At 44.7% G+C, this 72,089-nt stretch overlaps 1 protein-coding gene and 10 non-coding genes across 11 annotated transcripts in view; 1 reads left to right on the top strand and 10 right to left on the bottom strand.

Moving 5' to 3' along the window:
• Positions 1–15,648: 15,648 nt before the first annotated feature.
• Positions 15,649–15,720, bottom strand: TRNAC-GCA (transfer RNA cysteine (anticodon GCA)). The gene has a single exon. It is a non-coding gene; the product is annotated as a tRNA-Cys (tRNA).
• Positions 15,721–18,152: 2,432 nt separating this feature from the next.
• TRNAC-GCA (transfer RNA cysteine (anticodon GCA)) lies at positions 18,153–18,224 on the bottom strand. The gene has a single exon. It is a non-coding gene; the product is annotated as a tRNA-Cys (tRNA).
• A 1,933-nt stretch (positions 18,225–20,157) lies between these two features.
• TRNAC-GCA (transfer RNA cysteine (anticodon GCA)) lies at positions 20,158–20,229 on the top strand. The gene has a single exon. It is a non-coding gene; the product is annotated as a tRNA-Cys (tRNA).
• A 6,168-nt stretch (positions 20,230–26,397) lies between these two features.
• On the bottom strand, positions 26,398–26,469 carry TRNAC-GCA (transfer RNA cysteine (anticodon GCA)). Its single transcript has one exon. It is a non-coding gene; the product is annotated as a tRNA-Cys (tRNA).
• A 2,881-nt stretch (positions 26,470–29,350) lies between these two features.
• TRNAC-GCA (transfer RNA cysteine (anticodon GCA)) lies at positions 29,351–29,422 on the bottom strand. Its single transcript has one exon. It is a non-coding gene; the product is annotated as a tRNA-Cys (tRNA).
• Positions 29,423–43,046: 13,624 nt separating this feature from the next.
• TRNAC-GCA (transfer RNA cysteine (anticodon GCA)) lies at positions 43,047–43,118 on the bottom strand. Its single transcript has one exon. It is a non-coding gene; the product is annotated as a tRNA-Cys (tRNA).
• A 1,918-nt stretch (positions 43,119–45,036) lies between these two features.
• TRNAC-GCA (transfer RNA cysteine (anticodon GCA)) lies at positions 45,037–45,108 on the bottom strand. Its single transcript has one exon. It is a non-coding gene; the product is annotated as a tRNA-Cys (tRNA).
• An 802-nt stretch (positions 45,109–45,910) lies between these two features.
• TRNAC-GCA (transfer RNA cysteine (anticodon GCA)) lies at positions 45,911–45,982 on the bottom strand. Its single transcript has one exon. It is a non-coding gene; the product is annotated as a tRNA-Cys (tRNA).
• A 6,944-nt stretch (positions 45,983–52,926) lies between these two features.
• On the bottom strand, positions 52,927–52,998 carry TRNAC-GCA (transfer RNA cysteine (anticodon GCA)). The gene has a single exon. It is a non-coding gene; the product is annotated as a tRNA-Cys (tRNA).
• Positions 52,999–58,468: 5,470 nt separating this feature from the next.
• TRNAC-GCA (transfer RNA cysteine (anticodon GCA)) lies at positions 58,469–58,540 on the bottom strand. The gene has a single exon. It is a non-coding gene; the product is annotated as a tRNA-Cys (tRNA).
• Positions 58,541–71,444: 12,904 nt separating this feature from the next.
• LOC136874032 (high-affinity zinc uptake system protein ZnuA) overlaps positions 71,445–72,089 on the bottom strand; it is a 2,443-nt gene continuing 1,798 nt past the window's right edge. Inside the window, exon 2 of the mRNA XM_067147527.2 lies at positions 71,445–72,089. This exon is cut by the window's right edge and continues 22 nt beyond it. Coding sequence (XP_067003628.2) covers positions 71,663–72,089 — 427 coding nt within the window. The 3' untranslated portion in view covers positions 71,445–71,662.

Genomic DNA, 72,089 nt, shown 5'->3' with positions numbered 1-72,089 from the left:
AGTTGTCTCATTTGCGATCACTCCCGTTGCACTAGAAAACAAGAATGTGAAGAGAAAGACCAGTTCGTGTCCCATTTGCGATCACTGTAGCAGCGTAGCAGGGTTTTCCAACGTCCATGCAAGTAGGTATAATGGGGGGTTCTGCGGCCTCCACCTCCGCCGGCTCCCAGGGGCCCGCTCCTCCGCCGCCACCCGAGGAGCCTTCCCAGGGGCCCGCTCCTCCGCCGCCACCCGAGGAGCCTTCCCAGGGGCCCGCTCCTCCGCCGCCACCAGGGAGGCCTTCCCAGGGGCCAGCTCCTCCACCCGCGGGAAATTTGAATTGGTAAACAAAGCCACGTACTTTTTGACAGCTGTCATCGACAACAACGCATCGCTAACCTCACTGCTGCCATCCTGACGGGCCTAAACCTCAGTGGTGCCAACTAAACCTTACTAGCGCGAGATTTGAATAGGTAAACAAAGCCACGTGCTTTCCTGACAGCCACGTGCTTTTTGACAGCTGTCATAGAAAACAACGCATCGCTAACCTTAGTGCTGCCATCTTGACGGGCCTAAACCTTAGTGATGCCAACTTAACCTCACCAGCGCGAGATTAGAATCAGTAAACAAAGCCACGTGCTTTTTTGACAGCTGTTATCCGCCATCTCTAACCAACAGAGCACCGTGCTGCACTCTTTACGGCACTGCTGGTAATTCCGTCAGCTGTCATCCACCATCTTGCATCGCAAACCTCAGTGCTGCACTCTTTAGCTACTCACCTTTGTGGAGGGCAATTTGAAAAATGCATTTTGACAGCAGCCATCTTTAATCAGCAGAGCACCGTGCTGCCCTCTTTAGGTGCGTACCTTTGAAATGAGGTGGAGGATAATTTGAAAAATTCTTTTTGAGAAGCTTCCATCTTTAATCTGCAGAGCATCGTGCTACCCTCTTTAGCTACTTACCTTTGAAATGCGCTGGCGGAAAATTCCACGTGCTCTTGTTTGGAAACAAATCCACGTGCTTTTTTGACAGCTGTCATCCGACATCTTTAATCTACAGAGCATCGTGCCGCCCTCTTTAGCTACTTACCTTTGAGGTGGTAATTTAAAAAAATTATATTTGATTAGCTGCCATCTTTAATCAACCGAGCACCGTGCTGCTATCTTTATCGTAGTAGTGCGTAGTTTCTATGTAACAGCTATCATCCGCCATCTTGCATCGCTAACCTTAGTGCTGCCCTCTTTAGCTACTTACCTTTAAGGCGGGCAGTTTGAAACATTCTATTTGACAGCAGCCATCCTTAATCAAGAGAGCACCGTGCTGCCCTCTTTAGTTGAAATGTGGTGGCAGCAATTTGAAACATTCTATTTGACAGCAGCCATCTTTAATCAAGAGAGCACCGTGCTACCCTCTTTAGTTACATACCTTTGAAATGTGGTGGCGGCAATTTAAAAAAAAATTCTATTTGACAAGCTGCCATCTTTAATCAACAAAGCATCGTGCTGCACTCTTTAGATACATACATTTAACATGTGGTGGCGGATAATTTGAAAAATTCCTTCAGCTGTTATTTGCCATCTTGCATCGCTTACCTCAGTGCTGCTATCTTTACGGTACTAAACCTTATCGTCGTGGTGGTGAGAAATTTAAAATCTACATGAATTTTTAACAGCAGTCATCTTTAATCATGAGAGCACCGTGCTGCTATCTTACGGGTAATTCCGTCCGCCGTCATCCGCCATCTTTAATCAACAAAGCACCGTGCTGCACTCTTTAGATACATACATTTAACATGTGGTGGTGGTAATTTGAAATTCTATCTAGATGCCATCTTTAATCTACTGAGCACCGTGATGCCCTCTTTAGGTGCATACCTTTGAAATGAGTTGAAGGATAATTTAAAAAAAAGAATTCCGTTAGCTATCATCATTAAACATTAGTGCATTCATGAGCCTAACCTCTCATCTACTATCTTTAAGGAGACTATACGGCACCTCCTCCACCTCCTCCTCCTCCGCCTCCTCCTCGTCTGTCAAGGCATAGCTTTATCGAACATACATCGCGAAGGCAAGAATGTGCAGCGATAACATTATTGTGCCTGTTCAGACTTGTGAAACATAACAAGACTAAAATCGATGTTGTTATCTTCAACGTGTGATTAGAACATTGATGTGTTCAGATCACTAAATAAGTGATCAAGACTAGATTCGAACACTGTACTCGATACAACATGTATTTAGAACATGTTAGGGGACACCTTTGTTCTAAGAAAATCAGATTAAAACACAACAAGACTAGAATCGATGCCGTTAACTTCAACATGTGATTAGAACATTGAGTGGTGTGTTCAGAGTGATTAAGACTAGAATCGAACACTGTACAACATGTCAGGGGATACCTTTGTTCTAAGAAAAATCAGATTGAAACATAACAAGACTAGAGTCGATGTTGTTAACTTTAATATGTGATCAGAACATTGATTGATGTGTTCAGATCACTAAATAAGTGATCAAGACTAGAATCGAACGCTGTACAACTTGTTAGGGGATACCTTTATTCTAAGAAAAATCAGATTGAAACATAACAAGACTAGAATCGATGCCGTTAACCTCAATATGTGATCAGAACATTAATTAATGTGTTCAAAACACTAAATAAGTGATCAAGACTAGAATCGAATACTGTACAACATGTTAGGGATACTTTTATTCTAAGAAAATCAGATTGAAACATAACAAGACTAGAATCGAACACTGCACTCGATGTTGTTATCCTCAACATGTGATCAGAACATTAATTGATGTGTTTAAAACACTAAATAAGTGATCAAGACTAGAATCGAACACTGTACTCGATACAACAAATGATCAGAACATCGATTGATGTGTTTGCAACATGTCTGGGGTATACCTTTGTTCTAAGAGAAAAAATTAATAAGGCTAGAGTTCTGAACCGTTTGCGTAAGATAGCGATTGTTATAACCTCCTTTTCCTGCTCTGTCAAGGCATAGCTTTATCGAACATACAACGTGATCTTATACATATCACGTAGCTAACTCGCTCAGTAAACGATATAACTTCAATGAGTGCGAAAATAAATAAAAAACACACTGTACACATACTGCATAGCTAACTCGCTCAGTAAACGATATAACTTCAATGAGTATTAAATCAAAAACACACTATGCACATACCGCGTAGCTAACTCACTTAGTAAACGATATAACTTTAATGGGTGCGAAATTAAAAAACACACTGTGCACATATCGCGTAGCTAACTCGCTCAATAAACGATATAGCAACACTTCAAAATGATTTGCCTAGTACGAAAATAAAAAACCGTACTGTGTAGCTAACTCTCTCAGTAAACGAGATAGCAACACTTCAAATGATTTGCCTAGTGCGAAAATAAAAAACATATCGCGTAGCTAAATCGCTCAGTAAACGATATAGCAACACTTCAAATGATTTGCCTAGTATAAAAATCTAAAACTATACTGCGTAGCTAACTCGCTCAGTAAACAATATAACTTTAATGAGTACGAAAATAAAAAACACTGTGCACATATCGCGTAGCTAACTCGCTCAGTAAACGATATACAAATCATAAACCATACTGCGTAGCAAACTCGCTCAGTAAACAATATAGCAACACTTCAAATGATTTACCTAGTACGAGAATAAAAAACCATATCGCGTAGCTAACTCGCTCAGTAAACGATATAGCAACACTTCAATAATTTGCCTAGTGCGAAAATCAAAAAACTATACTATGTAGGTAAATCGCTCAGTAAACGATATAGCAACACTTCAAATGATTTACCTAGTACGAAAATTAAAAAAACATATCGCGTAGCTAACTCGCTCAGTAAACGATATAGCAACACTTCAAATGATTTACCTAGTATGAAAATCATAAAACCATACTGCGTAGCTAACTCGCTCAGTAAACGATATAGCAACACTTCAAATGATTTACCTAGCACGAAAATAAAAAAACTATATCGCGTAGCTAACTCGCTCTGTAAACGATATAGCAACACTTCAATGATTTGTGTAGTGCGAAAATAAAAAACACGTACTGTGTAGCTAACTCGCTCAGTAAACGATATAGCAACACTTCAAATGATTTGCCTAGTGCGAAAATAAAAAACCATATCGCGTAGCTAACTCGCTCAGTAAACGATATACAAATAAAAAGCTATACTGCGTAGCTAACTCGCTCATCGTACTGCTAAGACGCTCAGTAATTGCTAATACACTAATATATGTCATGCGAAAATCAAGAAAGCACACTGCGTAGCCAACTCGCACCGTCACTCGCTTAGTAATTTCAACACGGATAGAACACTGATACACATTACTCTAAACACACACACACACGGACAAGAATGTTGCAAGATACTACATACATGCTTACATGTTTTTAAAAAATAGGGGGGATGAAAAATAAATTATGTCTTCCTGTACCAGACCTTCAGTAGGGAATTCCCTCACAGCCAAATTTTATGATTCTATCTGTAATATGCGAAAACTGTACAAAATTTCACACCCAATGATTCTAACTCATCTAAACCATAAATATAGGAGATACGAGAAGATGTCATGGGACCAACCATGTAGAACACTGAAAGAGGCGTCTGATGGTGAGGTCCGTTTGCAGATATGTCGCAGAGTTTCAAAGCAGTAACTCTCGAAATAAAGGTCTGCACTTCTAGAGTGTGTCTGAACATTAACTATTTTGGCGACATTTCTGTACAGTTATCCGTTTCAGGTGTATTAATGACCATCTGCATATTTTTAGCTTTGGTGTCTGTTTTTCTGTTTGTCTGTTTGTCTGTTTGTCCATAACTTGGAAACTACTGGATATATTTCTACCAAAATTCATATTTAGAATCCACCTGTCCTTGGGTAGGTTTCAGGCCAAATATTGTTTCTAAATCCATAAAATGACTGGGGGGTTTATACGAAACCGTAACCGTGATTTTGCACTCCCACAAAATATACACAACCAAACTTAATAGAAATCTACCTGCATTAATGGAAATTAATTTTTAAACCTTTTTTCTCATATGCATCATTTCGGTAAGAGGATTTATAAGGGAGATATCATTAACCGGACTAACTTAAGAACGGGCGCGTGTTGAGCGTATTTCTTACAACTTGAAAACTATTGAAGATATTTGAGCCAAACTTTATATTTAGCATCCACCTTTCCAAAGGTAGATTTTAAGGGTCAATAACATTTCCTGTTCCTGAAATGGACTGGCTGTTTATAGGGAACCGAAATGGTGAATTTACTCTTCCACAATATATACAGTACATGACCAACCTGACTGGAAATCAACCAAATTTGTTGGAAATCCATTTCTAAAATTTTTTTCATGTGTATTTTTTCGACAGAAAGATTAATAAGGGAGATATCATGAATGGTCGGTTTTGCAGGGTAAGTCCAGCAGACATAGACCAAAAGGTGCTGTACGTGGAGTAGATTCCTTATCTATCTCTATAAGTAAAATCCTAACGACTGTGTGCCTGAACATTGACTATTTTGGCGAAATGTTCGCACAGCTACGCGTTTAAGGGGTAATAATAACAACCATCTACATAATTTTTTGGTTTAGTTTCCCGAAGGTCCTAATTTTAACCCTCCTCGTCCAAAATCCACATTGCGGCATAATCTGCCAGACGAACAAGAAAACAGAAATTTGGCAAAATTATACGTTTTAGCCTGTAACGGACAGAACATTTCCAAGAACTTTACATTTTTCACTTTTCTCCGAAGAATATCGAAATATGGAGGCAATTTTAATGATGGTGCAGATATTCGCGAAGTCCTATCACATAAGGGAAGGCACAATCTCCGTTCAATTTGGAGTGATCTACAACCTCGGTCTTATGACTTTTTGTTGTATCTGTATCCCTTTTAGGTTTGATATTTGTCTATTTCTCGATGTTAAGTAAATTTGGACTTTTCATATGCATCATTCATACTTTCAATCACTTATAAGAAAGATAGAATCATCAAACCCTACACGAAAATTGGCCCACCCAGTAGCCATATGTGAGCCAAATGCTATGTATGTAGCTGTCACATAACTATCTGAAATGTAATGCAATGTGAGATAATCTTACAAAAGTTTTACCCTATTCAACGTTTCTAACTCAATCTGACCCATGAATAGATCAGATATCATACGACCAGCCATTTAGGCCGCTAAATCTGACGTCTTATGGTACAATCCTTTGTCGATATGACGTACCGTTTTGCAGCAGTCAATCTGTAAATGAAGGTCTGCAATATTTTAAGCATGCATATACACTGACTGACAGAGCAAATGCAACACCAAGAAGGAGTGGTTCGAAAGGGATGAAAGTTGGGGAAAAAACAGAGACGGCACGAACGAATAATTGATGTTTATTTCAAACCGATATGCAGGTTACACAATGCGCACGGCATCGACTCAGTAGGATGTAGGACCACCGCGAGCGGTGATGCATGCAGAAACACGTCGAGGTACAGAGTCAATAAGAGTGCGGATGGTGTCCTGAGGGATGGTTCTCCATTCTCTCTGTCAACCATTTGCCACAGTTGGTCGTCCGTACGAGGCTGGGGCAGAGTTTGCAAACGGCGTCCAATGAGATCCCACACGTGTTCGATTGGTGAGAGATCCGGAGAGTACGCTGGCCACGGAAGCATCTGTACACCTCGTAGAGCCTGTTGGGAGATGCGAGCAGTGTGTGGGCGGGCATTATCCTGCTGAAACAGAGCATTGGGCAGCCCCTGAAGGTACGGGAGTGCCACCGGCCGCAGCACATACTGCACGTAGCGGTGGGCATTTAAAGTGCCTTGAATACGCACTAGAGGTGACGTGGAATCATACGCAATAGCGCCCCAAACCATGATGCCGCGTTGTCTAGCGGTAGGGCGCTCCACAGTTACTGCCGGATTTGACCTTTCTCCACGCCGACGCCACACTCGTCTGCGGTGACTATCACTGACAGAACAGAAGCGTGACTCATCGGAGAACACGACGTTCCGCCATTCCCTCATCCAAGTCGCTCTAGCCCGGCACCATGCCAGGCGTGCACGTCTATGCTGTGGAGTCAATGGTAGTCTTCTGAGCGGACGCCGGGAGTGCAGGCCTCCTTCAACCAATCGACGGGAAATTGTTCTGGTCGATATTGGAGCAGCCAGGGTGTCTTGCACATGCTGAAGAATGGCGGTTGACGTGGCGTGCGGGGCTGCCACCGCTTGGCGGCGGATGCGCCGATCCTCGCGTGCTGACGTCACTCGGGCTGCGCCTGGACCCCTCGCACGTGCCACATGTCCCTGCGCCAACCATCTTCGCCACAGGCGCTGCACCGTGGACACATCCCTATGGGTATCGGCTGCGATTTGACGAAGCGACCAACCTGCCCTTCTCAGCCCGATCACCATACCCCTCGTAAAGTCGTCTGTCTGCTGGAAATGCCCCCGTTGACGGCGGCCTGGCATTCTTAGCTATACACGTGTCCTGTGGCACACGACAACACGTTCTACAATGACTGTCGGCTGAGAAATCACGGTACGAAGTGGGCCATTCGCCAACGCCGTGTCCCATTTATCGTTCGCTACGTGCGCAGCACAGCGGCGCATTTCACATCATGAGCATACCTCAGTGACGTCAGTCTACCCTGCAATTGGCATAAAGTTCTGACCACTCCTTCTTGGTGTTGCATTTGCTCTGTCAGTCAGTGTACTTTCGTATGTCGATCTATATATATTCACTGATGTCGTCTTGTAGCGATCCAGAAAAGGTGTGTCTGCTATTGTAATCAGTACTCCCCACACCGACTTTGACTGGCAGTAGGATTGTGATCCTTCTCCAACACCTGTGTAACTGGCATTAGTAAGGAAGGCCTACCATTGTAGTGAATAATTCACTTCTCGATTTAACATGCAGAAGGCATGGGAGCATGCAATGTTGTTTAAAAGTCCCCTACCCGATTGTGTTTGGCTGTAGGCAAGGGTACCCGCCCTTATAAACAAATGTATCCATCTAAAATGTGACTGGTATTAGGCATAGTGGCCTGCTATTCTGATGGAAACTCACCAGCTTGGTGTGACTGGTAGTAAGCTGGCTGGCTGTAGGAAAAGGGGCCTGTCATTATAATTATAACTGCACAACTCAATGTCGACTGGTAGTAGGGAAGTTGCCAAACATTCTAATGAAAACTGTCATCTGTCTGGAAGTAGGAAAGGGGGCCTGCCATTGTAACGAAAACTCCCAAATCGATTGTGACCGCGCAGTAGGCGATTGGGCCTGCAATTATAATGAAAACTTCCCAACTGGATTTTGAATGGCAGTAGACAAGTGAGCCTGCCGTTATCGTCACAAATCCGTAACAAGCACTTTACATTGGAAACACCGTATTGGGAACCTCAATATGCTGTGTCTCGGATAACGCTAAGAGACATGCCATTTTAAAACAATCTCATTTACTGTATGTACAGTATTTGCTTCGATATTCGAATACAATGTAGAATACCGTAGCGAAGCACGGGCACATTTGCTAGTCTACAATAAAACACAAAAACCTAACATGTTACAGACATGAAAATTGATATTTGGAATCCCCTTTAAAAATAAAAGAACACAAATATTCGTTTTCAGAAAATCCACTTAAGGGAGGAAGGGGGGTGAAAAAAGTGAGGAAGGAGTTGAATTATTTATATGAGGATACATATATCTCAAAAAATGAAGATGTTACAGACTTTAAATTGGTACTTGGAATCTCCTTTAAAAATGAACACACACTTTTTGGAAAATCCACTTAAGGGGGTGAAAAGAATAAAAAGCGGGTGAATTTTTAAAATGAATATCTTCGTCTTCTATCGCTTTACCCACACCTGTGGGGTTGCGGGTGCGAACTGTGTCGTACATGTGGATTTGACCCTGTTTTACAGCTGGATGCCCTTCCTGACGGCAACCGTATGTGTATTTATGTAATCTATACATCTATAGGCCTACTAATATTACAAAGAGGAAAAATGTGTATATTTGTTTGTAACGGACAGACTCAAAAACTACTGAACTGATTTTAAAAATTACTTCACTTATAGAAAGCTACATTGCCAGAGAGTAACATGGACTGTATTTTATTTTTAAAACGATTCGAGGGGGGCGACGGGGGGAGATATAAAATTAAAATAATAGGCTAATATAGGCAAAATCGAATTTGTCGTACAAGAACGTGACAAAGCTCATTTTAAGCTCCTTAACGCAAAGAACAAAACTCGCTAAACCCTTCGGTCCCTAAAACCAACCGTTATGGAGGTATTGGAACAACACTACCCCTTGTCTAGGAATCGGATAAAGAAACGAATGGCTGTAACAATGGCAACGTCAGCTCCAGGGTTCTACAGCAGCTACATTATGCATGTACGTTTGAGCATAGCTGCCAACCAAAATTGATTCACATATGAATGGATGAAAACCATAACGGTATAAGTAGCATTTTGATCATTCAGAGAAAAAGGCATTTAAACATCTTAACACTCATATAAAGCATGCTATTTGTAGTTATACCACCTATCACTAGAGGGTAGAATATTACCGCTATCATTTGTATCTCCTTGCTGGTGAAAGGATACATCCTCCCGGAGTTACATTCTGCACTTAACTCATTTTTTTAAAAAGTCACTTATACTGTTATGGTTTTCATCCCTTCATATGACTTACTATCTGGAAAAAATAAACTGTTGTGTAAGACGCTCATAGCACTCCTTTGGGCGGAGATGGAAAGGGAGTGAAGTATAAAAAGAATAGCCCTGGAGATCTCCGTAGTACAGCGACCAGCGGTTGCCGACGGGCCTCCGTTTTTACGTACTGGCTTAGGTTTCAGCATTTTGCGGAGTCTGTTACCTATAATTTAAACTATTTTCTATCAAATCATGGAGTAGTAGGATCACTGATGTTATTAGTGCCGATATTTTGCTCCACTTTTACAATCATTGTAACCATGAAAACAACCTGTATATGACTTGAAAAATGTCTCAACATTCATACTCAGATTCATTACGGTATATGATGTGCGGCATGAGTGACAAGCTCTGAGAATTATAATTCTCGATAATTATAGTAGTTTATTTTATGCATCGCGTATTTCCTTTATCATTTGTAATAGTTACGAAATGTCGGATCAAACAAATACATTCAATAATATTTATATTTGTGGTACTATCTGGCGGAAGTATACTTACACTAAACCTGCAGCATTGTGAAGGGAGCAGGTATATCTAGGTGGGAATGAAAGAGAATCATGGTAGAAAAAGATCTTAGAGGTCGACGCTAATTAGGAACTAATATTTAGAGGCCCCCATGAAGAAAAGAAGAAGGAGATACACTATAATTCCAAACATGAAAAATAATTTCTGCGTACTTAAGTAAATACACCAGTGATATAAATATCTAATGAAGTCAGTCACACCGATAATATGAGTACCTAAAGCTAGTTACTGATAACCCGTACGAAAAACGGGTACTTCTGCTAGTAAGTAATAAAATATTAATGTTCAACCTTCTAATTCTCAGTGTAATTCTTCATAGAGCATACCTACTCATTGTTTTATACACGACCCCAAATACAACCAACACCAAAAGAGTTGGGTTAGTCTCTCTCGTGTAGGAGTGGAGTTGCTCAACGTAACCATCCAAGGGGTGAGGTACTGAGGTTCATGCTCCTGTGGAAGCCACTTTTTCAACTAACTCCTCTTAGAATTACTTCACTGTTCTTCCTGAGTATTAGTTGCGTACGAGTATACTTTGATTTCGGCATATACTATGCGATAACAGCCGCCCAGCGACTAACAGCGAGTTTTCATCCAATAAAATGTAATCGTTCCTCAAGGTTGACTCATCTGCCAGGACCCGTTGTTTCTCTTAAATGATTGTGTTATTTCACACCGTCTAACACTTAACGTTGAGTCGCTATCAGTGCAGTCAACTCATTACCTTAGCAAGATATCGCGATGTGCCTAAATTTCTGCTTTCCCATATTTTGGTCCTGCAACACATCTGCGCATGACTTTCCGCTTTAGGAGCAAATTGCAAACTCACCGCTTCGTCATCAAATATTTCTTTAACATTTCTGTAGTGAATTTTGTGTAGTGGATTTTCTTACTACGACCAAGAGAAAGCCTCGTGTGAACTGTGAAAGCTACGCGTACTGGCAGTACAGGAGTACCACAAACGGCCATATCACTTGGCGATGTCTTAGGGAACATTCGAAGAAATATTATGGCATGGGACGCTGCCAAATAGGGACAGCCAAGTGACAAGTATCAGTGAACAATCCTGTGGAGCCCCCGATGAAGCGCTCCTCGAAGTAGAGAAGAGTTTACATCAAGTGAGCTAATATCTAACATTTGTTTATGTTGAGGAATGAATTATCACAATACATACGTAGCCATTGATGCTTTCACGGCCCGTACTTATAGACATGTAAGGCTTTTGGACTTATGCCGCGTCAAGAAAATAAGGTGAAATTCTTTACGTTTCTTTACTTTGCTATCTTGGACAAGATCTTTTGAAAATGATACGATCCAGATACGCCGAACAGTCGAAGCACAGTGAATATTGTATGGAAAAAAGTGTTATAATGTTATAAACTATATTACGAATGAATCATTTATTACGTCATCATCATCATCATCTGTTTACCCTCCAGGGTCGGCTTTTCCCTCGGACACAGCGAGGGATCCCACCTCTACCGCCTCAAGGGCAGTGTCCTGGAGCTTCAGACTCTTGGTCGGGGATACAACTGGGGAGAATGACCAGTACCTCGCCCAGGCGGCCTCACCTGCTATGCTGAACAGGGGCCTTGTGGAGGGATGGGAAGTTTGGAAGGGATAGGCAAGGAAGAGGGAAGGAAGCGGCCGTGGCCTTATGTTAGGTACCATCCCGGCATTCGCCTGGAGGAGAAGTGGGAAACCACGGAAAACCACTTCCAGGATGGCTGAGGTGGGAATCGAACCCACCTCTACTCACTTGACCTCCCGAGGCTGAGTGGACCCCGTTCCAGCCCTCATACCACTTTTCAAATTTCGTGGCAGAGCCGGGAATCGAACCCGGGCCTCCGGGGGTGGCAGCTAATCACGCTAACCACTACACCACAGAGGCGGACCATTTATTACGTATCGGTGTTAAATGTTCATAAAACTATTGAAAAGGACAGGTACACAACATGACTACGACAGGCATATCAAGACGAGTTATCTGACATATTTATAACGAATGATGCGGAGCAGAATGCGTCCACTAGTTTTCCTTAAAATACAAACGAATGTTGTTGATCTCTCCTGTGTTATCAATTTTTTTATTTAATGATTTTAAAATTGTATGAAATTTCTTTTCTCTTTCCACTTTTCCTTTATATTCAAAACCCAGATATTTAACGCTAAGTGAGTCAGTATCTCTACAAACTCTCAATAGATGCGCCTCTTCCATTTCTCGTCAAAATAAACCACTTTTTTTTTCATTCTTATTTCACTGAAAAATCATTTATTATTATGCCTCTATCTGCATTGTGGGCTTCTGTGACACCGTGCTGAATGCTTATGAAATCCTGTCCTATTGTGCACTAAGTTGGATAAGATGACGTTGAACAGGGTAGATGAGCAGACGAGATAATTCTGGAGACTATTACTGTTGCACTTGTCACTGTGTCACACCCATCTTCTGATATTATCTGTGATGAATGCCAAGTTCATTCTTAACAGACCTACTACGACAAGCTGTTTTGATCGCGATATTATTCTGACACATGTAAAACACAAGTACTTATTGAAAGATTTGAGCTTAACGAATAGCGGAAATTATATCGTAACAAATCTCAGTACAAATCTAAGATAACATTATATTTACTAAGAAAACATCATAGTACTTAAAATCAAGTACGTTCACTAAGAGTAGCTGGCCAGATGGCCGTGAGCATTAACGCGTCAAGTTTTTGCAGTCTGCAATCGTACTTAGCCGGTTCGAGTCCTGCTAGGGAGAAAAAGAGATTGTCACCATCACTGTTAGGCGGCAAGGTATTAAACTCGTTGGCATACAATTCCCTGTCAGTAGATCGCATGCAAAAGCAGGGGTCAGTTCTCTCTCTACCTCTTAGCAGTGGTCATATTGAGTGAAGGCTTGTGACGCTACTAATACTGATTTCCCCAGGAGTGGGCTAGACACCAGTGAACATGTAAGACCATTAGAAAGGACAAGCAAGCATTACGGGATGTGAAATCATCGGCGCCATGTTGTAGGATGAAAACGGCTTGACAGACTAGGAAGACTGGACCGCTTGCCGGCCGTTGCGCTGATTAGACTGCCACTCACAGGTAGTGATGGTGGTGGTGATATTGTTTTAGGAGGAAGTACAACTGGATAACCATCCTATATTCATCTACATTAAAATAACATATTGACAGAAATTATTAAAAGAACATTTATATAGACATGAATAGTCTTAACTCTTAAACAATTTAAAATGTTCCAGCCCTCGTATCACATTTCAGATTTTCGTGGCTAAGCCGGGAATCGAACCTGGACCTCCGGGGGTGCTAATACTTGTGTTAAATTAACATGGCACCAGCCCCTGATAAACCTGCTGACAGTTGTCAAAATTTTCAAATAGTACTACCTAGAAGTCTTAAGTTTAAAGATTTATTGCTGTATGAAGACTATCGTCCGCCTCTGTGGTGTAGTGGCTAGTGTGATTAGCTGCCACTCCCGGAGACCCGGGTCCGATTCCCGCCTCTGCCACGAAATTTGAAAAGTGGTACGAGGGCTGGAACGGGGTCCACTCAGCCTCGGCAGGTCAACTGAGTGTTGGTGGATTCGATTCTCACCTTAGCCACCTCGAAGTGGTTCTCCGTGGTTATCCCCTTCTTCTCCAGGCAAATGCCGGGATGGTACTTAAGGCCACGGTCGCTTCCTTCCCTCTTCCTTGCCTATCCTTTCCAATCTTTCCATCCCCAAGCAACGCCCCTGTTCAGCATAGCAGGTGAGGACGCCTGGGCGAGGTACTGGCCATTCTCCCCAGTTGTATCCCCCGAACCAATGCCTCACGCCCCAGGACACTGCCCTTTAGGTGGTAGAGGTGGGATCCTTCGCTGAGTCCAAGGGAGAAACCAACCCTGGACGGTAAACACATTAAGAAAGAATGAATGAAGACTACCTATGTACTGAAGAAGGCAACGGACTACCCATAGTACGAAAAAACTACTTTTTATAACTGTCAGAAGATTTTTTTCTGCAAAAATGCCTGATTACCAATGTTTGTATAATGAGCAAGGCACTATAAAAAATTGACGATAGGTTCGAGTTTCCCTCAGATTGAAACTTACCAGTGTCTCCATAGCAGCAGTTGCTTGTAGTTCTTCGACGTTATGCTTCAGACTCTTTTCATGTAATTGTAGGAGACTATTTTCCTCAGTGCAAGACGATAGTGCTTAGAATTAAGCAAAGAGTTTCTGCTGCCATTGCAGCAGCATTGGCGACGCATTATATTATTTTTCCCGCAGTAAAAGAATGTCAGAAATTATGTGGTGCGGTGATTAGTGTGATTAGCGGTCACCTCATTAGACGCGGGATCGATTCCCGGCTCTGCCAAGAAATTTAAAATTGGTACGAGGAGTGGAACGGGTTCCACTCACCCTCAAGAGATCAACTGAGTAGAGAGGGGGTCGATTCCCAACTCAGCCAACTTCGAAGTGGTTTTCAGTGGTTTAAAAATTCTTCATCGGAAAAATGCCGGGATGGTGGCTAACTTAAGGCCAAGGCACGTTCCTTCCTTCTTCCTTCTTCCTTCTTCCTTCTTCCAATCGTCCCATCCCCAATAAGGGCCCTGTTCAGCTTAGCAGGTGAGGCCGCCAGGGCGAGGTAGTGGTCCTCCTTCCCAGTTTTATCCCCGGACCCAAGGCCCCACGCTCTAGGATACTGCCCTTGAGGCGCTAGAGATGTGATCCCTCACTGAATCCGAGGGAAAAACCAACCCTGGAGGGTAAACGGATTAAGAAAGAAAGAAAGAAAGAAAGAAAGAAAGAAAGAAAGAAAGAAAGAAGAAATATTAGCTCTTCAAAAATAGACTGCCCGCCCATGTGGTGTAGTGGTTAGTGCGATTAGCTGCCATCCCCGGAGGCCCGGGTTCGATTCCCGGCTCTGCCACGGAAATTTGAAAAGTGGTACGAGGGCTGGAACGGGGTCCACTCAGCCTCAGGAGGTCAACTGACTAGAGGTGGGTTCGATTCCTACATCATCCATCCTGTAAGTGGTTTTCCGTGGTTTCCCACTTCTCCTCCAGGCAAATGCCGGGATGGTACCTAACTTAAGGCCACCGCCGCTTGCTTCTCTCTTCCTTGTCTATCACTTCCAAAATTCCCCCCCTCCCCCACAAGGCCTCCGTTCAGCATAACAGGAGTCCGCCTGGGAGATGTACTGGTCATCCTCCCCAGTTGTATCACCGACCCAATGTTTCACGCTCCAGGACACTGCCCTTGAGGCGGTAGAGGTGGGATCCCTAGCTGAGTCTGAGGGAAAAACCCTGGAGGGTAAGCAGATTAAGAAGAGAAGAAGAAAATAGACTAATATTTCTACGATATGCTTTAAATGATATGAATTTAAAGAGCAAAAAATTTAGGGGGCACCCGGGTTTGAACCGGGGACCTCTCGATCTGCAGTTGAATGCTCTACCACTGAGCTATACCCCCCACATGTCGAGTAACGTTTTGTTTATTATTGACTTGGAGACTGGATCCGACCTTCTACGGATGCTGCAGCCTACGCATGGCTCGGCTATCAAGCACAGAGGAGACAAGAGGAAGCCTGTGAGTCAGAAACTTTTATACAGCATCGCAGATAACTTGTGACTTTATACCCCCCAAAACTCATTCGCCACCTTTCTCTCCCTTAGACAAATCATGCAACACGCACTTCTTCATCTACTGTACTCACACAAACATCACACTACCAACGACTACAGAGAGACGCAATAGTGTATTATCATTTACAAATGGTTCAAGTGAGGAAGAGGACCCTGCCATAAGACTTGGCTATTTCCACATCTAGTTCCGACCCCAGTAAATAGGGAAAGTAGTAGGAAGAAGATTTACCATCTAGGGATCAACCTGCCCAATATACGCTGAGTGGACCTTTTGTACAAATTCAGAATGGAATAACATACTAATGTGTACATAATTTACAAATAAAATGATGTGACTAACGACATAATATACTCATAATTAAGAAAAAGAAGAATTCGCCAGTGTAAGAACCAGGAAGTCGAACTTCTTTGCTGAACGGTCAGCATTAAGGCCATCGGTTCAGGTGTTCCCCGGTTCAATTCCCGGCGGGGACGAGGATTTTAATCTCCGCGTGGTTAGCGTGATTAGCTGTCAGCCCCGGAGGCCCGGGTTACATTCCAGGCTCTAAACGAATTTTAAATTGGCACAGGACTGGAACGGGGTCTACTCAGCCTCGAGAAGTCAACTGAGTAGAGGGCGTTTCGATTCCAACCTCAGCCATCTTCGATGGTTGTTTTTTTTTTTCTTTCGTCTCCCATTTCTTCTCTAGGCAAATTCCTGGATGGTACTAACTTAAGGCCACGGCCGCTTCCTTCCCTCTTCCTTGTCTCTCTTTTCCGATTTCCCATCCTCCACAAGTACCCTGTTCAGCATAGCAGGTGAGGCTGCCTGGGCGAGGTACCTGCCCTCATCGCCAGTTGTATCCCCCTACCCAAAGACTGACGCTCCACGACATTGCCCTTGAGGCGGTAGAGGTAAGAACCCTCGCTGACTCCGAAGGAAAAACCAACCCTTGAGGATAAACGGATTAAGAAATAAAGAAGTCCGCCTCTATGGCGTAGTGGTTAGTGTAATTTGCTGCCACCCCCCGGAGCCCCGGGTTCGATTCCCGACTCTGCCACGAAATTTGAAAAGTGGTACGAGGGCTGAAACGGGGTCCACTCAGCCTCGGGAGGTCAACTGTGTAGAGGTGGGTTCGATTCCCACCTCCGCCATGCTGGAAATGATTTTCCGTTGTTTCACACTTCTCCTCCAGGCGAATGCCGGGATGGTACCTAACTTAAGGCCACGGCCTCTTCCTTCCCTCCTCCTTGTCTATCACTTCCAATCCTCCCATCCCCCACCAAGGTTCCTGTTCAGCATTGCAGGTGAGGCCGCCTGGGCGAGGTGCTGATCATCCTCCCGGTTGTATCCCCCGTCCCAATGTCTCACGCTCCAGGACACTGCCCTTGAGGCGGTAGAGGTGGGATCCCTCGCTAAGTCCGAGGGAAAAACCAACCCTGGAGAGTAAACAGATTGAGAAGAAGAAGAAAAAGAAAGAAAGAAAAGACGAGGAAGCCCCTATACCTCAGATGCGTTGTGAGGATCAGAAATAGATAACTCTTACTGCAATTCATTCTGCTAGTTGCTTTACGTCGCACCGACACAGATAGGTATTACGGCGACGATGGGACAAGCAAGGGCCGTGGCTTTAATTAAGGTACAGCCCCAGCATTTGCCTGGTGTGAAAATGGGAAACCACGGAAAACCATATTCAAGACTGCCGATAGTGGAGTTCGAACCCACTATCTCCCGGATGCGAGCTCACATCTGTACGCTCCTAACCGCATGCCCAACTCGCCCGGTAACTCATTCTGCAAGGAAAGATAATAGGAAAGAAAATGTTGGTAGAAGGAAGGTCAGCTGTTAAACAGTCTGAGAACCTGGACACTGAAGGCAGCCACAGTGTTCAGTATGGAATACACCCCTACGACGGTTGCCAACATCCAGTACCAGAAGCAGAAGAAGATTAAGAAAATAAACTAAGGACTAAAATAACAGGGGGCACCCGGGTTTGAATCGTGGACCTCTCGATCTGCAGTCGAATGTTCTTCCACCGAGCTATACCCCCACGTCGTTCCACCAGAAGTAGATACCACTTACTACAATTCATTCTGTAAGGAAACCTACTAGGAAAGGGAAATGTTGGTAGAAGGAAGATCAGCTGTGTAACAGTCTGAGAACCTGGACACTGATGGTAACCACAGTGGTCAATAAGTAATACACCGCTACGACGGTTGCCAACATCCAGTACCAGAAGCAGGAGAAGATTAAGAAAATAAACTAAGGACCGAAATAACAGGAGGCACCCGGGTTTGAACCGGGGACCTCTCGATCTGCAGTCGAATGCTCTTCCACTGAGCTATACCCCCAGGTCGTGCTACGTAATGTAGTTGAAATCCTAACTACACGGGGTGATTATGGATCGTTTCGTTCGTACTTATCCTAGGGTATATTAGGGAGATACCTCTTTTTAAAGCCCAGAGTAATTCACCTTTCTTTCTTTCTCAAGGAATAACATCACGAAGGTCTACCTTGGTTTTCTTGGGGGCACTTAACGGATATTGTACCTTGAATCATTTCAGTCACCTTTTTGCCAGGCCATTCTTACTAACCTGACTCAGCAGTTGCTCTCCACTTTTTACTACATGACTATAACACCTCGGCCTTGATCATCCTCCTCCCATGACTTATTTTCTACACTCGACCCCAACACGATATCTCGAAAGCCTAATTATGTCTTTCTTTCTTTCTTTCTTTCTTTCTTAATCTGTTTAGCCTCCAGGGTTGGTTTTTCCCTCGTACTCAGCGAGGGATCCCACCTCTACCGCCTCAAGGGCAGTGTCCTGGAGCTTCAGACTCTGGGTCGGGGGATAAAACTGGGGAGGATGACCAGTACCTCGCCCAGGCGGCCTCACCTGCTATGACGAACAGGGGCCTTGGTGGGGGATGGGATGATTGGAAGGGATAGATAAGGAAGAGGGAAGGAAGCGGCCGTGGCCTTAAGTTAGGTATCATCCCGGCATTTGCCTGGAGGAGAAGTGGGAAACCGCGGAAAACCACTTCCAGGATGGCTGAGGTGGGAATCGAACCTACTTAGCTGACCTCCCGAGGCTGAGTGGACCCGTTCCAGCTCTCGTACCACTTTTCAAAGTTCGTAACAGAACCGGGAATCGAACCCGGGCCTCCGGGGGTGGCAACTAATCACGCTAACCACGCTACGAGGTTTGTCCGGAAAATACGTATAAAACCGTCGGGGTGACGTATCACGTATCGTGGAGGCGCCGCCAGGTGGCACTGCTGTTGTCGCCAATCTTCTCAACGCTCAGTTCGAGTCGGAGAGCTCTGCGTGTCAGTAGCAGTGTGCGGCTGCTTGTTGAAAGTTACCCGTTTTCACCTGCCGTCGGTATGGAGCTCTCTCTGATTGAGGAACAGCGCATCAACATCAAGTCTCAGAGCTCGTGTGGCCCGAGTTCGACCGGATTTGGCACAAGGGGGCAGGTGGATCCTTCATCACGACAATACGCCCGCTCACACGTCGCTCGTTGTGCGTGAGTTTTTGGCCCGAAGCTCAATCACCGTGACAGACCACCCGCCTTATTCACCCGATTTAGCCCCTTGTGACTTCTTCCTGTTCCCGAAATGCAAAATGGTGCTTCGGGGGCGGCACTTGGGTGATATGGAAGCCATCAAGGGAGAAACGACACGGCAACTGAACAGCATCACAACTGAAGACTTTCAACAATGTTATCAACAGTGGAAACGGCGTTGGCAGAAGTGCATCTTGTCTCAGGGAGAGTACTTTGAAGGAGACCATATTGTAATACCTGAATAATTGTCAAATAAAGTTATTATTCAACTTTTATACGTATTTTCCGGACAAACCTCGTACAACACAGAGGCGGACTTTTCGGAAATCACCCAGAACAAATCGAGCTGCTTTCCTTTGGATTTTTCCCATTTCTCGAATCAAGTAATCCTGGTTAGGGTCCCATAGACTGGAACGATACTGTAGTTGGGGTTTTACCAGAGACGCATGTGTCCTCTCCTTTACTTCGTTACAGCAACCACCACTAAATACGCTCTTAACGGTGTACTTAGATATGTACCCTTTATCTACAACCCCGTTCATATGATACCGCAATGAACTTCTTTCTTTATGTTAACACCTAGGTACTTTCAGTGATCCCCATTATGAACTTTCCTCCCGTCAACGCAGTAATTAAACCTGAGAGGACATTTCCTTTAAGTGAAACATCCTGAATTTTTACTCTGTTTACCGTCAAAAGAGGTTGGGAATCGTAGGGGAGTATAGCTCAGTGGTAGAGCATTCGACTGCAGATCGAGAGGTCCCCGGTTCAAACCCGGGTGCTCCCTGAGATTTTTGTACTTCAATTGCTGGTTTTGCTTGGTGTTTTAAGGGGCCTAACATCGAAGGTCATCGGCCTGTACTTTAATTAGTATTTTCATTTCATTTTATTAACAGTGTTAGGAAAACGATTCTTCTTCTTCTTATTCTTCTTCATAGGTTTACCCTCCAGGGTTTGCTTTTCCCTCGGACTCAGCGGGGGATCCCACCTCTACCACCTCAAGGGCAATGTCCTGGAGCTTCAGACTCTGGGTCAGGGGATTCAACTGGGGAGGATGACCAGCACCTCGCCCAGGCGGCCTCACCTGTTATGCTGAACAGGGGCGTTGGCGGGGGGGATGGGAAGTTTAGGAGGGATAGACAAGGAAGCGGAAAGGAAGCGACCGTGGTCTTAAGTTAGGTACCATCCCGGCTATTTGCCGTGGGAAACCACGGAAAACCACTTCCAGGATGGTTGAGGAGGGAGTCGAACACTCCTGTACTCAGATGACCTCCCGAGGTTGAGTGGACCCCGTTCCAGCCCTCGTACCACTTTTCGAATTTCGTGGCAGAGCCGGGAATCGAACCCGGGCCTCCGAGGGTGGCAGCTAATCACATTAACCACTACACCACAGAGGCGGACGACGATTTCTCAAAATATTTAAAATAAATGTACGTCATATATGTATATTATAGAAAGTTTACTCTTTAATTGGAACTTAGGTGGTGTCTTCAACTCCCAGTTGGAGGGCTAGCGCACAGTGATCCATCTAGTGACGAACGAGAGTACCACTTACTACAGAGCAATGGTAAAGCATCTTAAATTTAAACTGTTCTTACTCTTACTCGTGATCAGTCGAGATTTTCTTCTGAAGACGCGGCTCAATGTTTTCTGCAAAAGGTACCGATTTTCACGTTGTTTTCTTGACACGGGAAAATCCCAAGTGCTTATTATCATGTCTATAACGATACCAATGCCGTCGACGTACAAAAGTAAAACAAGCCAGTCCAGTGCCTGTTAGCTGGAAGACAATAGTTCGAGGCTGGAACAGGGGTCACTCATCTTCGTGAGTTGAACTGAGATTCCCTAAGGGCACAGCTAGATTACCATCCTCTCTTAACACTATACAGAAGAGAAAGAGGAAGATAATTCCATCATTACCGGGCGAGTTGGCCGTGCGGTTAGGAGCGTGCAGCTGTGAGCTCGCATCCGGGAGATAGTGGGTTCGAACCCCACTGTCGGCAGCCCGGAAGATGATTTTCCGTAGTTTCCCATTTTCACACCAGGCAAATACTGGGGCTGTACCTTAATTAAGGCCACGGCCGCTTCCTTCCCATTCCTAGGCCTTTCCTGTCCCATCGTCGCCATAAGACCTATCTGTGTCGGTGCGAAGTAAAGCAACTATCCAAAAAAAAAAAAAATCCATCATTCGAAGTACGGAAGTTTCTCTAAAAGAAAGGGAAGGGCCACGAATGACGTGAAAATTAGAGTTTCTGAAGGGAAGTCGGGTATGCATACATGTTGGGTAGTGAGCCGTAAAGCTGGTTGGATCCCCTCCAGCTCCAACATCAGCTGTCATAGATGGCCTAGGCATCGTTGAACAGATAACTTGGAAAGTTAGGAGTGAGATAGTTTCCCGTTGTTATCATCACTGAGCCAGAACTTGCTATTACATATCAGTCTGCCAAGCCTACCGCAATGCATAACCGCCCAGGCCTTCCGTTCAGAGGGTCCCTATTTCGATTCCAGGCTAGGTCTTCGATATTACTCTCGTCTAGCTAATTCCCCATCATACTTACACAAACCATGAACTACCAAACTCTACAGAAACATGCACATAACGAACACAACCCTCCATATAGAGTTGACTTCGGGAAGGGGTATCCGGCCGTGGAACCGGGCATAGAGTAGTCCACACTTCCGACGCAGAATTTGTATGACCTGAAGAATTCCAGATAATCTTGACAAGTGACTGGCCTTGTGTACTTATGTTTATTACAATCTGCTTTACGTCGCACCGACACAGATAGGTTTTATTGCGACGATGGTATAAGGAAAGGCTTAGGAGTGGGAAGGAATCGGCCGTGGCCTTAATTAAGGTACAGGTCCAGCATTTGCCTGGTGTGAAAATGGAAAATCACGGAAATCCATCTCCGGAGCTGCCGGCAGTGGGGTTCAAAACCGCTATCTCCCGGATGTAAGCTCACAGCTGCGGGCCCGTAACTTCACAGCCAACTCGCCCAGTTTGTACACTTTCATTCGAGTACTTCTCCGAAGACTGACAAAGCGATCATTTATCCTGAGATAAAATAAATGTTCATCAGCAATAACATGGTGTCCTTCCTATAAAATGTTTTATACATCTCACAAACTGGCCTGCTCTCAGATGGCCTTCACTTAAACCGTAGTGGTACGTATAAGTTAGGGTATTTGTTTGGAAGGGTAATAGGGAGGTTCTGTACATTCAGGGAAACAGGGTTGTCTAGGGAGCGGTGATAAGGGTACAGAAATCTGGAAGTCAAGTAGGGATGACATAAAAATGTCAGTGTTGAACTGTAGAAGTATTGTAAAGAAAGGAATAGAATTAAGTAATTTAATATATATTTACCAGATATTGTAATAGGAGTTGAATCATGGCTGAGAAATGATATAATAGATGCAGAAATTTTCTTACGGAACTGGAGAGTGTATCGTAGAGATAGGATAGGAATTGTGGGAGCGAGAGTATTCATTCTGGTGAAACAAGAATGTTTAAGCTACGAAAAAGTTAAGGATGAAAATCCACGAAATTCTAAAGATAATAGGCAACTTGATGTCTTGGGAGTGTACAGACCGGGAAAGGGTAGCGCTGACACGGATTCAGAATTATTTGATAAGATAATCAGCTATGTGGGAAACGACATGGAAAGGAATGTGATTGTAGCGGGGGGTCTGAATTTACCAAATGTCAGTTGGGAGGAAAATGCGAACGACAGGAAGCATGACCAACAAATGGCAAATAAGCTAATATGGGAAGGACAGCTGATTCAGAAAGTGATGGAACCAACTAGAGGGAAAAATATCCTGGACGTGATGCTGGTCAAACCAGATGAGCTCTATAGAGAAACCGAAGTAATAGATGGCATTAGTGATCATGAAGCTGCTTTTGTCGTAGTTAAAAATAAATGTGCTAGAAAGGAAGGTCTTAAAAGTAGGACTATTAGCAGTACTATATGGCTGATAAAGCAGGCATGAGGCAGTTTTTAAAAAGTGACTATGATCGGTGGAAAACGGTAAATAAAAATGTAAACAGTCTCTGGGGTGGATTTAAAGCAATTGTTGAGGAATGTGAAAACAGGTTTGTACCTTTAAAGGTGCTAAGAAATGGTAAAGACCCACCTTATTATAATAGAGAAATAATGTGACTAAGAAGGAGGTGCAGATTGGAAAGAAATAGAGTTAGAAATGGCTGTGGAAGTAAGGAGAAATTGAAGGTACATACTAGGAAATTGAATCTAGCAAAGAAGGCAGCTAAGGCTAACATGATGGCAAGCATAATTGGCAGTCATACAAATGTTAGTGATAAATGGAAGGGTATGTATAGGTATTTTAAGGCAGAAACAGGTTCCAAGAAGGACATTCGAGGAATCATTAATGAACAAGGGGAGTGTGTATGTGAGGATCTTCAAAAGGCAGAAGTATTCAGTCAGCAGTATGCAACGATTGTTGGTTACAAGGATAATGTCCAGGTAGAGGAGATGACTAATGCTAAAGAAGTATTAAAATTTACATATGATAACTATGACATTTACAATAAGATACAAAAGTTGAAAACTAGAAAAGCGGCTGGAATTGATAAGATTTCTGGGGATATACTAAAGACAATGGGTTGGGATATAGTACCATATCTGAAGTACTTATTTGATTATTGTTTGGTCAGAGGAGCTATACCAGATGAATGGAGAGTTGCTATAGTAAGCCCTGTGTATAAAGGAAAGGTTGATAGACATAAAGCTGAAAATTACAGGCCCGTAAGTTTGACGTGCATTGTATGTAAGCTTTGGGAAGGCATTCTTTCTGATTATATTAGACATGTTTGTGAAATTAATAACTGGTTCGATAGAAGGCAGTTCGGTTTTAGGAACGGTTATTCCACTGAAGCTCCAGTTGTAGGATTCCAGCAAGATATAGCAAATATCTTGGATTCAGGAGGTCAAATGGACTGTATCGCGATTGACCTGTCTAAAGCATTTGATAGGGTAGATCATGGGAGACTACTGGCAAAAATGAGTGCAATTGGACTAAACAAAAGAGTGACTGAATGGGTTGCTATATTTCTAGAAAACAGATCCCAGAGAATTAGAGTAGGCGAAGGTTTATCTGACCCTGTAATAATTAAGAGGGGGAATCCTCAGGGCAGTATTATTGGACCTTTATGTTTTCTTAATATATAAATGATATGAGTGAAGAAGTGGAATCAGAGGTAAGGCTTTTTGCAGATGATGTTATTCTGTATAGAGTAATAAATAAGTTACAAGATTGCGAGCAACTGCAACATGACCTCGATAATGTTGTGAGATGGACAGCAGGCAACGGTATGTTGATAAACGGGGTTAAAAGTCAGGTTGTGTGTTTCACAATAGGAAAACTCCTCTCAGTTTTAATTACTGCGTTGATGGGGTGAAAGTTCCTTTTGGGGATCATTGTAATTCTCTAGGTGTTAATATAAGGAAAGATCTTCATTGGGGTAATCAAATAAATGGGATTGTAAATAAAGGGTACGGATCTCTGCACGTGGTAATGAGGGTGTTTAGGGGTTGTAGTAAGGATGTAAAGGAGAGGGCATATAAGTCTCTGGTAAGACCCCGACTACAGTATGGTTCCAGTGTATGGGACCCTCACCAGGATTACCTGATTCAAAAACTGGAAAAAATCCAAATAAATGCAGCTTGATTTGTTCTGGGTGATTTCCGACAAAAGAGTAGCGTTACAAAAATGTTGCAAAGTTTGGGCTGGGAAGAACTGGGAGAAAGAAGACGAGCTGCTCGACTAAGTGGTATGTTCCGAGCTGTCAGTGGAGGGATGGCGTGGAATGACTTTAGTAGACGAATAAGTTTGAGTGGCGTCTTTAAAAGTAGGAAAGATCACAATATGAAGATAAAGTTGGAATTCAAGTGGACAAATTGGGGCAAATATTATTTTATAGGGAGAGGTGTTAGGGATTGGAATAACTTACCAAGGGAGATGTTCAATAAATTTCCAATTTCTTTGAAAAGATTTAAGAAAAGGCTGGGAAACAACAGATAGGGAATCTGCCACCTGGGCGACTGCCCTAAATGCAGGTCAGTATTGATTGATTGATTTTCTTGCGTCGATTTGAACCGAAATAGTGGTCATTCAGGGAGTGAAGAGTTTCTTTTGCTTACTATGCAGGCATGAATTATATCCATTCAATCATTCATTCATTCATTCATTCATTCATTCATTCATTCATGCAGCCATTCATTTACTCAATTCATGCATGGTGTCTGTTGAATGTGGAGGAGAACTCTGTACAGCCTTGGGAGATCAACTGATTAGAGGGAGCTTCGATTCCCACCTTAGCCATCTTCGAAGTGGTTTTTCATTGGTTTCGCACTTCTTCTACAGGCAAATGCAGGGATGGTATCTAACTTATGGCCACGGCCAATTCCTTCCCTCTCCCTTGCCTGTCACTTCCAATCTTCGCATCCTGCACAAGGCCCATGTTCAGCGTAGCAGGTGAGGCCACCTGGGTGAAGTAATGGTCCTCTCCCCAACTTTATCCCCCCGATGCAAAGTCTCACGCTCCAGGACACTTCCTTTGAGACAGTAGAAGTGGGATCCCTCGCTCAGTCCGAGGGAAAAGCCAACCCTTGAGGGTAAAAAGGATTAAATAAACAAATAATAAATCAGATACAGTAACATCAGCTCTTCAAAAATAAAGAAACTAATAGTTCTACGATATGCACTAAATGATATAACACTGTCGGCAGCCCTGAAAATGGTTTTCCGTGGTTTCCCATTTTCACACCAGGCAAATGCTGGGGCTGTACATTAATTAAGGCCACGGCCGTTTCCTTCCCACTCCTAGCCCTTTCCTGTCCCATTGTCGCCATAAGACCTATCTGTGTCGGCGCGACGTGAAGCAAATATCAAAAAAAAAAAAAATGATATAAAACTAAAGAGCAAAAGTATCAGGGGGCACCCGGGTTTGAACCGGGGACCTCTCGATCTGCAGTCGAATGCTCCACCACTGAGCTATACCCCCACCTAGATATATCCATTTTGTTTATCATTGACTTCGAACTTGCTCCGACCTTGTATGAATGCTGCAGCCTACGCATGGCGCGGCAGCCAAGCAAAGAGGAGAGAGAAGGAAGCTCGTGAGTCACAAAATCTGTTTTGCATAGCATCGCAGATAACTTGTGATATTATATCCTAGTAGCATGTGGACCCGTTTTCGCACGGGAAATTACAGTGGATTATGTGTTTCATTTAAGAACTTATGCGAAGTAACATGGTTGTCATCACCATCATCTGTTTACCCTCCAGGTTCGGTTTTTTCCTGGGACTCAGCGAGGGATCCCACCTCTACCGCCTCAAGGGCAGTGTCCTGGAGCTTCAGACTCTTGGTCGGGGGATACAACTGGGGAGAAGGACCAGTACCTCGCCCAGGTGGCCTCACTTTCTATGATGAACAGGGGCCTTGGTGGTGGATGGGAAGATTGGAAGGGATAGACAAGGAAGAGGGAAGGAATCGGCCGTGGCCTTAAGTTAGGTACCATCCCGGCATTTGCCTGGAGGAGAAGTGGGAAACTACGGAAAACCACTTCGAGGACGGTTGACGTGGCTCAGTTGACCTCCTGAGGCTGAGTAGACCCTGTTCCAGCCCTTGTACCACTTTTCAAATTTCGTGGTAGGGTCGGGAATCGATCCCCGGCCGCCGGGGGTGGCAGCTAATCACACTAACCACTACACCACAGAGGCGGACTCAAGGTACTTACAGGGATTATACAATGCTCTAATCATTCACCTTTGTAGTTCATAGTTTGTATGGTTCATCTACTGAAAGGTATATATTTTTTTTTTTTGCTAGGGGCTTTACGTCGCACCGACACAGATAGGTCTTATGGCGACGATGGGATAGGAAAGGCCTGGGAGTTGGAAGGAAGCGGCCGTGGCCTTAATTAAGGTACAGCCCCAGAATTTGCCTCGTGTGAAAATGGGAAACCACGGAAAACCATCTTCAGGGATGCCGATAGTGGGATTCGAACCTACTATCTCCCGGATGCAAGCTCACAGCCGCGCGCCTCTACGCGCACGGCCAACTCGCCCGGTACTGAAAGGTATAAAGTGGCAGGGAGTGATTCAGATAGGTCGAAGTGTAGTAAGCAGTTTGAACTACACCGACGACTTGGTCTTAATGGCACATTATGCCGAAAGACTGCAGTGTAACATCTTGGAGCGGGAAATTAGGTGCGGTGAGTATGATATGAGCCGGCCGCGTGGTGTAGGGGTAGCGTGCCTGCCTCTTACCCGGAGGCCCTTGGTTCGATTACCGGTCAGGTCAGGAATTTTCACCTGGACCTGAGGGCTGCATCGAGGTCCACTCAGCCTACGTGATTACAATTGAGGAGCTACCTGACCGTGAGATAGCGGCCCCGGTCCAGAAAACCAAGAATAACGGCCGAGAGGATTCGTTGTGCTGACCACACAACACCTCGTAATCTGCAGGCCTTCGGGCTGAGCAGCGGTCGCTTGGTAGGCTAAGGCCCTTCAAGGGCTGTAGATCCGGGGGGGGGGGGGGGGCTGAGTATGATTTGAAAACCAGGCTCTGTAAGACTAAGATTATATCAGTAGTGATGAAATCCAAGAGAACTGATTGTCAGGTTGGGAATGCAATTCTGAAGCAGGTAGATCATTTTAAGTATTTAGGGTGAGTATTCTGGCAAGATGGTAGTATAGTTAGACAATCTAGTGCAGCAAAGCTAATGCAGTGAGCTCGCTGTTGCAATTAACAGCTTTAAGATGGAAGTCAGTTCCCGGACGAAACTATCCTTACACCGGTCTGCTTTCAGACCACTTAGTTTTACGGGAATGAAAATTGGTTGGACGTAGGATATTATATTAATAATTTAGAAGTAACCTACATGAAAGGAGCGAGAATGGTCGCCATTACAGACAAGTAGGAGCAATGGTAGAAGAGTACTTGAAATATCGTGATAAAGACTAAGTTAGGAATGAACTCGATTGATGAGGCTGTACGCATGAACTGGCTTCAGTGGTGGGGTCTGTGAGGCGAATGGAGAAGGGTAGGTTACCTAGGAGGACAGTAGACTCGGTCATGAGGTGTAGAAGAAGTAAAAGGAGACGAAGACGACGATGGTTAGATGATTTAAACATAGGAGGTATAGAACTAGAGAGGCCACAGGGTAGGTTTGCGGAGAGTTTAGTATAACCACAGATGGTTGCAGACTGAACGCTGAAAGGAATAACAGACGAAAATGAAGACTATCCTGTTCATTTGTCACCAATTTTGCTTTAGAATGAACCACTTTGAGGAATCAGATCTCTAACACTAAACATACTATGAAATTAGACCGGGAAGTTCACCGTGTGGTTATGGGCCCGAAGCTCTGAACTTGCATTCGAGAGATAGTGGTTTCGAATACCACTGTCGACAGCCCTGAAGATGGTTTTCCGTGGTTTTCCACTTTTTTTGCTAGTTGTTTTACGTCGCACCGACACAGATAGGTCTTACGGCGACGATGGGACAGGAAAGGGCTGGGAGTGGGAAGGAAGCAGTCGTGGCCTTAATTAAGATACAGCCCCAGCATTTGCCTGTTGTGAAAATGGGAAACCACGGAAAACCATTTTCAGGGCTGCCAACAGTGGGGTTCGAACCTACTATCTCCCGAATACTGGATACTGGCCGCACTTACGCGACTGCAGCTATCGAGCTCGGTGTTTTCCATTTTCACACTAGGCAAATACTTGGGATGTTCCTTAATTAAGGCCACGGCCGCTTCGTCCCACTTCTAGACTTTTCCTCTCAAATCGTCGCCTTAAGGCCTATCTGTGTCTGTGCGACGTAAAGCAACTTGTAAAAAATGAAATTAGAATAATAATAATTGAAGTGCATAAATTTTAGGGGGCACCCGGGTTTGAACCGGGGACCTCTCGATCTGCAGTCGAATGCTCTACCACTGAGCTATACCCCCAGCTGGAATATACAGTTTTGTTTATATTTGAATTGCCGAATGGCTCCGACCTTGTACGGATGTTGCTGCCTACATGTGGCGCAGCTGCTAAACGCGGAACAGAGAACAGAAAGCCTAAGTCTTTTTTCACAGCTCTATTCGAATTGCATCCAACATAATAAACAAGTAAAGTGAAATGGTCTCAAATTTCTACTTCATTCCGGCTCTGTTTTCTAGTTGTTAGTGTTACTACCTGCCACCCTCGGAGGTCCGGATTCAATTCCCGGCTCTGCCACTGGAACGTGCTTCATTCAGCCTCGGGAGGGCAACTGAATAGAGGAGGGTCCAGTTTCCACCTTAGTCATCCTCGAAGTGGTTTCCCGTGGTTTCCCACTTCTCCTCCAGGCAAATGTCGGGATGGTACCGAATTAAAGGCCACGGCTGCTTCCTTCCCTTTTCCTTGTCTATCCCCCCACAAGTTCCCTGTTCAGCATAGCAGGTGAGACCGTCTGGGCAATATACTGGTCCTCTTTCCCAGTTGTATCCCCCGACCCAAAATCTCACGCTCCAGAACACTGCCCTTGAGGCGGTAGAGGTGGGATCCCTCGCTGAGTCCGAGGGAAAAACCGAACCTGGAGGGTAAACAGATAAAGAAAGAGAAAATGTATAATTAATTTAGTGTTTTTCAGAGAAGAACGCAACGTGTCGGCTGAGCGGTGTTGCCCAGGTGGTCTATTTGCCGCGCCAACTGAACTCTGTCACTGTTCTGTATCAGCTTTGAGTCATGTAGAGCTACTTTTCGATGAATGTGCTTTGTTATGGAGTGAAAAAAGTGGAATAAGGGAATGACATGTCAGATGACGAATTGTGGTATTTCCTCCATCAGCCAGAACTTTAAATCCAATGCGTTTTAAAAGTTAAACGCACCCGCCATTACTATTGATACCTTGAAGAGAGGGTACACTTCGATTGAGCCATATCACCTAGCCACGAGAGAAGATGAATTACAATGAACTGTCCGGTAATCAAACCAGGGACCATTGTATCCGAAAACCAACACGCTCACCGTTCAGCCACGAGTCTGACAAAGAGTGAAGGAAACATTGTATAAAGCGTAGCTCATTGTTCACGGCAAGTCGCACTTCCGGACACTCGAGCAGATCATCAAGCATGTTCGTCCTGACGTTGAACTCATCTGGCTGTCTGTCATTGTGAGCTAAACGCCATAGAGTCTATATGAGCATAGCCTATGTAAAACATAAAATAGCTAAAGTGAATATGTCTAACCAGGCAGAGAAAGGAAAGTCAATGGAGTTGATGCGGGATCATTGACAAGAAGCCTAGAGATCTTGAGGTCCGTTAATCCGGAGCTATGAAAATTATGCATTGGAGACACCAATAAAATTAGAAACATTATGGGTAGAAAGATGCGCTCACAGAAGAGGTATCTACTATTGATCATGTTACAATAAATTTAAACGACAGATCATCTGATTCATCAGACGTTGGTTATGCTGACGACTGAAGAAGGAGCGTTGTAAATCTTCCAAACATTTTATTTCATGATTTATTTATAAATTTGAACTGTGTAAATAGGCAATGGCAACTTACAAATACTGTGTGATAACAGTCATCAGTAATTACAAAACTTAAAGTTACAGCTAACCGCGTGCACCATGAAATGACTTCTCTCATATTAGTGTTTTTCCTTACTTATGAATGGCCCAATCAACTGCAAGAGTATCTCGAAGTCATGTGGAGACATCGGAGTAAAATTACGAAACAAATAGTTATCAATCAATACTGACGTCGTGAAGATTATTTATTGTCGTACTCCGACGGCTGACACCCATCGCTTTCGATTACGTTTGCGCTTATTAGCATAATTTTATCAGGGCAGCAACAGCAGCACTAGCGCATTAAGATGTTTAGAAACCATTTTCGAATTCTGCATGCGCCTCCTTTCTGTTCATGTGAATACATAGAAGGAAGACATGGATCTTGCGGCTCTTGCACCTTGCGGCTTGCAATACAGCCTGCGGTGCCGCAAGTGGCGTTGCACGTAAAAAGGCATCGTCTAAAGGCGCCTTAAAAGATGTCCTCACAAAACCCTAAACGATCATGCGCAAGCCAAATCTCCACGGTCGCATAAAATAAATTAAATATTTTATGACCTTGCTTGCCCTATTATTCACATTTTAAGAAGAAAATAATAAATAATTATGTAGAAATGTAACATTTAAGAGACCGGGTGTTTTTATTCAAACTGCGCCTCTGGGTAGTATCCCGCGTTTTATGAGGGTTGACAGCAGTGAATCACTTTGTTTCGCGCGGAAGGATTGAATAAGTGTGGTGGTACTGGTTAGTAGCAAACAAGAGTTGTGGAAAAGATGACTGTGCCCCACCCCTACTGAAAGTCCATTGGCCGCCACTAACAGCCTTACGTGCCGAGGACTATAAGCGTGTATGTATTCTAGTGTAGATTCAGCATGTTGTGTCCGCCTCCGAAACGTAACGGGTAGTGTTATTAGCTGCCGTCGTTGGGGTCCCGCGTTCGATTCCCGGTATTGCCAGAAATTTATGATTGGCAGGAGGGCTGGTATGTGGTTGAAATGGTACATGCAGCTCCCCTCCATTTGGAGTGTGCCTGAAAAGAGCTGCTCCACCTCAGGGTGAGGACACGAATATTACTCGACTCGTTGGTTGAATTGTCAGCGTACTGGCCTTCGGTTCAGAGGGTCTCGGGTTCGATTCCCGACCCGGTCGGGGATTTTAACCTTCATTGTTTTGAGTAATTCAGGTGAACTCATAATAGATCCCAGGTAATCACTGGAGAGGTGGAGGGAATATTTTGAACATCTTCTCAATGTAAAAGGAAATCATCCTGGTGGTGTTGTGAACAGCGAAGCTCAAGGGGAGGAGGAAAATGATGTTGGTGAAATTATGCTTGAGGAAGTGGAAAGGATAGTAAATAAACTCTATTGTCATAAGGCAGCAGGAATAGATGAAATTAGACCTGAAATGGTGAAGTATAGTGGGAAGGCAGGGATGAAATGGCTTCATAGAGTAGTAAAATTAGCGTGGAGTGTTGGTAAGGTACCTTCAGATTGGACAAAAGCAGTAATTGCACCTATTTATAAGCAAGGGAACAGGAAGGATTGCAACAACTATCGAGGTATCTCATTGATTAGTATACCAGGCAAAGTATTCACTGGCATCTTGGAAGGGAGGGTGCGATCAGTCGTTGAGAGGAAGTTGGATGAAAACCAGTGTGGTTTCAGACCACAGAGAGGCTGTCAGGATCAGATTTTCAGTATGCGCCAGGTAACTGAAAAATGCTACGAGAGGAATAGGCAGTTGTGTTTATGTTTCGTAGATCTAGAGAAAGCATATGACAGGGTACCGAGGGAAAAGATGTTCGCCATTCTGGGGGACTATGGAATTAAAGGTAGATTATTAAAATCAATCAAAGGCATTTATGTTGACAATTGGGCTTCAGTGAGAATTGATGGTAGAATGAGTTCTTGGTTCAGGGTACTTACAGGAGTTAGACAAGGCTGTAATCTCTCACCTTTGCTGTTCGTAGTTTACATGGATCATCTGCTGAAAGGTATAAAATGGCAGGGAGGGATTCAGTTAGGTGGAAATGTAGTAAGCAGTTTGGCCTATGCTGACGACTTGGTCTTAATGGCAGATTGTGCCGAAAGCCTGCAGTCTAATATCTTGGAACTTGAAAATAGGTGCAATGAGTATGGTATGAAAATTAGCCTCTCGAAGACTAAATTGATGTCAGTAGGTAAGAAATTCAACAAAATTGAATGTCAGATTGGTGATACAAAGCTAGAACAGGTCGATAATTTCAAGTATTTAGGTTGTGTGTTCTCCCAGGATGGTAATATAGTAAGTGAGATTGAATCAAGGTGTAGTAAAGCTAATGCAGTGAGCTCGCAGTTGCGATCAGCAGTATTCTGTAAGAAGGAAGTCAGCTCCCAGACGAAACTATCTTTACATCGGTCTGTTTTCAGACCAACTCTGCTTTACGGGAGCGAAAGCTGGGTGGACTCGGGATATCTTATTCATAAGTTAGAAGTAACAGACATGAAAGTAGCAAGAATGATTGCTGGTACAAACAGGTGGGAACAATGGCAGGATGGTACTCGTAATGAGGAGATAAAGGCTAATTTAGGAATGAACTCGATGGATGAAGCTGTACGCATAAACCGGCTTCGGTGGTGGGGTCATGTGAGGCGAATGGAGGAGGATAGGTTACCTAGGAGAATAATGGACTCTGTTATGGAGGGTAAGAGAAGTAGAGGGAGACCAAGACGACGATGGTTAGACTCGGTTTCTAACGATTTAAAGATAAGAGGTATAGAACTAAATGAGGCCACAACACTAGTTGCAAATCGAGGATTGTGGAGACGTTTAGTAAATTCTCAGAGGCTTGCAGACTGAACGCTGAAAGACATAACAGTCTATAATGATAATGTATGTATGTATGTATGTATGTATGTATGTATGTATGTTTGGTTAATTCCAATAGCTTCGGGCTGGGAGTATGTGCTGTCACAAACATCCCTGCAACTCACACACCACGCATAACACTATCCTCCACCACAATGTCACCCAGTTACTAACACATGGCGGATGCCGCCCAACCTCATCGGAGAGTCTGTCTTACAAGGGCTGCATCCGGCTAGAAATAGCCACACGAAATTAATTAGCATGTCGTAATCCACTTGGAGTCGGAAATAAACTTCTCATGTGTGAAAGAGTTCGAAACCGCGACACTACCATGTAGACGAAAAAGTGGTAGAGGAAAAGTTACTACGTTCCAGTGTAAGGATGACTTCAGGGTAAATTCATGAAAATGCAACTTTCATATTTATGCGATACAAGTTAAGGAACACAAATTTCCGGTAATGAGATCTCGTGTTCTGTTCCTATTATCTTTTCGCCCTGCTTACATTCGTAACCAGCATTTATTTATGATGAAGGAGTTTGAGGAATCTGCTTTGTATCACTGCTTATAGTCCGCCTCTGTGGTGTAGTAGTTAGCGTTATTAGCTGCCACCCCCGAAGGACCGTGTTCGATTCCCGGCTCTGTCACGAAATTTGAAAATTGGTAAGAGGGCTGGAATGGGGTCCACTCAGCCTCGGGAGGTCAACTGAGTAGAGGTGGGTTCGATTCGCACTTCAGCCATCCTGGAAGTGGTTTTTCGTGGTTTCCCACTTCTCCTCCAGGCAAATGCCGGGATGGTACCTAACTTAAGGCCACGGCCGCTTCCTTCCCTCTTCCTTGCCTGTCCTTTCCAATCTTCTCATCCCCACCAAGGCCCCTGTTCAGCATAGCAGATGAGGCCGCCTGGACGAGGTACTGGTCATCCTTCCCAGTTGTATCCCCCGATCCAGAGTCTGAAGCTCCAGGACAGGTGGGATCCCTCGCAGAGTCCGAGGGAAAAACCGAGCCTGGAGTATAAACAGATTACGATACGATACGATCACTGCTTATTTATTTATTTACATTTTATGGCCTTCATTGGATCACTCTAGCCAACTTTGTACAAAGAATTTTTCAGTTTCCTGTCAGCACAGTACTTCTTCATTCTCTCTGATCTTATCCTTCTTTCTTCATCGGAAATCACTCTTCCTATTGTCTGTTTGTTGATTCTGATTTGCAGTCTGGTTTTGCTTGTCTGTGAGTTTCTTGATTTTGTCGATTTTGTTTCTTAGGTTTTCCACTGTAATTTGTAGTTCATCCATATCTTCCTTGATTTCTGTAATTGACTTAATGTTGCACTTACTATTCCATAATTTTTCTACAATTCTCCTTATGATCCTGTTCACTGGTGTCCTGATTAGATGTCCAAAAAATGAAATGCGTTTCTTCCTGATTATGCTCATTACTGGTCCTATTTCCTTGTAGACTGTTTCATTAGAAGGTACTGTCCAGTGTCCATCTTTTTGGTATGATTTGTTGTTGCACGTTCTAATGATTCTTCTCTCTATCTTTAGTACTTTGTCTATTTGTGCAGTGTTAGTTGCTTTGAAGATTGGTCCGCTTGCGTATGTTATTACTGGTTGAGTGACTGTTTTGTAATGTTTTAATTTTGCTGCTATTGATAGGCCCCTTTTGTTGTAGGTATTCTTGGTGACATATTGTGCTCTGGTCAGTTTATTTATTCTGTTATGACATGCTGGCATTTCGTTGAGGTTATATGTTATGATTTCTTCCAGATATTTAAATTTATCTACAATTTTGATTTCTTGGTTATATTATATTATAAAATTAGAATAAAATTGAAGTTCGAAACGTTTAGGGGGCACGCGGGCTTGAACCGGGGACCTGTCGACCTGCAATCGAATGCTCTGCCACTGAGCTATACCCCCACATGACAACGACACATATGTTCAGCACTGAATTCCAGAACTGGGTCCGAACTTCTGCGGTCGCTGCAGTCCATGCATGGCGCAGCTGCAAAGTTGAGAACAGAAAGGAGGAAGCCTAAGCTACTTCCACATGTCTATTCGAATTGCATCCAACATTTAAAAAAATATTCTTCATCTTATTCCTCCTTAGCTGTTTACCCTCGGATTCAGCGAGGTCTAACACTTCTACCGCCTCAAGAGCAGTGTCCTAGAGCGTGAGAATTTGAGTAGGGGGATACAACTGGGGAGGAAATGAAATGAATAGGCGCATGACCTTTAGCCCTGGGAGTGTCCGAGGACAACTTCGGCTCGCCAGGTGCAGGTCACCTGACTTTGATCCCGTAGGCGACCTGCGTGTCGTGATGAGGACGAAATGATGATGAAGACGACACATACACCCAGCCCCCGTGCCAGCGAAAATTAACCAATGATGGTTACAATTCCCGACCCTGTCGGGTACCGAACCCGGGACCCCTGTGTCCAAAGGCCAGTACGCTAACCATTTAGTCATAGAGCCGGAGACTGTGGAGGAGGGCCTGTGGTTTCCCGAGGTTTCCCACTTTTTCTCCAGGCAAATGCCGGAATGGCACCTAACATAAGGCGACAGCCGATTTCTTCCCTCTTCCTTGTCTATCCCTTCCAATTATGACAAACTCCCCACAAGGCCGCTGTTCACCATAGCGCGTGGCGCTGCCTGGGCGAGGTACTGGTCATGCTCACCAGTTGTATCCCCGATCCTATGTCTCACGCTCCAGGACACTGCCCTTGAGGCGGAAGAGGTGGGATCCCTCGCTGAGTCCGAGCAAAAAGCTAACACTGAAGGGTAAATGGATTAAGAAAGAAAAGAAGAAAATCTAAAAAAGGATGGATAATTAATATCGTGTTGGGTAAATCAGGTGAACTGGTAGCATATCCCCGCGAATCACTAGACAGGTGGAGGAAATATTCAGCATCCGACCTTATGAAGAGGAGGACAATGATGTTGGTGAAATTACGCATGATGAAGTAGAAAGAACGTTAAATACACTCCGTTCTCATGAAGCAGCACGAATGGATGAAATTAGACTTGAAAGTGGTAAATATTGTGGGAAGTCAAGGTTGGCATAGAATGTTATTAAGGTACCGTGAAACTTTACAGTCCGCCTCTGTGGTGTAGTACTTAGTGTGATTAACTGCCACCCCCGGAGGTCCGGGTTCAATTCCCGATTCTGCCACCAAATATGAAAAGTGGTACGACGGGTGGAATGGGGTCCACTCAGCCTCGGGAGGTCAACTGAGTAGAGGTGGGTTCGATTCCCAAGTCAGCAATCCTGGAAGTGTTTTCCGTGGTTTCCCACATCTCCTCCAGGCAAATACCGGGATGGCACCTAACTTAAGGCCACGGACGCTTCCTTCCCTCTTGTTTGCCTATCCCTCCCAAACTTCCCATTCCCACACAAGGTCCCTGTTCAGCATAGCAGGTGAGGCCGCCTGGGCGAGGTACTGGTCATCCTCCCCATTTGTATCCCCAACCGAAGGTCTGATGCTCCAGAACACTGCCCTTGAGGCGTTAGAGGTGGGTTCACTCACTGAGTCCGAGGGGGAAAAATCGACCCTGGAGGGTAAACAGATAAGAGGAAGAAGATGCACAAGATTAATTTTGTGTTGGATGCAATTCGAATAGACAGATGTAAGTAGCTTAGCTTTCCTCGTTTCTGTTCTCAACTTTACAGCTGCGCCATTTCATAGACTGCAGCAACCGCAGAAGGTCGGAGCCAGTTCTGCAATTCAGTGCTGAACAAATCCTTCTTGTCGTGTGGGGGTATAGCTCTGTGGTAGAGCGTTCGACTGCGGATCCAGATGGCCACGGTTCAAATCCGGGTGCCTCCTGGAAGTTTTGAACAAATTTTATAACACAGGCAGTGATACAAAGCAGATTCCTCAAACTCCTCCATCATAAATAAATCTTATCTTCTTATCTTAATCTGTTTACCCTCCAGGGTTGGCTTTTCCCTCGGACTCAGCCAGGGATCCCACCTCTACCGACTCAAAGGCAGTGTCCTGGAGCTTCAGACTTTTGGGTCTGGGATACAACTGGGGAGAATGACCAGTACCTCGCCCAGGCGGCCTCACCTGCTATGCTGAACAGGGACCTTGTGTGGGAATGGGAAGTTAGGGAGGGATAGGCAAACAAGAGGGAAGAAAGCGTCCGTGGCCTTAAGTTAGGTGCCATCCCGGTATTTGCCTGGAGGAGATGTGGGAAACCACAGAAAACACTTCCAGGATTGCTGACTTGGGAATCGAACCCAACTCTACTCAGTTGACCTCCCGAGGCTGAGTGGACCCCATTCCACCCATCGTACCACTTTTCATATTTGGTGGCAGAATCGGGAATCGAACCCGGACCTCCGGGGTGGCAGCTAATCACGCTAACCACTACACCACAGAGGCGACTTCTCATCATAAATAAACGCTGGTTACAAATGTAAGCAAAGCCAAAAGGTAATAGAAGAGCAGACCACGAGATCTCATAACCGGAAATTTGTGTTCCTTAACGTGTATCGCGTAAAATATGAAGGTTGCATTTTCCTGAATTTACCTTGAAGTTATCCTTACACTAGAACGTAATAACTTCTTCCTCTACCACTACCTGGTAGTGTCGCGGGTACGAACTCTGTCACACATGAGAAGTTTATTTCCGAATCCAAGTGGATTGCGACATGCTAATTAATTAATTAATTGTGTGTGGCTATTTCTAGCCGGGTGCCGCCCTTATAAGGCAGACTCTCCGATGAGGGTGGGCGGTATCCGCAATGTGCTGGTAACTGCGTGATATTGTGGTGGAGGATAGTGTTATGTGTGGTGTTTGGGTTGCAGGGATGTTGGTGAGAGAGATATAGATAGATAAGGAACGGGGAGCCCTGCCTTCGCAGGCCTCCACACGTAGGTCTATGAAGACCCTTTGTGTCCCTTAAACAGGTTTGCCTAGTCCAGCCCTAGTGATCCTATAAAGGATACCACTGTCCCGATGTTGGTATTCCTGATGTCTTCCAGGTTCAGAAAGTGTGAGTCAATATAACAATGTCTATAGTGCTAGCAAGAGCCTCGCACTGACACAACACCTGGGCGGAGGTCTGTTCCTCCCTACCGCATCCTCTACACTTCGGATCTTCACTTATTTTCGTGATGTGTAGGTGTCCCTCCAAGGCATTGTGGCCTGTCAACAATCCAACCACCATTTGTATTCTGGTCCTATTCAAATTTATTAGGACTTCTTTATATCTTTGGCTGGGCCCTTCGATAAGTTCGCGTGCCTGCCTTGCCGTGGTTAACCTCTTCCAAATGTCTAAGTGAGACTGGTTTGCCCACTGGGATATTACGATTTCACACTTTGGAGTGATACTCCGAGGAAGGGTTCTGGCCCTATGAAAGGACCTTTTGAGCCTTGTTTCGCTCGTTAGTCAGATTCTTCATTTCCACTTATTTATGTATGTTCGGGAACCCGTAGCAGGGTAAATGGGCTAAGTTCACACAGCGTATCTAACATCCTTTTGCACTCCCATATCATTTTGGATGTTGTTCTAACTGCACATAGTGCTTTTAACGCTGCCTGGCTGTCGTTGCAAATGATGATGCAACTTCTACCCCCATGCATGTTCCACACATGTAAAGCACAGGCCAGTATTGCATATACACTGACTGACAGAGCAAATGCAACACCAAGAAGGAGTGGTTCGAAAGGGATGAAAGTTGGGGAAAAAACAGAGACGGCACGGACGAATAATTGATGTTTATTTCAAACCGATATGCAGGTTACACAATGCGCGCGGCATCGACTCAGTAGGATGTAGGACCACCGCGAGCGGCGATGCACGCAGAAACACGTCGAGGTACAGAGTCAATAAGAGTGCGGATGGTGTCCTGAGGGATGGTTCTCCATTCTCTGTCAACCATTTGCCACAGTTGGTCGTCCGTACGAGGCTGGGGCAGAGTTTGCAAACGGCGTCCAATGAGATCCCACACGTGTTCGATTGGTGAGAGATCCGGAGAGTACGCTGGCCACGAAAGCATCTGTACACCTCGTAGAGCCTGTTGGGAGATGCGAGCAGTGTGTGGGCGGGCATTATCCTGCTGAAACAGAGCACTGGGCAGCCCCTGAAGGTACGGGAGTGCCACCGGCCGCAGCACATGCAGCACGTAGCGGTGGGCATTTAACGTGCCTTGAATACGCACTGCCGGGCTGAGTGGCTCAGACGGTTAAGGCGCTGGCCTTCTGACCCCAACTTGGCAGGTTCGATCCTGGCTCAGTCCGGTGGTGTTTGAAGGTGCTCAAATACGTCAGCCTCGTGTCGGTAGATTTACTGGCACGTAAAAGAACTCCTGCGGGACTAAATTCCGGCACCTCGGCGTCTCCGAAAACCGTAAAAGAGTAGTTAGTGGGACGTAAAACAAATAACATTATTATTGAATACGCACTAGAGGTGACGTGGAATCATACGCAATAGCGCCCCAAACCATGATGCCGCGTTGTCTAGCGGTAGGGCGCTCCACAGTTACTGCCGGATTTGACCTTTCTCCACGCCGACGCCACACTCGTCTGCGGTGACTATCACTGACAGAACAGAAGCGTGACTCATCGGAGAACACGACGTTCCGCCATTCCCTCATCCAAGTCGCTCTAGCCCGGCACCATGCCAGGCGTGCACGTCTATGCTGTGGAGTCAATGGTAGTCTTCTGAGCGGACGCCGGGAGTGCAGGCCTCCTTCAACCAATCGACGGGAAATTGTTCTGGTCGATATTGGAACAGCCAGGGTGTCTTGCACATGCTGAAGAATGGCGGTTGACGTGGCGTGCGGGGCTGCCACCGCTTGGCGGCGGATGCGCCGATCCTCGCGCGCTGACGTCACTCGGGCTGCGCCTGGACCCCTCGCACGTGCCACATGTCCCTGCGCCAACCATCTTCGCCACAGGCGCTGCACCGTGGACACATCCCTATGGGTATCGGCTGCGATTTGACGAAGCGACCAACCTGCCCTTCTCAGCCCGATCACCATACCCCTCGTAAAGTCGTCTGTCTGCTGGAAATGCCTCCGTTGACGGCGGCCTGGCATTCTTAGCTATACACGTGTCCTGTGGCACACGACAACACGTTCTACAATGACTGTCGGCTGAGAAATCACGGTACGAAGTGGGCCATTCGCCAACGCCGTGTCCCATTTATCGTTCGCTACGTGGGCAGCACAGCGGCGCATTTCACATCATGAGCATACCTCAGTGACGTCAGTCTACCCTGCAATTGGCATAAAGTTCTGACCACTCCTTCTTTGTGTTGCATTTGCCCTGTCAGTCAGTGTATTATGCCACTTGATACTACATAAAAATCCCAGCTCTACTGATAAGTAGTTCATCCACTACCAGGCACCATAATATTGATGATAATACTCCTCCCTGTGGACAACCCCCTGTCTATATTAGCTCTCAACATTACGGCATTGAGGTTAAACAGAAATTGACGGCGCTGCAGTGAGGCCATAATCCATCTTATGAGCATCCTACTCACGCCTATTTTCTCTAGACTAAGTTCTATGGAGCCCAAAGATGTGTAGTTGAAAGCCCCTTCTATGTCTAGGAATACCACCATAGAAAGTTGTTGTTGATCCAAGGCGTTCTCCAGCCTGAAAACCAGCTGGTGTACTGCCGTTTCAGTCGACTTCCCTGGTTAGTATGCATGTTGATGAGAATGCCGGGGACAATCTCTTATTACTTTCTCCCTGTATGTCTATCCATCTCCAAAGTCTTAAGAAGAAAAGACGTTAGACTGATGGGTCTATAATCCTTAGGTCAAGTATATGATGACCTTCAGGGTGTAGGCATATACACTACCTTCACCTGACGCCACAAGGAGTACACGTACCCCATGGTGAGACAGGCTCTAAAAATTCTGACCAGGTATGGTATAAGAACCACTCCCGCTTCCTGAAGAAGCGCTGGGAAGATTCTATCCATTCCTGGACTTCTATAAGGGGCAAAAGATACTAATACCCACTTCACCCTTCTTGGGGAAGCTCCAGGACACGACCCTAGATGCGATAGAGCTGGGATCTCTCGCTGAGTCCGTGGGAAAAGCCGACCCTGGTGGGTATGCAGATAACGACGACGACGACAATAAATTTAAACGACAGATCATCTGATTCATCAGACCGTGGTTATGGTGACGACTGAAGAAGCGTTGTAAATCTTCCAAACATTTTATTTCATGATTTATTTTTAAATTTGAACTGTATAAATAGGCAATGGCAACTTATAAATACTGTGTGATAGGAGTCATCAGTAAGTACAAAACGTAAAGTCACAGCTAACCGCGTGCAGCATGAAATGACTTCTCTCATATTAGTGTTTCTCCTTATTTATGAATGGCCCAATCAACTGCAAGAGTATCTCGAAGTCATGTGAAGACATCGGAGTAAAATTACGAAACAAATAGTTATCAATCAATACTGACGTCGTGAAGAATATTTATTGTCGTACTCTGACGGCGCAGGAAGTCTGACACCCGTCGCTTTCGATTACGTTTGCGCTTGTTAGCATTAATTATCAGGGCAGCAACAGCAGCACTAGCGCATTTAAGCTGTTTAGAAACCATTTTCGAATTCTGCATGCACCTCGTTTCTGTTCATGTGAATAAGAAAAAGAAAGAGACATGGATCTTGCGACTCTTGCACCTTGCGGCTTGCAATACAGCCTGCGGTGCCGCAAGTGGCGTTGCACGTAAAAAGGCATCGTCTCAACGCGCCTTAAAAGATGTCCTCACAAAACCCTAAACGATCATGCGCAAGCCAAATCTCCACGATCGCATAAAATAAGTTAAATATTTTATGACCTTGCTTGCCCTATTATTCACATTTTAAGAAGAAAATAATAAATAATTATAATGAAATGTAACATTTAAGGGACCGGGTGTTTTAATTCAAACTGTGCCGCGTTTTTTGAGGGTTGGCGGCAGTGAGTTAGTTTGTTTCGAGCGGAAGAATTGAATGAGTGTTGTGGTACTGGTCAGTAGCAAAAAAATAGTTGTGGAAGAAGCGTTGTTTGTTCTGTTGTTCTGTTCTCCTATTATCTTTTAGCCTTCCTTACATTTGTAACCAGCATTTATTTATGACGAAGGAGTTTGAGGAGTCTGCTTTATATCACTGCCTATATTAAAAATTAGAATGAAGATTGAAGCGCAAAACTTTTAGGGAGCACCCGGGTTTGAACCGGGGACCTCTCGATCTGCAGTCGAATGCTCTACCACTGAGCTATACCCCCACACCACGAGTATAGATTTGTTCAGCACTGAATTGCACAACTGGTTCCGACATTCTGCGAATTGTGCTCCACCCCAACTAAGAGTCCACCGGCCGCCACTGACTTAGCCTTACGTGTTGAGTGCTATAAGCGTGTATGCATTCTCGTGTAGATTCAGCATGTTGTGTCCGCCTGCGTAGCGTAACGGGTAGTGTTATTGGCTGCCGACGTCCGGAGCCCGGGTTCGATTCCCGGTATTGCCAGAAATTTATGATTGGCAGGACTGGTATGTGGTTGAAATGGTACATGCAGCTCTCCTTCATTGGGCGTGTGCCAGAAAAGAGCTGCCCCAGCTCACGGTGAGGACACGATTATCGTTCGACTCGTTGGCTGAATGGTCAGCGAACAAGCCTTTGGTTCAGAGGGCCTCGGGTTCGATTCCCGACCGGGTCGGTTAATTCCAATAGTTCGATAGCTGGTGTTTGTGCTGTCTCCAACATGCCTGCAACTCACACACCACGCATAACACTATCCTCCACCACAATTTCATGCACTTACCAACACATGTGTCCGCCTCTGTGGTGTAGTGGTTAGCGTGATTAGCTGCCACCCCAGGAGGTCCGGGTTCGATTCCCGGCTCTGCCACGAAATTTGAAAAGTGGTACGAGGGCTGGAACGGGGTCCACTCAGCCTCGGGAGGTCAACTGAGTAGAGGTAGGTTCGATTCCCACCTCAGCCATCCTGGAAGTGGTTTTCCGTGGTTTCCCACTTCTCCTCCAGGCAAAAGCCGGGATGGTACCTAACTTAAGGCCACGGCCGCTTCCTTCCCTCTTCCTTGTCTATCCCTTCCAATCTTCCCCATCCCCCGCAAGGCCCCTGTTCAGCATAGCAGGTGAGGCCGCCTGGGCGAGGTACTGGTCATTCTCCCCAGTTGTATCCCCCGACCAAGAGCCTGAAGCTCCAGGACACTGCACTTGAGGCGGTAGAGGTGGGATCCCTCGCTGAGTCCGGGGGGAAAAACCGAATCTGGAGGGTAAACAGGTGATGATGATGATGATGACCAACACATGTCGGATGCCGCCCACCCTCATCGGAGGGTGTGCATTACAAGGGCTGCACCCCGGCTAGAAGTAGTCACACAAAATTAATTAATTAATTAATTAATTAATTAGCATGTCGTAATCCACTATCATATAGACGAAAAACCGGTAAGGATAATCATCATAATCATCATCATCTTCTGTTTACCTTCCAGGTTCGGCTTTTCTCTCGGACTCAGCGAGGGATCCCACCTCTCAAGGGCAGTGTCCCGGAGCTTCAGACTCTTGGTCGGGGGATACAACTGGGGAGAATGACCAGTACCTCGCCCAGGCGGCCTCACCTGCTATGCTGAACAGTGGCCTTGTGGAGGGATGGGAAGATTGGAAGGGATAGGCAAGGAAGAGGGAAGGAAACGGCCGTGGCCTTAAGTTAGGTACCATCCCGGCATTCGCCTGGAGGAGAAGTGGCAAACCACGGAAAACCACTTGCAGGATGGCTGAGGTGGGAATCGAACCCACCTCTACTCAGTTGACCTCCCGAGGCTGAGTGGACCCGGTTCCAGCCCTCGTACCACTTTTCAAATTTCGTGGCAGAGCCGGGAATCGAACCCGGACCTCCGGGGGTGGCAGCTAATCACGCTAACCACTACACCACAGAGGCGGACGGTAAGGATAATTTCAAGATAAATTCAGGAAAATGCAACTTTCATATTTTATGCAATACACGTTAAGGAACACAAATTTCCGGTAATAAGATTTCGTGTTCTGTTCTCCTATTACCTTTTGGCCTTCCTTACATTTGTAACCAGCATTTATTTATGACGAAGGAGTTTGAGGGGTCTGCTTTATATCACTGCCTATATTAAAAATTAGAATAAAAATTGAAGCGCAAAACTTTAAGGGAGCACCCGGGTTTGAACCGGGGACCTCTCGATCTGCAGTCGAATGCTCTACCACTGAGCTATACCCCCACATGACAAGAAGAGATTTGTCCAGCACTGAATTACAGAACTGGTTCCGATATTCTGCTTTTACTGCAGTCTACGCACGACGCAGCTGCAAAGCTGGGAACAGAAAGGAAGAAACCTAAGCTACTTACACATGTCTATTCGAATTGTATCCAACAAAAATAAACTTCTTCATCTTCTTCCTCTTTACCTGTTTATCCTCCAAGGTAGAATTTTCCCATCGGACTCAGTGAGGTCCTCCACTTCGACCGCCTCAAGGGCAGTGTCCTAGAGCGTGAGAATTTGAGTAGGGGGATACAAATGGGGAGGAGGGCTAGTGGTTTCCTGAGGTTTAGCACCTCTTCTATAGGCAAATGTCGGAATGGCACCTAACATAAAGTCACAGCCGATTTCTTCCCTCTTCCTTGCCTGTCACTTCCAAACATGAAAAACTCTCCAGAAGGTCCCTGTTCAGCATAGGGGTTGGGGCTGCCTGGGCGAGGTACTGGTCTTGCTCACCAGTTGTATTTTTGTTCGACTCGTTGGTTGAATGGTCAGCGTAGTGGCCTTCGGTCAGAGGGTCTCGGGTTCGATTCGCGACCGGGCCGTGGATGTTAACCTACATTGGTTAATTTAATAGCTCGGGGGATGGGTGTTTGTGCTGTCACCAACATCCCCATCGTGTGTGCTTCTGCAATTGTGGGGGGCACTGCCAGGACACTGCCCTTGAGGCGGTAGAGGTGGGATCCCTCGCTGAGTCCGGGGGGAAAACCGAATCTGGAGGGTAAACAGATGATGATGATAAAAATTGAAGCGCAAAACTTTAAGGGAGCACCCGGGTTTGAACCGGGGACCTCTCGATCTGCAGTCGAATGCTCTACCACTCAGCTATACCCCCTGCGAGGTGAGATACCGAATGGCGCCCTGTTGGGTAACCGTTCGGTATACAAGGAGGAGGAAGCTAAAGCACCACCCAACCCTAAGGTGTGACGGGACCCGTGCCGATGGGGTACATGACACATGGGAGATGTGTTTTGAACGGAGCCTTCGAGATACATGGCGCCCTCTCGAAGAAAGCAGCCTTACCCGGGTATATGGTATCTGCCTGGGCGGACATCATATTTCCCTAGCTACTCGTGGGACCTAAATGAGTACTGTAGCAACCCAAAAACCGTAGAGCTCCTCTGGGGCCTCTGAGAGATACACTAGCTCAACGACAACCGATGGGGTCTCTTCGGAGAACCATCGGACAGCATGACATCGACTGTAAGAAAGCTCACACTAGAGGTGGGCATTCTTCTAGTTCAGAGGAAGAAGAAAATACAGCGCTCCGGCGCTGAGAAGTGTAGGTACAAGGAGGCTTTAAAGGACCGGGAGCAGGCAAAAGAAGGCCTAACTCCTGGAGCTGAGAGGCCTTCTACCTCCATGGCAATGACGACTGCGGAGGGATCCAATGGGCGCAAGAGGAGAAACCCTAAAACGTGTTCTGCTTCCAGGGCACAGATGACTCCTCCCACCAAGAAGCCAGCGGGAAAACGACTCCTGTCGGGGGCAATTCCAGAAGAAGGTCGGCAAGCCCACAAAAGACTTAAGGTGGAGTATGACAGAATAGCTAAAGCTGGGATCAGGAGGGCCATAGTGCCTGAAGGATATCCTGACCAGCAGCTAACTGAAAAACAAGTGGATTCTGTAGAGTAGGCTATCACCAATCTGATAGATGAGCTTCCGAAGCTGGGACCCATTAAGCCTCAGTTCCTGGACTGCTATCTGTGAGAGGTGCGGCCATCATTATTGCATATAATGACGAGACTTTAGCGTGGCTCTCTAGTCTTGTTACAGATATGCAACCGTGGGAAGGAGCCAGGCTCACAATTGTGGGCATGTATAAACTGCTCTCCTACAAGAGGGTCATGGTCTGGATACCAGGACAACCATAGGACAACGATGTCCTTTTGAGAAGATGGCACGCCAAAACCATGGCCTAAATCTCAGTAGCTGGAGAATCAACGACCGCAAGGAAGAGAAGAGAGGTGTCTGCCTTGTGGTCAGCATGGACTCGAGGGATGTAGAAAAAGTGGTGGGAAAGGAGGTCTTCTGCGATGTGCATGTTGCCACCTTCACCCTGGTGGAGGGCAAACGCGACAAGCAGAGGACCAACCCTACCACAGACATTACCGAGACCAACAGGTGCAAGGAGTAGGAGCCTGGGCAGGAGCCGGGGCCAGCTAAGCCTCAGGATTCATCGCGGGAGCCGGAACTGCATGTTCCGGAGACTGCATATGGTAAAGCATTGCATGAAGGTAAGAAATGATTACTTTCATACAATCATACAATATTGTATAGGGGCCTCTAGGGTACTTATAAGAAGTATCGAGGAAAGTGGGTTTTCGGTGGCCTTGATACAAGAACCCTGGCTTAGAAAGGGCCACATCATGGGACTAAAATGTGCAGGCTTCACTCTCTTCAGTGGAGTAGCGGAGGAGAAGCCTAGAATATGTATACTAGTTAAGGATCATAACGCCTGGGCTATACCGGGCTTCATTACTAGAGACCTAGTAGCAGTCCTGGTGAGATGGGAAGAGGGTGGACAGCCAAGAGATATGGTTGTCTGCTCTGCATATTTCTCAGGAGACTCTGAATCTCCACACCCGCCGGAGGAGTTCAAGAGACTGGTGACATACTGTAGGAAACAAGTTCTTAACCTCATAGTAGGATGTGACGCCAATCCTACCACAGCATTTGGGGAAGCAAACAAACAAACCGAAGGGGAGAGAATTTCATAGAAATTCTACGTACAACCGACATTGAGATCATGAACATAGGTGATACCCCAACCTTCATCAATTATAGGAGTGAGGGGATCTTAGACCCTACCCTGGGTTCCGTGGCGTAACGGTTCAAATCCCGTTACAAGATAATATGTATATTATTATTATTATTATTATTATTATTATTATTATTATTATTATTATTATTATTATTATTATTATTATGTCTGTATTATTATTATTTTATCTGTGAGATTACTATTATTTTGTTCTAATTGTTATTCAATTCCCTTACGCAATGCTTGTCGCTTGCGTATTTGTAATTGAGATGTATGCATATATACGTATGTGTAGAATAACATTCAATACATGTCCAGTGAGAATTGTTATATATCAGATGGTGGATATGGCATCGTTACATTGTGCAATATTGCTGGCGATTCTGCCAAGTCATTGCTACGTTATGGCTACGTCATCGTATTTAGTTAGCACTGAGCTCACTTTCTTTCAGAAACCCACCGAGCCGGTGGCGGTTTCACCACTGTATGTAATATTTGCCGCGCGGTGGGAGTACATCATTGTTATTTCTGGAGATTACGTAGCTGTGTCAACCAACGTCTATAAAAGGTGGGTGCATATTGTAGCGTCAGTCATTACTTAAACGGAAGCAGTACAGTGAAGAAGTCTACGAGATGAAGAGATCTCAGTCGGTCAGTCAACGAGTGTGAACGAGAGATGGAGAAGACTCAGTGAGCCATTAATCATTGGTCATTGAGAGAGTGAGGCCAAAGGTTGGTCCGTCACTTAGTTGAAGACACGGATGCAAGGGCTTACCATGGAGTCAGAGAGGGATACCATATTGACTTACAAAGAAGTCAGATGATATGGAGAAGAAGCAGTCACAAGGATGTATCACCAAGTTAGGCGTGACACATCTACAGTAAACACCAGATCAAAGGAATACGTCGCAATTACACTCAAAGTGTTGAAGGTACAGTCAAGTGAATCAGTGAGGGGAAATATTTCGTATAAATGGTTAAATGTCCGGTCAAGAATAATTCAAATTCATGTCTAGTTTCTTTCAGTTGCAATGTCATAATTTCATATTCTCATCTGTTTTATCGCAACAAGACTCATTAATTTTTATATATTACTTAAAGAATATATTTTGTTCTATCAAACGAATTTATAGTTTTATTTCAATGACGGTAAAATATCTTAACCTCAAAGTTAATGGGGAAACCGAACGCCAATCTCCCTTTCCCAGAACTTATATGGTATGTTGTCAAAAGTAAGCTTATTACCCCACACCCTAGAGATAGTCAAGAGTCTCATTCTATTATTGCTGCACTGAGTGGCAGCTGGCGCCCTTCAAATAACGTATGTGTAAGTAAGCAGGTGACAAGTAAGTGTGAGTACAAGGTCCGACGAGTGTGTATTTTATTGAATGAATGTTAATTTTCAGATTTTCCATTTTAAATGCAGATATTTCATATTTTTCAAGTTAAATGCAGATTTAAATGTTTGTAAAATTAGTCAGCGACTTAAAAAAAACTATCACAATGGGAATCGTACAGGAATTTAAAGACTGGAAAGTTTCTTTGGCGCTTTCCTTGTCAGACCATAGACACATTGTGTTTCATATAGAGGGCTCCTTCGGGAGCCCATCTTATAGAAGTCCTAGACGAACTGATTGGGTGTCTTTTACGGAGGATGTGACGAGGGGACCGGAAGGAGGACCCTCAAATATAATTAAGAATAAGGAGGAGCTAGAGCTCAGTGTTTTTCTCACACAGACACTAGTTACCTCTTATGAGTTAAAATGCCCAGTTGTTAAGACAAAAAAAAAGAACAACATAAGCGTCAAGTGGATCAGTTTTTGGAACACCGAAGAGAAACACACGAACGCTCTGGAACAAACACAGGGATCTTCAACACCAACGAAGTCTAGATTCTTACAAAGAATCAAAAAGAAAATATAAGTCAGAGGTCACAAAGGCTTCTAGGAAATCCTGGAGAGAGTTTTGTGACTCCATTGAGAGTCAACATGAAGCGGCAAGGCTTCATAAAATTCTAACTTTGGATGGAAGGGCAAGGCTGGGCTCACTGGAGTCTCCCTCCGGTGGATATACATCCACAGAGGGAGAGACCTTGAGCTTATTGCGTGATGCCCACTTTGCAGGTTCAGTAGTCACGAATAGTGAAGTAGAATCGAGCGGATCCTTCCGAGCCGATAGAAGTGGTTAGAAGGAAGCCGCAGAGATTGTTACCCCAAGAAGGGTGAAGTGGGCATTAGAATATTTTGCCCCTTATAGAAGTCCAGGAATGGATGGGATCTTCCCAGCGCTTCTTCAGGAAGCGGGAGTGGTCCTTATACCATACCTGGTCAGACGTTTTAGAGCCTGCCTCACAAAGGGGTACGTGTACTTCTTGTGGCGTCAGGCGAAGGTAGTGTATATTCCCAAACCCAGAAGGGCATCATCTACTAGATCTAAGGATTATAGACCCATTTGTCTAACGTCTTTTCTTCATAAGACTTTGGAAAGACTGGTGGATAGACATATCAGGGAGAATGTATTAAGAGATTGTCTCCAGCATTCTCATCAACATGCATACCAACCAGGGAAGTCGGTTGAGACGGGATTACACCAGCTTGTTTCCAGGCTGGAGAGCGCCTTGGATCAGCAACAATTTGCTATGGTGGCATTCCTAGACATAGAAGGGGCCTTCAACTACAAACCTTTGGGCTCCATAGAACTTAGTCTAGAGAAAATAGGCGTGAGTTGGATACTCATAAGATGGATAATGGCCTAACTGCAGGGCCGTCAAGTTCTGTTTACCCTCAACGCAGTAATGTTGAAAGCTAATATAGACAGGGAGTGTCCACAGGGAGGAGTATTAACACCTACATTATGGTGCCTGGTAGTGGATGAACTACGTATCAGGTTAAATGTTGGAGGAATTTATGCAAAAGGCTATGCAGACGACATTGGCCTGATGACGGTAGGAAATTTCCCCAGCACGGTTTCGGAGCTCGTACAGAGCTCCCTACGCAGTGTGGAAAGATGGTGCCACGATACGGACTTGTCGGTCAATCCCGACAAGACGGAGCTCGTGGTGTTTACCAGGAGGAGGATGCTAGACGGACTGTCAGAGCCACTCCTATTTGAGAAAACAGTAGTTAAGACAACCTCAGTTAAGTAGCTAGGGGCAATCCTCGAGGCAAGACTGAGTTGGAAAAAACATGTAGATAAGGATAAGGCTCGCAAGATTATGTGGGCATGTCACAGGGCCGTCGGTAAGACTTGGGGCCTAGGACCTAGGGTGGTCCAATAGCTTTATATTTCTGTTGTACGGCCCACGATCACCTATGCATCTTTAGTCTGGCGGCCAGGTTCTGGGAGTAAAACTGTGACCACCAAGTTAAACAGTATATTACATTTACAGTATATGTTAAGGAGATGGCGGGAATGACTGCTTACTGCCTCTGCTCACTTGGAGGATGGTCTTTCAAGAATCCGAATAGAGGTCATGCTTCTATTCTTACAAGGCTTCACCAGACTTGGCCTACGACAATGATGATCGGGGACCTGATGAAGCCCAGTTTTTATCTGAACCATAAGTTCACGGTGTGATACCGACGAGGGAGGAGTGGTCACGGATGCTGGGGCACGTCTTAGGTCTGTGGGCTGTACATGGTACACAGATGGCTCGCAGACGGAGACGGGCACGGGAGCCAGGGTCTGGAGGCCTAAGACAAGGCTCTCCCTTCCCATGGGTAAATAAGATACTGTTTTCCAGGCCGAAGTATAAACAATACTGGCCTGTGCTGTATATGTATGGAACATTCCTGGGCGTAGAAAATGCATAACCATTTGCAACGACAGCCAGGCAGCGTTAAAAGCAATATGTGCAGTTAGAACAACATACAAAATGGCATGGGAGTGCCAATGTTTGATAAGCCCAGTTACCCTGTTGTGGGTTCCTGGGCAGACAGGAATCAGTGGAAATGAATAAGCTGACAGACTAGCGAAACAAGGTTCAAAAGGTCTTTTCACAGGACCAGAGCCCTTCCTGGGAGTATCACTCGAAAGTGTGAAACTTGTAATATCCCAGTAGACAAACCAGTCTCACTTGGACATTTGGAAGAGGTTAACCACGGCAAGGAAGGCACGTGAACTTATCGAAGGGCCCAGCTAAAGATATAAAAAGGTCCTAATAAATTTGATAGGACCACAATACGAATAGTAGTTGGACTGTTGACAGGCCACAATACCTAGGGAGACACCTACACATCATAAAAATCAGTCAGTTCCGATGTGCAGGAGATGCGGTAGGGAGTAAGAAACCTCCGTGCATGTGTTGTGTCAATGCGAGGCTCTTGCAAGCACTATACATCGATATCTTGGTTCACAATTTGTGAATCTGCAAGGCATTAGGAATGCCAACATCCGGCCACTGGTATACTTTATAGTAGCACTAGGGGTAGACTGGCAAGCTTGTTTAAGACACACCAACGGTCTTCATAGACCTACGTGTGGAGCCCTGCGAAAGCAGAGCTCGCCCATTCCTTATCTACCTATCTGTCAATAACATCCCTGCAACTCAAACACCACACATAACACTACCCTTCAGCACAATATCACGCAGTTACCAACACATGGCTGATGCAGCCCAACCTCATTGGAGGGTCTGCCTTACAAGGGCTGCACCCGGCTAGAAATAGCCACACAAAATTAATTAGCATGTCGTAATCCACTTGGATTCGGAAATAAACTTCTCGTGTGTGACAGAGTACGTACCCGAGACACTACCAGGTAGAAGAAAAAGCGGTAGAGGAAAACTTATTACGTTCCAGTGTAAGAATAATTTCAAGGTAATTTCAGGAAAATGCAACTTTCATATTTTACGCGCTACACGTTAAGGAACACAAATTTCCGGTAATGATTTCTCGTGTTTGGTCCTGCTTACATTTGCAACCAGCATTTAATTATGATGAAAGAGTTTGAAGGATCTGGTTTGTATCACGGCCTATATTATAAAATCAGAATAAAAATTGAAGTTCAAAACTTTCAGGGGGCAACCGGGTTTGAACCGGTGACCTCTCGATCTGCAGTCGAATGCTCTACCACTGAGCTATACCCCCACATGACAACAAAAGATTTATTCAGCACTGAATTGCAGAACTGGCTCCGACCTTCTGCGGTTGCTGCAGTCAATGCATGGCGCAGCTGCAAAGTTGAGAACAGAAAGGAGGAAACCTAAGCTACTTACATATGACTATTAAAATTGCATCCAACATAAAAATAACCTTCTTCATCTTTTTTCCTCTTTATCTGCTTACCCTCCAGTGTCGATTTTTTCCCTCGGACTCAGCGAGGGATCCCACATCTACCGGCTCAAGGGCAGTGTCCTGGAGCTTCAGACCTTCGGTCGGAGATACAAATGGGGTGGATGACCAGTACCTCGCCCAGGCGGCCTCACCTGCTATGCTGAATAGGGGATTTGCGGGAGGATGCGAAGATTGGAAAGGAGAGACAAGGAAGAGGAAGGGAAGCGTCCGTGGCCGTAAGTTACGTACCACCTCAGCATTTGAATGCAGAAGTGGGAAACCACGGAAAACCACTTCCAGGATGGCGAGGTGGGAATCGGACCCACCTCTACGCAGTTGACCTCCCAAGGCTGAGTAGACCCCGTTCCAGTGCTCCTAACACTTTTCAAATTTAGTGGCAGAGCCTGGAATCGAACCCGGGCCTCCGGGGGTGCCAGCTAATCACACTGACCACTACACCACAGAGGCGGACAACTTAAACTTTAAAACATTCATAGTTATGCTTTCTTCTACCTTAATCCGTTTCCCGCCCAGGATTGACTATTCCCTCGGACTCGGCGAGGTCTCCCACTTCTACCGCCTCAAGGGCAGTGTTCTAGAGCGTGAGAATTTGAGTAGGGGGATACAACTGGGGAGGAGGGCCAGTGGTTTCCCGAGGTTTCCCACTTTTTCTCCAGGCAAATGCCGGAATGGCACCTAACATAAGGCCACAGCCGATTTCTTCCCTCTTTCTTGTCTCTCCCTTCCAATTATGACAAACTCCCCACAAGGCCGCTGTTCACCATAGCGCGTGGCGCTGCCTGGGCGAGGTACTGGTCTTGCTCACCAGTTGTATCCCCGATCCTATGCCTCACGCTCCAGGACACGGCCCTTGAGGCGGAAGAGGTGAGATCCCTTGCTGAGTCCGGGGGAAAAGCTAACGCTGAAGGGTACATGGGTTAAGAAAGAAAAGAAGAAAATAATCCAGGAAAGGGATGGATAAAGGAAATTAATATCGTGTTGGGTAAATCAGGTGAACTGGTAGCATATCCCCGCGAATCACTAGACAGGTGGAGGAAATATTTTGATAATCTTCTCAACGTAAAAGGGATCATGGTGACGTCGAGAGCATCCGAACTTATGAGGAGGACGACAATGATGTTAGTGAAATTACGCATGATGAAGTGGAAAGAACGTTAAATACACTCCGTTCTCATAAAGCAGCACGAATGGATGAAATTAGACTTGAAAGTGGTAAATATTGTGGGAAGTCAAGGTTGGCATAGAATGCTATTAAGGTACCGTGAAACTTTACAGTCCGCCTCTGTGGTGTAGTAGTTAGTGTGATTAACTGCCACCCGCGGAGGTCCGGGTTCGATTCCCGATTCTGCCACCAAATATGAAAAGTGGTACGACGGGTGGAATGGGGTCCACTCAGCCTCGGGAGGTCAACTGAGTAGAGGTGGGTTCGATTCCCAAGTCAGCAATCCTGGAAGTGTTTTCCGTGTTTTCCCTCATCTCCTCCAGGCAAATGCCGGGATGGCACCTAACTTAAGGCCACGGACTCTTCCTTCCCTCTTTCTTGTCTATCCCTTCCAATCCTCCCATCATCCATCAAGGCCCCTATTCAGTATAGCAGGTGAGGTCGCCTGGGCGAGGTACTGGTCATCATCCCCAGTTGTATCCCCCGACCCAGAGTCCGAAGCTCCAGGACACTGTCCTTGAGGTGGTAGAGGTGGGATCCCTCGCTGAGTCCGAGGGAAAAGCAAACCCTGGAAGGTAAGCAGATTAAGAAAGAAAAACTGGCTAGTCCGTCTCTGTGGTGTAGTGGTTAGTGTGATTAGCTGCCAAGCCCGGAGACCCGGGTTCGATTGTCGACTCTGCCACGAAATTTGAAAACTTGCACGAGGGCTGGAATGGGGTCTACTCATCCTTGGGAGGTCAAATTAGTAGAGGTGGGTTTGATTCCCATCTCACCGAGCTCGATAGCTGCAGTCGCTTAAGTGCGGCCAGTATCCAGTATTCGGGAGAAAGTAGGTTCGAACCTCACTGTCGGCAGCCCTGTACCTTCATTATGGCCATGGCCGCTTCCTTCCCACTCCTAGCCCTTCCCTGTCCCATCGTCACCATAAGAGCCATCTGTATTGGTGCGACGTAAAGCAACTAGCAAAAAAAAAAAAAAAAAAAGAAAGATTCCCACCTCAGCCATCGTGGAAGTGGTTTTCCATGGTTTCGCATTTCTCCTCCAGGCAAATGCCGGAGTGGTGCGTAACTTAAGGCCACGGCTGCTTCTTTCCCTCTTCCTTGTCTATCCCTCCCAATCCTCCCATCCCCCCACACGGCCCCTTTTTAGCATAGCAGGTGAGGCCGCCTGGGCGATGTACTGGTCATTCCCCCAGTCGTATCCCCCTACCCAATATCTGACGCTCCAGGACACTGGCATTGAGGGGCTAGAGGGTGGATCCCTCGCTAAGGCCGAGGGAAAAATCAACCCTGGAGGCAAAAAAAATTAAGAAAGGATGGTAGATAGAAACTGGACAATAGTAATAACTGCACCTATATGTAAGAAAGGGAACGCGAACGATTGCAACAATTATCGGGGTACCCCCATTCATCAACATACCAAGCAAGGTATTTACTGCAATTTGGAAGGAAGAATAGGCTACAATCAGTGCTTGAGAGTAAGTTGGATGAAAACCAGTGTGATTTCAAACCACAGAGGTGCTTATTAGATCAGATTTTAGTATGCACCAGGTAATGACTAGGGGGCGGATTTCTATGACCAGTCATATTGTTTCCCTTAACATTATATCTTATAGTCTTGTATTTTCAACATGTTTCCAAGCATCATAATCAAAATTAAACAGGTTTTATTGGGCATATAAATGCATATTTAGGCTTTTTATGTTTTATGACATATTTTCAACAAAATATCATTATAACGGCATAGTTTGGTAATTTTCATTTTAATTTCGTATTATAAAAATCAGAATAAGCTCTAGAAATTATTTTTCAGGATAGACTGGAATATACTACTTAAGAACCATTATAAAGTAGTGTGTGGAATGTTTCTAACAGGTAGGAGCTATTGTTTGCTAGCTGGGTCAATTCCTGGAAACCGGGCTATTGTTTACACGGAAGCAGAGGTAATTCTGCAGTATTTGTCATTGTTTTTATCTCTCTCCTTCCCCTTTCCTCTTCCACCTTCAACACACTGAATGACCTTGGTCATTAGGGAACTTCAGTCATTCAGTTCCTTTCAATATGCCTAAAATGAAAGTCTCAATTTGTGGAAAGTTGCGAAGTTCTGTTCGCGAGTTCGGTGAAAACATATTCAGTACGGATGGAGTGATATTATTCTGTAAATTGTGTGAGGTAAAAGTTACTGCCGAAAAACGCTTCTCTATGCAACAACACTGTAATACTGTAAAACATAAGAATTGTGTAACTAGATATTCTGCACTCGAAAATAGGCAACGTCTACTATTCGAAACCCCGACATCAAGTTCACAGTGTTCACAATTTTCACAAGATCTCTGCAAGATGATGGTTTCGTCTAATATCCCTTTAAAGAAACTTAACAGCCGAAGCTTCAGACAGTTTCTTGAAAAATATACAAAGCATCCTGTTCCCAACGAATCTACTCTCAAGAAGGACTATCTGACCCCTTGTTATGAAGAGATGTTGGATATAATAAGGTGTGGCGTGGGAGACAGTAAGATAGGGGTTTCAATAGACGAGACAACAGATGTGGATAGAAGATATGTAGCAAATGTGATCGTTGGCACGCTGAAGGAAGACCGGCCTGGAGATACGTTCCTCCTGACATGTGAAGTGCTAGAGAAGACAAACCATTCCACCATTGCAGTTCTCTTCGACAATTCAATGAATATGTTGTGGCCAAACGGGGCAAAGAGAGAGCACATTTTTCTATTTGTAACTGACGCTGCTCCGTATATGGTGAGGGCAGCCAAGGGACTTAAAGTGCTATACCCGAAAATGATACATGTGACATGTCTTGCACATGCCTTGCATAGGGCAGCTGAAGAAGTTAGAACTAGCTACCCTGAAGATGATAAATTAATATCGAACTGTAAGAAAGTGTTTGTCAAAGCTCCGCTTCGCGTTCAGAAATTTCAAGAAGAAGCACCTTCACTACCCCTACCTCCCAAGCCAGTTATAACGCGATGCGGGACTTGGCTTGATGCCGCAGTTTACTATTGCAACTACCTAGATGTCGTGGAGAAGATCGTGAAGACTTTTGATCCTGCAGAATCGTCCTCCATAAAAACCACTCAAGATTTATTTTCAAGCACTACATTAAAAGCGAACCTGGCTTACATAAAGTCCTATTTTAATTCTTTATCTGGAGCAATCACGCAACTGGAAGTTTCAGGTGCAGAACTAAGCGATGCACTGGATGTTGTAAAGTGCATTGAACAGGAATTAAAGCTTGCGAAAGGAACAATAGCATCTAGGGTGTGTGGAAAATTAGAAAATGTACTGAAAAAAAATAGTGGACTTGTGTACCTGCGTGGAATAAGTGACATTCTTTGTGGAAACCCTTCATCTGCAGATTTCTAGGAATTGTCTCCAAGTGATTTAATTCTTTTCAAGTACGCTCCCGTTACATCATGTGATGTCGAAAGAAGTGTTTCTCGCTATAAGACGATACTCAGCGACAAGAGGAGAGGATTCTCATTCAACAATCTTAAGATGCATGTGGTCATAAATTGCAACAATTCTGATAATGTAGACTATATCAGGTATGAAAGTTTCATTCAAATAACATATGTTTTGTGTATAAATTAAAACTGATTGAATATTGAACAGTGAAAGTCACTGTAGTGTTTATGTCTTCCACAGAGTCCGTCCTTGCCTAGGAGTATGTAGTGTAACCTTAACGAGTTCATGAAATATTCATCATTTTAGTTGATTTTGGATTAAAGATTTCGAAGAATTAAATATTTTTTAAACTGAAAATTAATTGCAGCCTGTAGAAATCGTAATAAAAGTGCTTCTATGTAACGTAGATGCTATTCATAAAGTCATATTTTGAATTTCATAGGTCATATTTTTATGTTTTTTAGGTCATAAGTGCATACATACAGTATTTCATACATTTTTAGGTCATATAAATCCGCCCCCTAGTAATAACAAACGCTACGAGTGGGTTATGTTCCGTAGATCTTCCCATTTCTAGCATTTTGCTCTCAAATCGTCGTCATCAGACCTCTGTGTCTGTGTGACGTAAAGCAACTTGTAAAAAGTGAAATTAGAATAATAACTGAAATGCAAAAAATTGAGGGGGCACCCGGGTTTGAACCGGGGACCTCTCGATCTGCAGTCGAATGCTCTACCACTGAGCTATACCCCCAACCTGTGAACTACTCACTTATTTATGATTGAATTGAAGACTGGCTCCGACCTTGTACGGAGGTTGCAGCCCACACTTGGGGCAGCTGCCAAACACGGAACAGAGAACAGAGCGAAAGGAAGTCCGCCGTAGTACGGGACTATGGGATTAAGTGTAAATTATAAAAACCATTCAAAAGCATTTATATTGACAATTGATGGTAGAATAAGTTCTTGCTTCAAGGTACTTACAGGGGTTGTACAAAGCTCTAATCATTCACCTTTGTAGTTCGTAGTTTGTATAGTTCATCCACTGAGAGGTATAAAGTGGCAGGGAAAGATTCATCATCATCATCATCATCTGTTTACCCTCCAGGTTCGGTTTTTCCCTCGGACTTAGCGAGGGATCCCACCTCTACCGCCTCAAGGGCAGTGTCCTGGAGCTTCAGACTCTTGGTCGGGGGATACAACTGGGGAGTATGACAAGTACTTCGCCCAGGCGGCCTCACCTGCTATGCTGAACAGGGGCCTAGTGGAGGGAGGGGAAGATTGGAAGGGATAGGCAAGGAAGAGGGAAGGAAGCGGCCGTGGCCTTAAGTTAGGTACCATCCCGGCATTCGCCTGGAGGAGAAGTGGGAAACCACGGAAAACCACTTCCAGGATGGCTGAGGTGGGAATCGAACCCACCTCTACTCAGTTGACCTCCCGAGGCTGAGTGGACCCCGTTCCAGCCCTCGTACCACTTTTCAAATTTCGTGGCAGAGCCGGGAATCGAACCCGGACCTCCGGGGGTGGCAGCTAATCACGCTAACCACTACACCACAGAGGCGGACAGGGAAAGATTCAGATAGGTCAAAATGTAGTAAGCGGTTTGAACTATACTGACGATTTGGTCTTAATGGCACATTATGCCGAAATATTGCAGTATAACATCCTGGGGCTGGAAATTAGGTACGGTGAGTATGATATGAACGTCCGCTTGTGTGGTGTAGTTGTTAGTGTGATTACCTGCCACCCCCGGAGGCGCGGGTTCGATTCCCGGCTGTGCCACGAAATTTGAAAAGTGGTACGAGGGCTGGAACGGGGTCCACTCAGCCTCGGGAGGTATGTGGAAGTGGTCTTCCCTGGTTTCCCACTTCTCTTCCAGGCAAATGCCGGGATGGTAAGTAACTTAAGGCCACGGCCTCTTCCTTCCCTCCTCCTTGTCAATCCCTTCCAATCTTGCCATCCCCCGACAAGGCCCTTGTTCAGCATAGCAGGTGAGGCCGGCTGGGCAAAGTTCTGCTCACCCTCCCCAGTTGTATCCCCCGACCCAATGTATCACACTCCAGAACACTGCCCTTGAGGCGGTAGAGGTGGGATCCCTCGCTGAGTTCGAGGGAAAAATAAACCCTGGAGGGTAAGTTCATTAATAAAGAAAGAAAGAAAGAGTACGGTACGAAAATTAGGCTTTCCAAGTGATGAAATCCAGCAAAGCTAATGCTGTGAGCTAGCTGTTGCAATTAAGAAAGAAAGAAATCGAAAACTATCTTTACACCGGTCTGTTTTCAGACCACTTTGTTTTACGGGAGTGGAAGCTGGTTGGGCTCAGGATATCATATTAATAAGTAACCGACATGAAAGGAGCGAGACCGGTAGGAACAATGGCGGTAGAGTAATTGGAATAACGTGATAAAGGCTAAGTTAGGAATGAACTCGATTGATGAGGCTGTACGCATGAACCGGCTTCGGTGGTGGGGTCGTGTGAGGCGAATGGAGGAGGGTAGGTTACTTAAGAGGACAAAGGTCTCTGTCATGAGGTGTAGGGGAAGTAAAGGGAGACGAAGACGACGATGAATAGATGATTTAAAAATAGTAAGTATAGAACTATTGTGGCCACAGTGTTAGTTACAAATAGACTTTGGTATAACCACAGATGGTTGCAGACTGAATGCTAAAAGGAATAACAGTCTGTAATGAAGACTATCCACCTCCGTGGTGTAGAGGTTAGTGTGATTAGCTACCACGAAATTTGAAAAGTTGTACGAGGGCTGGAACGGGGTCCACTCAGGCTCGGGAGGTCAACTGAGTGGTGGTGGGTTCGATTCCCGCATCAGCCATTCTGGAAGTGGTTTTCCGTGGTTTCCCACTTCTCCTCCAGGCAAATGCCAGGATGGTACCTAACTTAAGGCCACCGAGCTCGATAGCTGCAGTCGCTTAAGTGCGGCCAGTATCCAGTATTCGGCAGCCCTGAAGATGGTTTTCCGTGGTTTCCCATTTTCACACCAGGCAAATGCTGGGGCTGTAGCTTAATTAAGGCCACGGCCGCTTTCTTCCCACTCCCAGCCCTTCCCTGTCCCATCGTCGCCATAAGACCTATCTGTGTCAGTGCGACGTAAAGCAACTAGCTAGCAACTTAAGGCCACGGCCGCTTCCTTCCCTCCTTCTTGCCTGTCCCATCCATTCTTCCCATCCCCCACAAGGCCCCTGTTCAGCATAGCAGGTGAGGCCGCCTGGGCGAGGTACTGGTCATTCTCCCCAGTTGTATCCCCCGACCCAAAGTCTGAAGCTCCAGGACACTGCCCTTGAGACGGTAGAGGTGGGATCCCTCGCTGAGTCCGAGGGAAAAACCGACCCTGGAGGATGAACAGATTAAGAAGGAGAAGAAGAAGAATGAAAACTATCATTTTCTTTTATGACCAGCTTTGCTTTAGGATGAAGCACTTTAAGGAATCAGATTTCTAACACCGATTCATAATATGAAATTAGACTGAGCGAGTTCGCCTTGTGGTTAGGGGCCCGCAGCTCTGAACTTGCATTCGAGAGATAGTGGATTCGAATCCCACTGTAGACAGCCCTGAAGATGGTTTTCCGTGGTTTCCATTTTCACACTATGCAAATACTTGGGATGTTCGTTAATTAAGGCCACGGCCGCTTCTTCCCACTTCTAGAATTTTCCTCTCAAATCGTGGCCATAAGACCTATCGTTGTCTGTGCAACTTGTAAAAAAAAAAAAAAAAAAAAAAAAAAAAAAAAAAAAAAAAAAAAAAAAAAGGAATAATAATGATTGCACTGCATAAATTTCAGGGGGCACCCGGGTTTGAACCGGGGACCTCCCCAACTGAGTAGAGGTGAGTTTGTTCCCACCTCAGCCATACTCGAAGTAGTTTTCCGTGGTGTCCCCACTTCTCCTAACTTACGGCCACTTCCTTCCCTTTTCCTTGCCTCTCCGTTCCAAACTTCCCATCCCTCCACAAGACCCCTGTTCAGAATAGCATGTGAGGCCGCCTGGGCGAGATACCGGTCATACTCCCCAGTTGTATCCCCCGACCCAAAGTCTCGCGTTTCAGGGCACTGCCCTTGAGGTGGTAGAGGCGGGATTCCTCGCAGAATCCGAGGGAAAAATCGTCCCTGGAAGAAAAACAGATTAATTAAGAAAGAAAGCATGATAGAAAGATTTCCCACTTCTTCTCCAGACAAATTACGAGATAGTACTTAACTCAAGGCCACGGCCGCTTCCTTCCCTCTTCTTTGTCCATTCCTTCCAATCTTCTCGTCCCACCATAAGACCCATGTTCAGCGTAGCATGTGATTCCCCCTGGACAGGTACTGGTCCTCCTCCCTAGTTGTATCCCCAACCCAATGTCTCACGCTGGAGGACACTGCCCTTGAGGCGGTAGAGGTGGGGTCCCTCTCTAAGTCCGAGGGAAAAGCCAACCCTGGAGGGTAAACAGATTAAGAAAGAAAAGGAAGCAATACAACCTGTGACAATAAAGTTCGGTGAATGAAGTCAGAACGGTCGATCTCGCAACACTGGCGACACACAACGCTGCACATGTGTAGCAGCATGTTTTGACCACCTGCTCCCAACGTTGTTCAGTTGATCATCGTGTGTGTGCCGTGTAAGACCTATTTGACACAGTGCGTGTTTAGTGCATTGGTTCTGATCTGCGAACAGGAACATGAACTTCTAAAAGATCAATGTACAGTTGTGTTTTCAGCTTTGGTAAGACACCGAAAGAAACGCATGCGATGCTGGTACGTCTTTATGAAGATCAAGCACTGTTCTTGAAGTGTGTGTACGAGTGGTTGCCCATTTTCGAGGAGGCTGGGGAAGTGTTTCTGACAACCCCCGTAGCGGAAGACAGGCGACCGCCGTCAGTGACGAAAACATTGAGAAGGTGAGGACATTAATCACGAACGATCGGCGATTATCTGTGAGCATGGTAGCGGATGAACTGAAGATTAACTGTAAATCCGTGCTACAAATCGTTACCCAGAAGTTAGGGAAGAGGAAAACGTGTTCTCGTCTGTGCCACATCACTTGACTTGAACATCCTCCATACTGGCCAGATCTCAATCCTCCATACTTCTTCCTATTCCCACGACTCAAACTCGCTTTGAATGGAAATAGATTTGACGATATTCCTGACATCCAACGAAACATGACGAGGCTTTTGAACATCGTCCCAAAGGAAGCCTTCCTGCAAAGTTTCCAGGACATGTATCGCCGATCTCAGCAGAGCATAGTTATGGGAGAGGACTGTTTCGAAGGCAGTAAGGTCACTGTCATGCATTGGTCATCTATGTTGATAGTACAATATACCGGGCGAGTTGGCCGTGCGCGTAGAGGCGCGCGGCTGTGAGCTTGCATCCGGGAGATAGTAGGTTCGAATCCCACTATCGGCAGCCCTGAAAATGGTTTTCCGTGGTTTACCATTTTCGCACCAGGCAAATGCTGGGGCTGTACCTTAATTAAGGCCACGGCCGCTTCCTTCCAACTCCTAGGCCTTTCCTATCCCATCGTCGCCATAAGACCTATCTGTGTCGGTGCGACGTAAAGCCCCTAGCAAAAAAAAAAAATAGTACAATACTATTCACCGAACTTAATTGTCACGGGTTGTATAACTGAAGACAATAGATGCACCAAGGAAATTAAAAGGAAAATAGCTCTTGCTAAACAGGCCTTTCTTAATAAAAGAAATCTTTTAATAAATATCCATCTAAGTTTAGAAACAAGAAAGCCTTCTGTAAAATCCTTTGTCTTGGATTGTACTACAGTATGGTTATGAGAGCTGGACGATTGGAAAAAAGGAAATTCATTGGAAGCAAGTGAAATGTGGATTTGGAAGTAAATGACGAGGACTAGTTGGACTCAAAAAAGAACGATTCGAGATGTTCTAAAAGAGGTCAATGAGCAACGGAGACTAATACAGGATATGGAAAGAAGGAAGTTAAAACTTGTAGGTCATTCCTGAGATATAATCTTCCTAGTGAAAGTGTTCGAAGGAGAAATACTAGGAAATAAAGGAAGAGGAAGACCAAGGAAGGCATACTTCGAGTATATGAGAAACTTAATAGGATGTAAAGGCTACAAGGGAGTGAAGGGAACAGCAGCATTGAGAGGAGAATAGTTGCAGTGAAAAGGCGTAGCCTTTAGTGTATGATGAGGGTGTATCATCACGCCTCTATGCTGTGGTGTCGTCTTATGTCTTACATTTGAACTTCAAGCTGGTTTACAGCCAGCAGAACTTTGTCCTCCGTGGGATAACAACGGAAAATCAGTTAGGATGATGGACAGTGCTAGAGTTGGTTCATCATTAGGTGTGAAGGATCATTTAAATAAAGGCCATAGGCGAAATCACATCTCTATTTTGATATAATTGCTTGACTTCTTACCATATGGCTGAGATTGAATTTGGGAGGGGGTGAGGGAAGGAGGAAGAAAATAAATCTAGCTTTTGTTTACTGCCACCCTAGTAATTCAGCATATGCAAATAAATATTTTTTTGAAGAGTTATTGGTGGATATTGGTAGGATAAGGGGAATGTATCCAGGTGAGGAGGGTATGTTGTTATTTGGGGATTGGAACGCGAGAATAGGGGAACAGAGCCCAGTTTATAGTAGGGAGGATGGAATGTGTTTGTTGGAAAGTAGAAGGAGTGAGGACAAAATTACAAATAGTTATGGAGAGAAGCTCCTCGAGATGTGTGCTGTGGGAAATTTGTATATTCTGAATGGGTGGATAGAGGGTGACAGGACGGGGAAATTGACATATGTTACTGAGAAGGGTGGTAGTGTGATAGATATGGTTTTAAGTTCGGAAGGGATGATTGAGGAAGTTGTAAGAATGGAAATAAGAGACTGGATTCAATCACACCATTTCCCGGTGAGGGTTATGCTGAAAAGGGAGGAAGAGAAGTGTACAATGAAGGAAGATGAGACAAATGATAAACGAGGGAGTGGTTATAATAAGTATAAATGGACAGAGAAGGTGGGCCGGGATTGGAATAGGGTAGTAAAAGAGGAGTTACATCTTCTGAAATATGGGTGGAAAGGGGCGTTAGAAGAGAATAATACTGATAAAGCCTTGGAATTGTTGCTACATCCAATAAAGATGATAACGCAGAAGGCGAAAGCTAGAAAGGGAAATAAGAAAGAGGGAGAAGAATGGTTTAATAGGGAGTGTGAAGGAATGAGGAGGAAGGTGATGGACGCGTTAGGAGAAAATAGAAGGAAAGGTGGGAGCCAAGAAAGGGAGTTTTTCTGTAGATTGAGGAAGGAGTATAAAAAGAAAATTTGTGAGACAAAAAAGACGTGGTTAGAGGAACAAATGGAAACCATAAATAATGACTGCAAGACAAATAATTTTGAGAGAGTTTGGGATAAGATTAATAAAATTATTAAGGGTGGAAGGAATATAGAGAGAACGAGTATTGAGGAAGTGCAATGGGTCAGGCACTTTGATGAATTACTAGGGAAAAAGGGGGATGAAAGATGGAGAGGTTCGGGAGAAGAAGTAATTTGGAGGAATAGGAGAGTGGCAATTTATGACCTGGATAAATAAATCACAAGAGAGGAAATCCTGAGAGTGATAAGCACAGCCAGAGCGAAGTCGGCCGGGGGGTGTAATGGTATAAATAACAAGTTTTGGACGGAAATCAGTAAAAATTAGATAATGATAGAGGGCATGGTTAAACTATTCAATAGGATATTTGAGGGAGGTAATTACCCTAAGGAATGGGAAACAGGAATTATATGCCCTATATACAAGGGGAAGGGTAGTAGGAACAATGTGACAGTTATAGAGGTATATCTCTGTTGGATTCTTTGAGTAAAATATATACTGGTGTGTTAGCGAACAGAATAAGCGAGTGGGCGGAAGAAAATGAAATTTTGACGGATTACCAAGGGGGATTTAGGAAAAAGAAAAAAACAGTGGATAATATAATGATAGTAAAGACTATTTTAGAAAAGTATAAGAATATGGCTAGAAGTACGGTTTATGTAGCAGCAATAGATTTTGAGAAAGCTTTTGACAAGGTGAATAGAGAGGCCCTATAAGAGAAATTAGGCAGGCTAGGGATTTCGGAGAAGATGTTGAGGGCAGTGGAAGGAATATATAGGGTTGTCAGGTTTTGTGTAAAATTGGGAGAAGGGAGACTGAGTGGACCATTAGAGTCCAAGGTGGGTTTAAAACAAGGATACAAGTTATCGCCAATACTGTTTATTTTATTTATCAACGATATTTTAGAGGGGTTTGGGGCAGAAAATTGGGCTGTACCAGTAATTAGTGGTTTTGAAGTACCAGGACTGATATTTGCGGATGATGTGTTATTGATGACGCTAACCTCAGGGGCGATGAATATGGCCTTAAAGTCAGTGACGCTATTTGCGAGGAAATGGGGATTGAGAATTAATGGAAATAAGTCTAAAATATTAGTAGTACAGGTGGACAAAAGAAGAAAGATAGAAGGTAATTGGGTAATTCAGGGAGAAAGTTTGGAACAGGTAAGGAAGTTGGAATATCTAGGAGTTATTTTTAATAACTTGGAGTGACCAGATCAAAAGGGTGAAATATAGAGGATTGGCAGCCTTAGCCTCAGTCAGAAATTTGCTAGTCAAGTACCCGGGGATCAGTTATAAAACACTGAGACTTGTGTTCAGGTCGGTAATCGTTGGGAGGGTATTATACGGCTCAGAAGTTTGGGGGCTGGATGAGAAAGAGAGGAACTAAGAAGGATTGTTAGTAGTTTTGCTAAGTTAGTAATGGGCTTACCGAGGTGTACAGCAAATGTAGGGGCGGAATTAATGTGTGGGGAGGATTTGGAATCAGAGGGTGTGAAAAGAATAGTTAGATACTGGATGAATTTTAAAAGACAGGAAGGTGGGAGAGTATTACAGGCAGCGTATGCACAGCAATTTAAGAGCATGTATAAGGGTGGATGGTTAGAAAAAATAAAGGGATATTTGGAGAGGATAGGATTAGGACACCTGTGGGGGGAGGTTTGGTCGAAGACAGAAGTGAGAGGGATGAATATACTGGAAAGGAGAATTAGAGATATCCATAGGCAGAAATTATTGGGGGAAAGCAGACTAAGAAATTCGCTGACGGTTTTGACGAAAATAGAGGAGATAGCAGGGTTGAATATTAGATACGTCGATAGGTCAAAACGGTATGGGATGATGTGGTGGCTTTTAGGTTTGCAAAGGAATACAGGGTGGATACAGGGGAGGGATAAGACAAGATGTGTACTTTGCGGAGATGTGAATGATGATTTTCACTTGCTAAGAGACTGTGAGGTAACGAGGGGGTTAAGACATGGATTATTGAGTGCCGAGCATCGGGAAATATTGGGGAGAGGGGATGAGAACGCAATCCTGAGATGGATTATTAAACAATGGGAAAAAGGGGGTGAATTGAACAGGTATTTATGTGCGACAAAAAAGGCATGCGAGAGTAAAATGAAGGAGAGTGAGTTAGAGGGTAGGCAGGGGAATAGGGGGGTGGAATAGTTATGTATATAAGGGAAGGGGATAGTATGATAAAATTCTAATGGATTAGGGAATATAGGGATAGAGTACTTAGTTATGTGGAGTTGGGTAATAATACAGGATTGCATGGTCTGTTTGTTTTAAAGTTAGCTGGAATGCAAGTGCTGAAATGCTGAGTGTTGTTGTTTGATTTATTGATTAGGTGTAGGTCAGGAACAATAATGTGACGCAAGTACAGAGCACAATAAGGACACTGGATGGATATGTTTGAACATTGAGTGACTGCTACAGCTAATGACTGCTAGATATTATTCTTATTATTATTATTATCATCCTTATTATTATTATTATTATTATTATTATTATTATTATTATTATTATTATTATTATTATTATTATTGTACCGGGCGGTACACCTCCACGCCGCTAATTTAAAATGTGCGCCAATTGAAACTCCTCTGCTGGAGGAAGTCTGAACTTTATTGACGGTATTAATTTTCAAATTTCTCAGAAGATGTCTCTACGTGGAAATTTTAGAGTTTTTGAACTGTGTCATTTTCGACGTATTTTTGTTTTGCTTGTAGAAAGAAGTGTGAACTTTCTCTTCTAGAGGACACTACTGAAGATCAACAATAGTGCACCCTAGTGCGGAGTGAAAGAACTGTTTTTTTGGAGAAATTTTTATTTCAAAAGTTTGTTTCTTGTTAAATTTCTTTCTGTCATTGTTTAAGTTGGCAATATTAACCCTTTCTTTCCCCTTCTTTTAAATTGAGCCAATCCCGAATTTCTTTTATTAATTTCTGCCCAATCCGATGTATCTTCCCCCAACTTGAATATGTGCTGTATCCTACCCAATAAAAGTGTTTGTGGGAGGGTGTTTTCATTCCCCTAACGCCTCGAACCTTCCGCGAGAGGATATAAACTGCTGATTTTAGGGTCTCCGGGCCACTTCTGTTCCATCTTTCAGTGTGTAAAGTACATAGCAGGGGGCGGGAAGCGCCTCTTTCTTCGGCGACAGTCAACAACCAGGTAATGGCCGACTAATTACTTCTTTTCTTGCTAGCTCAGCAGTTTAACTCTCGGGGCGGGTCCGAAGTTTTCCATTATGTAACCTTCCTTAAAAATGTAAAGAAACTTGTATCTATTCTATCTTTTAAACTACGTATTGGGATAGAGAGTGCGTAACCCTCTCGAGTTCCCACTCATATTGTTTTGAGGTGAACTTATTTTTCTCTACCTATTCTTCTTTAACGTAATGTAAATTGTGTCCTTTTTAAGTCACCTCCGTAGTATGGGATTAGCCCTTGCATCAGTGGCCTAGAGCCAAATTAGGTTTTGAAACAAGTGTATTAGGAGTGCAGATCGCCTCCTCTCAAATTGTTATTTTAGAGGTCATATTATTAACCTTTTTCATTTAATAGACCTCAGTAGGTTGGGTATATTACCCCTGTGTCTATGTCCTGAGAGGACAACTTGAAGGTGGAGTTTGGTGTGGCCTTTGAGAGGCTTAAAGTTGAGAGCGAGTGGCTCTTTTTCGAAAATTGAGTGTTGTATGCCTCGTGGAGGCTTTTCAGTGTAATTTGGAGCAAATGCTCCTGAACATGAATGGGGTTTTCTGCCCCTCTGGTAAAACTTATTTTGAAGTAAGGTTGGGCTGATTGCCCACGAATTGTGAAGTAAGGGCGCTGAGCACAAATCCAGTAAATATTGTACCTACATCTTGTTGATTTGCTACTCTGGACCTGCAATGCTTGTTATTTCTTCATTTTAAAAAGAAAATATAACCTTGTTAAATTTTACATTAACTTTGATTCCGTAGTTTGAGACCCGTTCACGCCCGCACCTTCTTTCACCTCAACCTACCGCTAAAACACGGTAACAATTATTATTATTATTATTATTATTATTATTATTATTATTATTATTATTATTATTATTATTATTATTATTATTATTTATTATTTATTTTACTTTGCATGTGAACATGTATAGGGGCGAAGTCGCCTGTTATGTTCAATAAATGTATGTAATGTAATGCTTGACTTCTTTGTTTTTGTTGTAATTTTTATTATTACACTAATATTATTTGCTATCATGCTTCTTCCAAGTGCATGTACGGGATTTCTCTTCTGTGGTCGAAGGTTGCGGAGTGGGCTTCGGCTGGTGCGACGGCTCTGCACTCCGACCGACCAACTGAGCAGAGGAGGGGTGACTGCGGCTTTGTCGTGACTACGCCTCTGCATTCGGGAGACTGGTCCCCACCGTCGGCTGTCCTGGGAATGGTTTCCTGTGGTTTTCCATTCTCCTGCGCTAAGGCGAATGCCGAGACAGGTCCTAGTATAGGCCACAACCGCCACCCTCCTCACCTTCGTGCATTTCCTTCACCGTAACAAATCTCCCGGCCTGAGAGACGGCGTCACTGTGTAAGAGGCTCTCCTCCCCGTTCAGGAGAGGAATGAAAACATTTTTTTTTTTTTTTTTTTTTTTTTTTGCTATTGGCTTTACGTCGCACCGACACAGATAGGTCTTATGGCGACGGTGGGACAGGAGAGGGCTAGGAGTGGGAAGGAAGCGTCCGTGGTCTTAATTAAGGTACAGCCCCAGTATTTGCCTGGTGTGAAATTGGGAAACATCGGAAAACCATCTTCAGGGCTGCCGACAGTGGGTTTCGAACCCGCTATCTCCCGAATACTGGATACTGGCCGCACTGCAGCTATCGAGCTCGGTGAAATTATTTTAGTAGTAGTAGTAGTAATAGTAGTTTCTCTTCTGTTATATACAATCGTGAGACATACTTGCAGAATATTTTCCACTGTATCACTTCCAATTTACATATTACTTTTAAAACCTTAATTTATAACAAGTCCGCCTCCGTGGTGTAGTGGTTAGTGTGATTAGCTGCCACCCTCGGAGGCCCGGGTTCGATTTCCGGCTCTTCCACGAAATCAGAAAATTGGTACGAGGGCTGGAACGGGGTCCATCAGCCTCGGGAGGTCAAATGTAAAGAGATGGGTTCGATTCCCACCTCAGCCATCCTAGAAGTGGTGTTTCCGTGGTTTCCCACTTCTCCTCCAGGCAAATGCCGGGATGGTATCTAACTTAAGGCCATGGCCGCTTTCTTCCCTCTTCCTTGTCTATCCCTTCTAAACTTCTCATCCCCTCCCAGCTCAACGCCCCTGTTCAGTATAGCAGGTGTTGCAGGCGGGGCGAGGTACCGGTCATACTTCCCAGTTGTATCCCACGATCCAAAGTCTCACGCTCCAGAACACTGCCCCTTGAGGCGGTAGAGGTGGCATCCCTCGCTGAGTCCGAGGGTAAAACCAACCTTTGAGGGTAAACAGATTAAGAAAGAATGAAAGTTTTAACAATAAAATATTATTTTTAATAGATGAACTCATTTAGTGTCTACCATGGAATTAACCCAACACATTTTTCCTCTCTCCTGAAAAGTATTCTTTTGTTGGTTACATCCTGATTCCGAAGAGCTCTTCAATTTAACATTAAAAGGTAATTGTGAAGGGTTAAGCTGTGCCCTCATTAGTTTTGATGAATAGGTCCATCCATTATCTAAAGGCCACACCCCACGGTCTTCAGCAGTCCTTTCCATCGTGACATAGGAAGCAAAACCCGGCTGAGTGATTATGTTCCTAAGGTATGAGAGACGTGGCCTTCCTCTCGACTTTTTCCCTAGGACCTTTCTTTCGAAGACATTCTGGAAAAAGGTGTCATGTCATAGGACGTGTCCGAGAAATTTAGCTTCCCTCTGCTCTATAGAATACATTAAGGTCCGTTTTTTATTAACGTCATTCAAGATTTGAATATTAGTCTTTTTTTCTGTCCAACTCGTCCCTGTCAGCCTTCTCCAGAACCACATTTCCGCAGCTTCTAGTATTGATTGTGCTTGTTTTCCCAAAGTCCAGGTATTGATGTTAATTGTTCTACATGCTATTAATTACTTGAATGGATTTCGGAGAGAACAAAATGCAGTAATTTTGTAACACAAGTGTACATTTCCACGCCAGTAAATGTATCGGCACAGGGCTGGCATATTTCTGCACGTTCAAATACCACTGGGCTTAGCCGGGGTGAAACCCACCAACTTGGCTTCTACAATCTGAGCGACTCAGTCCGGCATTAGTGATTAGGTAGATACATTAAAACACAGATACAGATTACTTCACAATTCATTTTATTTAATAATTGAATGCATTACATCATCATGTTATCAATAATACAAGAGAGTTGAGAAGAAGTGTCGGCAGTCTTAGAAACCTCTAAAAAGGAGACCCAAACGGATCATTTCCGAAGAGGAGAGAAAGATGAAAAGCGAAATAGTGGAGAAGTCTATACGGTGCATAATTTGCCAGATTCGGAAAAAAGAAAGTTGATATTAAGCATAAGCACAGACTTGGATGGCAGGATTGAAGACGAGACCTGATGGACAGGTGAAGACTGTACCTTTCCCTGTTGTCAGGTCACACTTGACGAACTTGTGTGTGTCCTTAGGGTAGGGCAAGTGCCACCTGTCAGCCCTAGCGGCTGCGCACAAGTTGGATGGGTCAGGCTGGTGGTTGTCATTATTGTCATGGTGATGATCATGATTATCGTGATGGTCATCATGATGGTTGTGGTGGTCCCAGTCATGGTGGCTGTGGTGGTCCCAGTCATGGCTGTGATGGTTGTGGTGGTGTTTACCGACTTCCTGAACGTCCTCAGCCGTGGCAGACTTGTCGACATCCTTCACGTCTTCAGCTACTTGAGCTGGCTCTTGCTCCACGTTATCCACGGGAATGGACTGGACGTAGGCCAGTGCCAGC

Source organism: Anabrus simplex, chromosome 1 (assembly GCF_040414725.1).
Source record: "Anabrus simplex isolate iqAnaSimp1 chromosome 1, ASM4041472v1, whole genome shotgun sequence".
Taxonomy (NCBI): Eukaryota; Metazoa; Arthropoda; class Insecta; order Orthoptera; family Tettigoniidae; genus Anabrus; species Anabrus simplex.
The sequence above is the reverse complement of the archived record's forward strand: the minus strand, read 5'-3'. Positions and strand labels throughout refer to the sequence as shown.